Raw genomic sequence first — 52,473 nt, 5'->3', positions numbered from 1 at the left:
TGGCACGCCACCTGCTGGCAGCTAGGGACATTGCAGGGCCCTCTTGCTCACACGGTAGTGGCAGCACACCCGCCTGCTGCCAGCTGGGGACACTGCCGGGCCCTCTCGCTCCAAGTGTAGTGGCGGCTGGCTCCCCTGCTGGCAGCCAGTGACACTGCCAGGCCCTCTTGCTGGCATTGTCGTGGCTGCAAGCCACCTGCAGGCAGATGGGGACTAGGCAGGGCCCTCTTGCTCCCGGTGTGATGGCTGGCGTCCCCTACTGGCCGCCTCCTGCACCACTTAAAGTCAGAGCGCCAGTTATTAATCCCCATCAGTTCTGTAAATTAAAACTGAAAAGGAGCTATTACTGGGAAGAGCTGATGTCCCAGTTAACTTGGAAGAAAGATTTTCACCAAGAGGCAGTGCAAAGATGGAAGACAACTTCATTCAAAAGAAATACAGTGTAAAGAGCTTATTGTAGAAAAATAGGGAGGAGTGGGCTGATAGTGCATGAAAACACCCTAAGAGTCCTGTGCAGGGAATTTTATTTTGGACTTCACATTCCTGCCTCTGTCTCAAGTCTCCGCCTGTTTTCTTTGGTTTTCCTGCTACTGCCTTAGGTCCCCGACTTGCCCCACTTAGGCTTGTGGGACCTCCTCACTGTTGATTGAGGTACATGTGTGGTGATCAATCCGAATCCACTCTGGCACCAGCCTCCTTCCCGCCATCCCAGGCAGGCTGACAGCGGTCACGTTTGTATCTACTGCAGCTTCCTCTTTTGAATGTCTTTCTCTGCCCTAATCTGTACTTATGGTGCCAGGTTTCTCTTAAGAATGTCCCCTTTGTCCTTCTTATCAGCATGTAGCTAGCAATATTCTGACATTTTTATTGCAGAGTGAATGATGATTGGGGCATCTTAAGAGAAGTTCTAGGGTGTTTCTGCCTAGGTACCTCTTCTCCCTCCTAACCACAATTGACAAGTGCCCATCCACTCCAGCACTGGAGATGCTACTAATATGTGCATTTTTGGGGGTCCCTCCAGGTGAGCCTTCACAGACTTCCCCTTTTCCAGGAGCTGCCCCTCCTGTTCATGTCTAGCTAGCTATCTACTCTAACAGAGCCCACTATCCTGTGTCTTTCCCAAAAATAGTGAGGGAATGATTAATTGGAAACCATAAGAAATGATATGCATGTAGATGAAAACTTTACAACTTACACAAATAATCACTCAAAATCATCCTTACACTAAAAATGCAAAACTATACAATTTCTAGAAGAAACTATAGAGGAAAAGCTATGTGCCTTTGCGTTTGGTAATGAATTTTAACAAATGACACAGAAGGTTGATATACACAGAAGAAACGACAATGTGGATTTCTTAATATTTACAGTTTACACTATGGAAGAGACCTTGTTAAGAGAACAAAAAGACAAGCCACATATTGAAGAAAATATTTGCAAAATACAGATCTGAGAATTTGTATTCAAAATATATAAAAAATTGTTAAAACTAAACAATAAGTTAAACAGCCCAATTAAAAATGCACACAGATCTGAACAGACACCTCACCAAAGAAGATCTACAGATGGCAAGTACACTTACAAAAAGATGCTCAACATACTAGAGAACTGAAAACCACAAAAAGATAGCACAGCTGGTCTATATCTCTTAGAACTGCTAAGCTCTTTAACAAATGATAAATTGCTGGAGGAAAAACAAGAACTCTTTTCATTGCCGGTGGAACACAGTGTATAAGACCAAAATATGCCACCCCAAAATATAATGGTAGGAAACCAAAATATGCAACCCCAAAATATGTCCCTTTGGCTTAAGAATTATTCCAAGCTAATTATTTTGAAAAAAAAATGCCAACAAAGGAAGTTGTGAAAACAGAGTAGAAGTTACTTGTGTAAGGAAAATTTACATCTATAAAGGAAATCACCATTTAAAAGCTACCTCTCTCGACACCAAGAAGAGAAGGATAACTAAATCACTGAAGAGTCTTATCAATGGAGAATGCATGGACTTAAGTCTGTATAACGAACCTTACCCTTGTCTAAGGTGCTTTTGCTGGTTAACTCCCCACTACTGCACCTCAAATCTTCTTTCTCTAAGTTGAAGATACTATTTATGCTTGAACTGAAAGCCACCTGTTGGAGATTTACTCATTTTTCCTTGAGTATCTCCCATGTAAGCATAAGATATACATGTTTTTCAACTTTTCTGTTTTTCTCATTTTAATCTGTCAGTTTTTACAGAGCATCCCATCTAAGAATTCCGAAAACAGAAAATTATTTTTCCTCCCCTATTACAAGTTGGGCATTTTTTTCCAAAGCTAAACAAGTCTCTCCTTACAATCCAAAAATAACATTCCTAAGTATTTTGACAACTACTTTGATGTTATTTCCCATCAAAAGCTACCATGCAGTTATTTACAGAAGCCCTATTCATAATGAACAAAGGAAAAAAAAGGAATCAGAAAGTCTTACAATAGATGACTGTGTGGGAATCCACTCAGACATCAAAAGATGTTATAAAGATTATTTAAATGAAAACATTTGCGATACTGAAGATGAAGAAATCTTACCAGAACTTACTTTATCCAATTAAAGCAGAGCTCCCAGAAAAATACGGCTGCCATTAACCCCATCCAAGGAGTTTCTTGCAAATTCAGCTGCCATGAAGACAGCGTACTCTTTTGCATTAGCATTGATAAATGAAAATTAAATTCTAAGCTCCCAACTGACTGAACAGACCCACTCTTGGCTGAGGGGACCCCAGAGTAACTTTCAAAACTGAGTTCTCAGCTTTGCTAGGATGGGATGATGGGGTTAAGATACACAACGTTATACCCCCTCCTTTGCTAACCATGATGAGGCTTTCTTCCCTAAGGATTTAACAGAAACCAGCCCTTTCAAAGCCTCCACCACTGATAACAACCTCTCCTTTCTTGCCTGATAAGAGACCACCCACGACGCAGAGATTCTGGCCAGCGTACAGAGGATGCACAGAGCGAGTTTTCATGTCCTCTGCTTCACCTTTTAATGTCAGAGGGCTGAAAACTCCACCCTGGGATCATGCTAACACTGCCATTTTTTGTACATGGGACCCATGAAGAAGCAAGAAACTCAATTCTGCGTGCATGCATTTCTCCTTCCATAAATATTCATGACTCCTCCTAGAGCTTATTAAATAAATGTATTTGGCCATTCCACTTAGCATAAATTGCTATTTCCTTTACCTCCTCCTTGAAGCGTCTGTTTCTGGCTTCTGGCTGGAGGCTATGCTTCCCAGCCTGTCAGAAGGACAACCCTGCAGGCTACAACCCTTTATAGGAAATAAATCTCTCACTGGGTAGGTGGCTCATGCCTGTAATCCCAGCACTTTGGGAGGCCGAGGTGGGTGGATCACCTGAGGTCAGGAGTTTCAGACCAGCCCGGCCAACATGATGAAACCCTGTCTCTACTAAAACTGCAAAAAATTAGCCAGGTATGGTGGTGGGCATCTGTAATCCCAGCTAATCAGGAGGCTGAGGCAGGAGAATCGCTTGAACCCAGGAGGTGGAGGTTGCAGTGAGCGAAGATCATGCCATTGCACTCCAGCCTGGGCAACAATAGTGAAACTCTGTCTCAAAAAAAAGAAAAAACATAAAAATGAACAAATGTCTCCTTTCCAAATTTATGAACCTCATCATTCTTCCATTGACAGAATTAAAAGGTTCAAAAAGACCTTTCCATACTCTCCCACAGAAGCCCTAGAAATTGTCATTTTGTTCATCATTCTGGATGCCTGAGAACTTGTAATCCAATGAGTAGAAATGTTGGTACCCCATTTATGGCTGTCAATCTGCCAGTTCTCAGGAGTTTGTAAAAGCCTAAATCTGAAAGGATCTCATCCCATTAGGACCCTTGTCTCCTTTTCTGTTGCCTTTGCCCACTGGCTCTGGCAACAGGGGTCTTTCTTTCTCCTTGGCTATCTTTGGATATGGGGGCTCTGTCTTCTGTGCCACCTTAGGAAATGCCTTTTGCAGGCATGGCTAAGTCATTAAAAAGCCTTCAGTTTCAGTAACATTTTGAGTGAGTACTCTCTGAAGCTGGGTTGGAATCTCAGGCTTCTTTGTCTGGAAGGTAACTCTTGGGCTACAAGTTTCTTATCCTAGCTTTGGTTTTGAGGCCTCTCTGTTCTCCTCTTGGGTTGGAAGTTATTCCTGGCTTTTGTTTCAAGGTGTCTCTGTGATCTTGATCTTGCTGCTTTCATGGGAACTTCTCAGTTGACTAAATTCTCCCTTCTCAAACCTCTGCTGACTATGTGTTCCACCAATATGGAACTAATTCTACTTCTTTTCCTGTTTGCATAACTTTACTAAGAATTATTTACAACTTTAATGGCTCCTTTGAGAAAATTTTTCTCTTCCAAATTGCCTCCTTTTAGACCTTTCCTTTCCCAGTTGAGTCTCTCAACTCCCTATAATCACTGAAACTTTAGGCACCCCACTCCATGCCTTGGAGGCTCTCAATGTGCTCAAGAATCTGCAAAAGCAAACACCTGGGGCTGAAAACTAAAATAGAAAAAAAATTATTTCTCAGCCTCCAGAAGATTGTATGTCAAAAAAAAAAAGAAAATCTTTAAAATCTCCAAAAATATTGGTGAGAAAAAAGCCTTAGCCCTCATATGAAGAAGAAAAAACTTGTTCCATTTTCCAGATACATAGTTATAATACAAATATAAAATGGGGCAAAGACAAAAACCAAGTCTTCTATATAAACTAGTGAATTTTGTAGTTATTGTAATCACATTAGTCAGGGGTCTCCAGAAAGGCAGAATCAATAGGATATATGTAGATAGATGAGAGAAGATTCATTAGGGGAACTGGTTCACATAATTATGGAGGCTGAGAAGTTCCACAATAGCCTGTCTCCAAGTTGGAGAACCAGGAAAGCTGGTAGCATGGCTCATTCCAGACACAAAGGACTCAGAATCAGGGAAGCCAATGGTGTAACTCTGATTGTGAGGCCAAAGGTCTGAGACCCTGAAGTTCTGATGTCAAGGGCAGGAGAAGAAGGATGTTTCCATTTCAGAAGGAGATAATTCACCTTTCCTCTTCCTTGTTGTTCTATCTGGGCTCTCAACCAATTGGATGGTGCCTGTATTCATCCATTTTTATACAGCTATGAAGAAATACCCGAGTCTGAGCAATTTATAAAGAACAAAGGGGTTTAATGGGCTGACAGTTCCACATGGCTGCAGGGGCCTCACAATCATGGCAGAAGGGGAAGCAAAGCCATCCTTCTTCACATGGCAGCAACAAGAAGTGCTGAGCCAAAGGGGAAAAGCCCCTTATAAAACCATCAGATCATGAGAACTCACTCACTGTCATGAGAACAGCATGGCAGTAACCACCACCATGATTCAGTCACCTCCCACTGGGTCCCTCCCACGACATGTAGGTATTACAGGAACTGCAATTCAAGATGAGATCTGGGTGGGGACACAGCCAAACCATATCAGTGCCCATCCACATTGGGTCATGGTTATCTCAGTGTCTTCCAGAAACACCCTCACAGATATGCCCAGAAATCGTGTTTGACCAGCTGTGTGTGTCTCTCAATCCAGTCAAGTAGATGTCTACAATTAACCATCAGAATATTTATGCCTGATTCATGGCTGAAATCGTGTTTGACCAGCTATGTGTGTCCCTTAATCCAGTCAGGTAGATGTCTACAATTAACCATCAGAATATTTTTGCCTGATTCATGGCTGAAATCGTGTTTCACCAGCTATGTGTGTCTCTTAATCCAGTCAAGTAGATGTCTACAATTAACCATCAGAATATTTATGCCTGATTCATGGCTGAAATCGTGTTTAACCAGCTATGTGTGTCTCTCAATCCGATCAAGTAGATGTCTAAACTTAACCATCAGAATATTTATGCCTGATTCATGGCTGAAATTGTGTTTGACCAGCTATGTGTGTCTCTTAATCCAGTCAAGTAGATGTCTACAATTAACCGTCAGAATACTTATGCCTGATTCATGGCTGAAATTGTGTTTGACCAGCTGTGTGTGTCCCTTAATCCAGTCAAGTAGATGTCTAAAATTAACCGTCAGAACATTTATGCCTGATTCATGGCTGAAATTGTGTTTGACCAGCCATGTGTGTCTCTCAATCTAATCAAGTAGATGTCTAAACTTAACCATCAGAATATGTATGCCTGATTCATGGCTGAAATCATGTTTGACCAGCTATGTGTGTCTCTCAATACAACCAAGTAGATGCCTAAAGTTAACCATCAGAATATGTATGCCTGATTCATGGCTGAAATCGTGTTTGACCACCTATGTGTGTCTCTTAATCCAGTCAGGTAGATGTCTAAAATTAACCATCAGAATATTTATGCCTGATTCATGGCTGAAATTGTGTTTGACCAGCTATGTGTGTCTCTTAATCCACTCAAGTGGATGTCTACAATTAACCATCAGAATATTTATGCCTGACTCATGGCTGAAATCGTGTTTGACCAGCTATGTGTGCCTCTCAATCCGATCAAGTAGATGTCTACAATTAACCATCAGAATATTTATGCCGATTCATGGCTGAAACTGTGTTTTACCAGCTATGTGTGTATCTTAATCCAGTCAAGTAGATGTCTACAATTAACCATCAGAATATTTATGCCTGATTCATGGCTGAAATCGTGTTTCACCAGCTATGTGTGTCTCTCAATCAGATCAAGTAGATGTCTAAAATTAACCATCAGAATATTTATGCCTGATTCATGGCTGAAATTTCAGGATGAAAGCTATGAAATCTCTATTTGTGTTTGTATATCTATTAATGTATGTTATGTATATGTGATATTTTCTTAACTCCAGAGAGCATTGCAAAATTCATTTATAAAATCCTCTAAAAGTGCTCTATTCTAACTTGGCTTGGAAAAAAACGAGCATTTATAAATAAATATTCACCAAACTCCTAGAAAAATAGGAACTGATCAAATGTCTCTTAAGTTAACATGATTTGGATAAAACTTAGTTAAATAAGATTAATATAATATTTTTGGTGTAATAAAACAACTATATCTTCAAAATTATCATTATTGAATATAGAACAAGCATAAATTCCTATTCTGCTTGAGTTCTAGTCAAATAAGCTAATATTATACTTACTAGAAACGTAAAATCTTAAAGCTTATAGATTTGATTCTAATTAAGTTGTCATTCTTATGAAAAACATTATTTTTTTATGGTGAAAAGATACACATATATTTAGAGTTAGCCAGCTGGACTCAGTTTAGATGATCCCAATTTTGTTACAACATCCAAAGCATCATAATCAGGAGCGAGTCGAACATATGCCTTCTTCTCTTTATCAGGACAAATCAGGGTGGTGACCTTGGCCACATCACTGTCATAGTGCTTCTTCACAGCCTGTCTGATCTGCTGCTTGTTGGCTTTAACATCCACAATGAACACAAGCGTGTTGTTTTCTTCTATCTTCTTCACGACCGACTCAGTGGCCAGCGGAAACTTGATGATAGGATAGTGGCCAAGTTTGTTTCTCCTGGGGGTGCTCTTCCCAGGATATCTGGGCTGCCTCTGGAGTCGCGGTGTCTTGGGCCGCCTGAAGGTGAGTGACATGCGGATCTTCTTTTTTGCATGTGGCTGTGGACACCTTTCAACACTGCCTTCTTGGCCTTTAAAGCCTTCACTTTGGCTTCGGCTTTAGGAGGAGCAGGAGCTTCCTTCGCTTTCGGTGCCATCTTGTGAAAAGCAAAAAACATTATTTCAAAAATAATTTTTTTACAGTAAATCTGCCTAAGAATAGTTTCCAAAGTACTTTTGGTAATTTTTAACCTTAAAGTTAAGCTAAGTAAAAGATTTGCATTAAATATCTAGACCATTTATAAATAAGATACAATACTGAAACATTAATTACTGAACATAAATAATTCAAGTTTATATACTTTTGGCTTCCTATTTTTACAGAGAGACTAAAGATATTTTGGCCCGTTAATAAACATGTTTTTTTCTGCCACACTGAGGAATTGTATTATGAGGAAACACATCCCTCTAGATGTTGGGAGATGGTATATTCATACATTTTCTAACCTACTATAGAATGCTAATATATGACAGTTTATAACTGTCTACTTCCTAGTTTTCTCTGGAAAATAAAAGATTACTAAGTATTAAAATTATAATCAATACATGTAAATAAAACTACTAGAAATAATAGAATAACTAGAAACAACTCTATGCAAAGCATGCAAGAAAAGTAGGGCATGTTTCACAACTAAAGTAGGTTGTATTTTTTTATAAGGAAAACCATACAGAAGATACAAATAAAAAGAGATACCTAACCTTCCCTGTGTTATATTTGTATGGGTAAAATGTTATGTTTTCAGAAATTATATAAAATTCCTGGAAGTTTGTCAATGTCCTCCTTATCCATGCTATGTGCCACTATAGAGTAATGAGTCATAATTCCAATTATTATTTTAAATGTTGTGCCAGGCGCAGTGGCTCATGCCTGTAATCCCAGCACTTTAGGAGGCTGAGGCGGGTGGATCACAAGGTCAGGAGATCCAGACCATCCTGGCTAACCCGGTGAATCTCCGTCTCTATTAAAAATACAAAAAATTAGCCGGGTGTGATGGCAGGCACCTGTAGTCCCAGCTACTTGGGAGGCTGAGGCAGGAGAATGGCGTGAACCCGGGAGACAGAGCTTGCAGTGAGCCGAGATCGCGCCACTGCACTCCAGCCTGGGCGACAGAGCAAGACTCTGTCTCTAAATAAATAAATAAATAAATGTTGTCTACCACAGAAAAAATCGAATATCCTTGTCAGTTGTGGTATAATGAACTCTCATCAGATCTTTCATCACAGCCATTTCATACTTTTTGTCATTTAGATATTATTTCCCCCTGATACTTTCCTGAAAGCTCCTGCAATCAGCTACAGGTCAGAATGTTTGTCTCCAAGACAGGACTCCCTCTGAGACTCACAGAAAAGACTATGACAGGTACTCTGGTTATAGGCTTCTGATGATATTGCTTAAATAACTTTAAGACCATACATTTGACTCAGTGAACGTCTCCAGAAGTCTGGTTGGGAAATTGATGGGTTCATGACACTGCTAACTCAAGATCCACAAGACTGGAATTGATTACATGGCACTGAATGAACTGATGAAAATTGATTATAATTGTATAGCTTTTTGGAGCATTGCTGGCTCTTTAATATTCTAGTTTCTGGATTTAAGAAATCTCTTTCTCTTACTCTAACTGTAACTTACAACAATTTAGTAGATTATACTTTTGTAAACAGAAATGAAGCATTTATCTTTTTTTCCTTGCCTGATTTTTCCAGAATTTTGAAATCCTTACTGAATACTCTTATTTCCATGATGATATAGTTGTTAGCAAAAGTCCAATAAGAATCTATTCACCTTATAACAGGACATAATTGGAAATTTTGGTTATATTATCAAGGTTTTCACAGGAATATCATATTTCAGAAGTGTACCTAAGATCAGTTATGACCAGCAATTTTAAGGAAGTAAGGTTGACTTTCATGGAGACAATGCTTACAAAGCACTGTGGAAAACTTTGAGGAAAGTTCTTCTTCAAAGATTATAAAGTCACAACTATCCACTATTTTTATATGTGTGTGTGTGTGTGTGTGTGTGTGTGTGTGTGTGTGTTCCAAATCAGTTGTCCTAGCTTGCTCCAGCATGCCTGGACAGAACTAGACAAGCCCCAGCCCATAGTGCATGCCATTCCTTATTTGGAGATGCTTCCTTAACTATCCCTGGGCAACTTCCTTTTCTTTCTTTGTTCTATTCCCCTTACCTAATTAAGAAAGTGTTAAACTAATAGCCAATCGGGTAAAGTGTAAAATGTGAGGTCCTATTTCAGCCAATGTAAACTGGACACAGCACTAGGGTAGACATGTCAGGTTATAAGTAACTCTGTCTCCTTTGTTTGGTGTGCTCTTGTAGCTGGACAGCTATTGAGTAGCACCCTTTGTGCAGAAAAGTAAAGCTCGCCTTGCTAAGAGATCATTTGTTCCCATGTTAGTTCTTTTTTTTGGGGGGGAACATAAAAAACTTCATTCCCAACAGCACTCTGAGAAAAGCCAGCCTGATACCTAGATTACAGGGTTCACAGCCTTATAAGTTAGTAAGGAAGGTCATTTCCTGGTAGGCCCAGGAATTTAGGGATATTTTGGGGCCTCAAGAAGAGAGGAATTCACACAAAGCTATAAGGACTGCAGCTGAAATTTGATAGTATGTTCTTGGCTTGGCTTTTAGCCTGAATAAGGCCTTTAAAAGTCAAATCTGAGATTCTGTATGAAAACTTCCAGCAAAGAAACCTGAAAGCACCTACGTGGTCATCTCCTGTTCTTGCTGCACTTACGTAAATAATCAAGCAAAATCTAACAAAACTAGACTTATTTTTAAAACAAGAATAGTCTTACTTTGATTATGATCAAAAATGATGGTTACTACAGAGAGAAATTTTATCTTTCAATGGAAAAGTATAACATGGCCGGGCATGGTGGCACATGCCTATAATTACAGCACTTTGGAAGGCCAGGAGTTCAACATCAGCCTGGGCAACATGGTGAAACCCCATCTCTACCAAAAATACAAAAATTAGATGGGCATGACAGCATGTGCCTGTAGTCCCAGGTAATCAGGAGGCTGAGGAGGGAGGATCGTTTGCACCCAGGAGGTAGAGGTTGCAGTGAGCTGAGATTGCACCTTTGCACTCCAGCCTGGGCGACAGAGCCAGACCCTGTCTCAAAAAAAATTTTTTTAAAGGAAAACTATAGCCATTGTGGGTTATCAGATTCTAGTCTTGTTTCTTGTTTCTGGGCTATTTTTACCTCTTTGTAAACTGGATCCTGCCATCTGATGAATTTTGTCCCACAATGATACCTGGGGAACAAGAAGCCAAGTATTGTCTCTCCTACTAATGTATCTATTGTCAGTTAATTTGAAGATCTCCAACCCTGGAACAAAGTTAGAAGAGGAAGGTTCTGCTCCCCAAAATGCATAACCAAATTGTGGTACATTCATGTAATGAAATACTATTTAGCCATAGAAAGGAACAAGCTATCAACTCACACAAAGACATGAGTGAATCTTGCATGCACATTGCTAAGTGGAAGAAGACAGTCTGAGGAGGATACACACAGTGTGACCTCATTTAATGAGACACTGGAGAAGGCAAACTACACAGATGGGAAGCCATTGGCTACATGGGGTGGGGGTTTGAAGCATTCCACATGATACTTTAACAGTGGGATATCTGCCACAATGCATTTGTCGAAATATGCAGAATTTTACAGCCAAATGGTTAAAGCAAACTCTATTCAAATTAAATCAAATTACTCAGGATGTGGAGTATCCCAGGACAGAATACATCATGTGAAAAAGAATTTATGCTACAAATTACTATGGTTTGGATGTGGTTTGTCCCCACAAAAACTCATGTTGACATTTGACTCCCACTGTGTCAGTGTGGGGCGGTGGGGCCTAGTGGACGGTGTTTGGGTCGTGGGGACGGATCCCTCATGAATAGATTAATGTCCTCCATGGGGGTGAGTGAGTTCTGTTCTCACAGGAATAGACAATTCCTGCAGGAGTAGGTAATTAAAAAGAGTCTGGCTTCCTTGGCTTTCCTCTTGCTTTCACTTCTGCTATGTGATCTCTGGTGCACCCCTTGCTCCCCTTCGACTTTCCACCATGAGGTGAAAAAGACTGAGGTCCTGCCAGATGCAACTGCCCAATCTCAGACATTCCAGCCACCAGTATTGTGAACCAAATGAACCTTTTTTACTTATAAATTACGCAGCCTCAGGTATTCTGTTACAGAAGCACAAAATGGACTAAGACACAAATGTAGGTAAAAACTCACTGAAGGTGTAGGGAAAATGGTGTTGACCTAAGTCACTTTGAAAATGAATAGAATCTGTAGCCTGAAGGCACATGAACTATACTTCATTATTGGATTCCATTTTATAAAGTTCTTTCCAACAGAAGCAATTGTGAACAATTGTAAAACCACAGTGTCTGTATCTGGAATAAAACAATGACTTACATAAGTCGCAGATGGTGGGAACCAGGTTTCTCACTGTTGAAGTGGGAGGTTACAAATTAGCAAGGCGAGAAGGCTAGAATGATTCATGTGATAGTAAATCAGAGGTGGAGACATCAACGTAAAGTTATGTTTATTTTAACATAGATACACACAGTTCTACATAGAAAACTTTACAATTAGGTGTGTATATGTAGGTTAGACACACACATATACTTCCTAGCATTGCCAATGAGGGAGAAGATACAATGTGCTCATTCAGCAGCCAGATGTAAGTTTTCCTACCATTCTGAAAGGAATCAGGCTCTTTGAAGAAATGTCTGATACTAGAACTGGGACAGTAAATATAGGAGCCAGGATAATCTGGAAGTATCAGAAAGTAAGTACTAAAAAAATTAAAACATATCAAAGAAAAATAAGAGCCAATAAAAACAGCTACTGGTGGCCAACACAGGAATGAATTTTGCAACATAATACTGTAGTGTTGAATAATAACTAAAGCTTAAAGTCATTATCTAGGTGTCTGTATTTGTATACCTAGGTGAATAAGCAAATGGAGTTGCACAGAAATCTCCTTTGCAAAAGAATTCCAAATAATTGATGTAGACACTCAGCCATCAAGAAGGTGGAGCCAACTCCTCACTCCATAAGGAGTGAGGCTCTGCATAGTGACTTGCTCCAAAAGAACACATGCAGTACGGACAAGGAGGAGAAATAACCTCACAGTGGAGAAACCTGACAAACATTAGCTCTGCCAAATGATCCAAGTGAACATCAAAGGTGACAGTTCACCTTGAGAACATGAAGAGACAATGGAGGACATTCTACAAAATGCCTGACCAATCCTCCTCAGTACTATGAAGGTCATCATGAGATGGAAAGCCTGACACACTGTCACAGCCAGGAAGAGCCCACGTGATGACTACATGTCATGCGGGATCCTGGATGGGATCCTGGGTCAGAGTAAGACAGAACTAAGGGAGTCCAAATGAAATATGAACTTTAGTTAATAATAGTCTATCAGTATTGGTTCATTAACTGTCACAAATTATGTAAGATATTAATAAGCCATGTGAGACACACTGATAGAAGATGTTAATAAGAGAGGAAACTAGGTTGCGGCTACAAGGGAAATCTCTGCTTTTTTTGACAATTTCTGTGTAAGTAAAAAAGATGATGTAAAATAAAACTTTATTTAAAACACTGTTTTTTTAACACTTCCTTAATTATTTATACCATGAATTACTAGTAATTGACACTGTTAACTAGTCCTGCTTTTTTAAATAAGAGTATTCATGACACAAAAAATTAAACAGTGCAGACTGATATATAAATCAAATGTTCTTTACATGTTTTCTGTTACAGTAGTAACACATATGTGTAAACTTAATTATCACACGTTTTTCTTGTGCTGTGGTTGTGTCCTGAGTTCATTCTCTAAAATGCTGTTCACCTTAGACCAGGAAAAATATTAACCATACAGACTCTGTTTCAATTCATAGCTAAATATTTTCAAAAGAGTGACTTTGTAAAAATATGTTCCAATGGCAAATTGATTCATTGTGATGGGATCACTTATTCCAAAGACTTCCTGTCTTTATTTTGTTGCCATGCCTACCTTTTAGCCATAATACAACAGAATCAAACATTGGCCACTGGGAAAAAATATTCAAAGAAAGAAAGAATGTGAACAGAACTTACGACCATGATGATTCAATGTTTTACCACAATGCTTTCTAAAACAGAAGAGTGTAAAAGGATATTCAAAGTCAATTTCCTCAGCGAGGCTTTGCAGAAAATGAGGAAACTAGAGAAACAAAAATGGCAGGACATTCTACGGGTGATTTTAAATGTTGCTATGTTTTATGGGAAAAAAATACTTTACCTTTTAAAGAATCACAAAGAATTATTGGAAACCCAAACTCTGGAATGTTTGCAAATTTAGTTGAGCTTCTATGTAATTATGTCTATATAGGTAGCCACGAAGTTGATGATTTTTTAAAAATCTGTGCCTTATTTGTGTAATAAAAGACACAATGAATAATTAATGCTCATAGGAAAACCTTATGAAGGGAAAATAAATCTTGGGGACCCAAAATCACTAAGCTAAAGGGAAAAGTCAAGCTGGGAACTGCTTAGGGCAAACCCATCTCCCATTCTATCCAAAGTCACCCATCTGCTCACCGAGATAAATGCATATCTGATTGCCTCATTTGGAGAGGGTAATCAGCAATGCAAAAGAATGAAACCATTTGTCTCTTACCTACCTATGACCTGGAAGCCCCCTGTCTGGGCTTCTCACCTTTCTGGACTGAACCAATGTACATCTTACACATATTGATTGATGTCTCGTGTCTCCCTAAACTGTATAAAACCAAGGTGTGCCCCGACCACCTTGGGCCCATGTTGTCAGGACCTCCTGAGGAGGCATCACAGGCGCACATCCTCAAGATTGGCAAAATAAACTTTCTAAAAAATCTGAGAGCTGTCTCAGATTTTCAGGGTTCACACATGTAATGTAGGATGTCAATGTTTATAAAACAGACATTATTGTATCTACTATTAGAAATATGCTGCCAATTAACCTTAGACTTTCTCAACAAAATAAAAAATGTTGATGAGGTACAAATAATATATCTAAGCTTAAATAGTGTTACAAGTTTTAATATGCCTACTTTTCAATTTTTCAATACTATTTTTACTAATTTAACACTGTAAGTGAATAACTAAAACATGAATAAGTGTTTACAAGGGGTGCACATGTTTCCTCCAGCCTCTGCCTATCCCCAGCTTTCATCCCAACTGTCTTGATGGTGGCTCTAAGCATTTCTCCTTTCTCTATGCCAAGATCTCTCCCAGAAACAAACCCAAATCTTACTATATGTTATGGCACGCTATGATGATGAGCAGTGATGAGTAGCCGAAGCCTCAAGGAAGGGATGCTTTTGTAAAACAAGACTTGTAGAATATAACGTGTGAAAGTAAAGCCCATGGCAGAGCTCCCTCCTCAGCACACAGGGAGCAGACAGGAAGCTTTTGCCTCACCTTCCTCAATGGCCTGCAGCCACGTCTCCCAGGTCAGTCTTAAGGACAACGAAACTCTGGTCTTCACCGTGGACATGCCACACTACCAGGTGCTCCAAAGCCATGGTGACCCATCCTCGGGTGGGTCCTGAGAACAAAGCTCTGGTTCTAATCCTAACCCTAACCCTGTCCCAAGACTTTGAGCCTGAACCTAAATCCTGATCCCTACCCTGGTCCTTAATTCTGACCCTTACTTTGACCCTGACTTTGATCTTGACCCTGACCGTGACCCCACCTCTAACCGTACTTCCGGCCCTGAGTGTGACCCAGATCCTAATCCTATGCCTAACCCTATTATTATCTTTACAATCTATCTCTACTCTTACCCTCTAGTGCTAAATAGCTGTACCCAAAGGCACTTTTAAATTTAACTTCTTTTCTTGAATTCTCTATGGACATCCTAAAGGAGATGTCAATATGTATTTTGCATTCCCTCTGAGTGGTATGGCTTCAGATATGAAGTTCTAATACTTTGCAAGACATAAAAAGTTTGGAGGGTAACAGCACTGGGTTGTTAGGGATGTATGTTGGCATTCATGATAGTCATTGGTGCTGTTCTCCAAATATTTTCAGTTCATTTTTTATGAATGCATTCTGACTGTTCCATCCCACCTACTTAAATTTTCCCATGGCCACATGACTTTTTTTTTTTTTTTTTTTTTTTTTTTTGCCAATGGAGGTGAGAAGAAATAACATGTGGCTTTTTCAGGAGAAATCTCCAAGAAACAGCGTTCTATTCCGCATGCTTTTTTCTCTTTTCTATAGCAATGGGGATCTTATTGACGGTCCCTCCTTCCTTCTGGATTCCTGTGTTAGGATGACACAGCACAGAGCTACCTCTCACCTGACCAGTCATGAGATGTAAATAAATGAGGAAGAAGATTTTTGAGCCACTGAAATTTGGAGGTTGTTTGTCACCACAGTTTAAGCTAGCCCCCACTGACTGATGCACGGCTGAAGAATGAGTCCGAACTGGATCTGGACAAGACATGTGAAGAGCACTCCAGGCTGAGTAAAATTCAAGTGTTGTCTCAAAGATAACAGTGAGCATGATGTGTTATTGGGGTGGGTGTGGGATAAATAAGGTATATCAGGTGAGAATAATAAGAAACTCAACTTCAAAAGACGGTGCTGATTTGCACTGTGGAGAGATTCAAATGCCCTGCTCAGCATTTGAGATTGTGATGGATGAACAAACTAATTAAAAGCCCAAAATGAAAGCTGGGGATAAATATCTGAAGGTGTCTAATATCCCAATTTTTCATCCTAGAATGGGCAGAGTCCTTGACCCCATTCTAGGGAGACTTCCAAAAGAAAAAAGACCTGCATTTCTTCAACAACCCACACTGAGAGACTCCTGGACTTTTGTGACCTGTGGCTAACACTCCTCACCTTTCATTCTGTCATCAGTGTTTTGGGGAAGCACCTTTAACTCTCTGTGATTTACAGGTTATTAAGTGGCCCTTACAATTCCCTCCAGAGATGGAAAAGACATGACGATGGTGTCTGAGCTCACAGCAGCAAGCAGGCGTGTGTGCTCAGCAGCCAAATGGCTCATCTGCTAGGAGCTTGCTAAATACGATGTTCTACAACATTGCTTAACACAAGGGGAGATGCTCCTGACTCAGAGTATTTAATTGCTCACCTACTTCTTTTTCTGCCCTCTTGGGCTTCTGAAATGAAAAGAACCCTGGGGTGATACAGTGAGTCAAAGGGGTGCCAGCCGCATCACAGCATAATAGATTCCTAAAAAATCCCTGGCCTAAGATGACAGCCTTGGCTGGATAAGTTTGAATGTGCTGATAGTGGACATGGTAGAATGAAGGTGGTTGAAATGTTCATATTAAAGAACTTCCACCCAGATTGCAAGAAAAGAGAGAGGAATGGAGATGGCAGCACGAGCCCCTACAATAAAAGCAGATGTTTTGAGATCAGTTATATTTCTTCTGACAAAAATTAAAGACAGAAACCAAAGTTTAGCCTGAGGCTACAATTAATTGGGCAATAAGCCAGAGGCACATATGGCATAGACAGATTTAAACATTTCTCCCTTATATTAATACAAATACTAAAATTACAAATACATTGATTCCAAATAAAACAAATATTTTAAAAATTTAATGAATAAACACTGGGGTCTACAGTAGTATTTGAAGGAGATCTCACAAACAGGTTTGGTTTTTGAAGATTAGAACTGGTGGTCTAGAGAATTCATTTCATTCCAGAGAAAGAAAGAGAGGAATTTCTTGGGTTCCTTCAGGAATGCGTCTAGCTTTGCCTCATCTTTGTTTGAACTATGGATACGGCAGAAGAAAACATGAGGATTTCACAGATTTAAGGTGCAAAAAGTCACTGGGTTCTCTAAGAAGTCTGGGATTCTTCTGCTGGAAAAATAAGTTTGTTGAGAAAAAATGAGTTGGAGGAGGCTGTTATTGAAGTGAAGCAGAATTGTTTTTACTAATCTGCTTATTACCCACTCTGTAGTGTGGAAACAAATTATTCATGCACAAGGTCCTCTTACTGTTCCTAGAATGCAGTGGAAAGAGAACAGATTAGTTTTCCTCCCTCAGAACACAACCCCTAGAAACATCCTACCTCAGATGAGATATTGCCTAATTATTTTCAAAAGACAGTGAAACATCATGGATGTAAATGTTTGCTGCAAAATAAATACGTGCTAGAAACAGAAGCATCTGGGTCACAGCTATATTAGAGCTACCTGTGTTCCCCTGTCACTGACATTAAAACAAAAATGTCCAATACGATCCTTCACAGTGTGGGAGAGGGGAAGTTGAAGGATGGAAAGGCCAGGCATAAAAGGATTTCAGAATTTCCGTCCATAAGAAAGTGGCTTTGTGCACTGTCTGTTACTGCGTGCAAGGTGAAATTTGAAGAATGAAAACGTGCAGTAACAAGGGCTCCTTTGTCCAACTCACCTCTCCAGATACCAAGTTTCAGACATGTTGCATTTTAATTGAAAGGTTGATATAATTTTTTTTAAAGAACACTTGCGGTGTTTGAAGTGACAAAGGCTGCTGTGACGAAAAAGCAGGGAAAGGGAATTTTTTTTAAAAAAAGCAAACAACAACAACAAAAACCCCACAGAAAGGCAAACAACAAACAAACAAAAAACAGAGGAAGAAGTCAAACACCCTGGGCTGTGACTACTTCCAGGAAGGGGCTACAAGAGGCAGTTGGAAATTCTATTTGCTTTGCAACTGTGGGTTTTCTGGCCTGCTTCCTTTCTAAAGTATATTACTCTGCTTTTGGTTCATGAAGTTATCCGTTTCTGTTTTCTGGAACAGCTATGTATTTTCTTTATCTATCATCTATCTATCTGTTTACCATCTATCTTTTCTACCTTTCGCTATCAAGAGCTTGGGTCAAGCAGGATAGAATTCCAGTGTATGTTCACTCTACCATTTAAAACAAGAGCTCTTGTAGGCATTCTCCATCACATCATAAACCTGAGCTTTCTAAAACAGAGTGTGGCAAACTACCATGCATGGACCATGTCTGACACAGTCTGCGTTTGTAAGTAAAGTTGTAATGGGACACAGCCAATACATGTGTTACATAATGTCTCTGGCTACTTTCATGGTATAATGGAAGAGCTGAGTCATTGAGAGAGAGACCATATGGCTTGGAAAACTTGAAATATTTAACATTTAGCCCCTTGCAGAAAATATTTGCTGACTCTTGTTTTAAAAGATCTCTGTTTAGAATGCTACCTATTGCCTTCTGGATAGAATCACAACTCTTGACCACAATCGACACAGCTTCAGCCCTGCTTCTATATCCAGCCTCATCTATTTCTGCTCCTCCTCCTTATTTTCCTTCTGGACATGCTGATGGATTGTCAGCTTCCCAGATGTGCGAGAATCTCTCCTCCCTTCCCAACATTCTCACAATCTCCCTCTGCCTCTCAAGAACTTCCTGTCCCATCTCTCATGACAAAACCTTTCTTCATTCTTTAAGATGCAGCCCCTTTGCTCTTTCCTTAAGGATGTCTGTCTGGCTCTATTTTGCGTGACATGCTCCTTCTGCATCTCCCAGAGCCAGCCGGTGTGTGTCAGCTACAACATTTCTTTGCATCTCTGTGTCATATATCACCAAATCTGCCTAAGCTTGCATGAGTCACTGCATGACAACTTCAGACTCCACCAGCATTGTCCCCACTAACCACAAGGCTTAGACATTCGTCCAGTATGCTCAGGGTTGTGGGTTGGTAGCAGTAACCAGCTGGTGACCATCATTTCTTACATCAGAATCAAATCTGTAGATCTCTGCCAGTCATAAGTATTTGGAGTTTAAAATTAGCATAAAGATTTTCCATTAAAATAAGAACAAATGGCTTGAGTAGGCTTTTGGAACATAGGATGTTTCCACTGGTTCATGTCTGTGTTCAGTATTCCCACATGAATCTAAACACGACTCTGCTCTTAGTAGCTGTGTGACCCTGGGACAGTCACTCAGTCTCCCTCAGCTAAATTTTGTTGTGTGAGTAATGAGGAGAGAGTTGTGATTTGTATTTAGTGAATAATAACAAACAAAAGGCATTTAGCTTTCTGGAACCTGGTATGTAGTAGAACCTCATGAAAATACTAGCTCTGTTGATAAAACCAGACTGAAAGAAGCTTTCAAAGTCAACAACAGTATGAGGCAGTGAAGGACGTAGAGGAGAAGCTGCTGCTGCAGCCTGTAGCTCCTGGAAGCCCGTTTTGTCCATGATTTAGCAGGAACGCATTACCTTTCCATGAGGACACTGCCCACAGAAACCAAGGCCATGCTTCGAAGACAAACATGCCTTAATAGCCTTTACATTATGTAATAGTGTAATACAAATAATAATTTATTATTAGTAATAATGTGAAATTATTTACAGTACCATAACCCTAACCATAACCCCAATCCTAACCCTAACCCTAACCCCTAACCCCTAACCCCAACCCCTAAACCCTAACCCTAAACCCTAACCCTAACCCCTAACCCTAACCCCTGACCTTGACCCTAACCCTAACCCCTAACCATGACTCTGACCCTGACCCTAACCCTGACCCTACCCTAACCCTAACCCCTAACCCTCACCCCTCACCCTCACCATCACCCTAACCCAACCCTAACCCAACGACTGTAAGCCGTTTACAGGAAACTCAAGCCAAAACACTACTTGTTTCCAACGTTTTGTTTGCAGAGGATTTACAATTTACACTCCAAAACAAGACAGCCACAGAGCATACTACTTCTCTGAAGTCGCTCTGAGGGCCTCCGCATCAGTCCTAGAATTGGAAGATTGGTGGACAAGAACTGGGATGTTGATGGGGCACTGAATATTTGCTGGACACCAACCTCCTGTTACCTAACCTTACAGAGGGCCCAGATCTCACCTGCCCAAATCAGACATTTTAACACACACAGCTCTCAACAGCAGGACTTACAGACACAAAACTCTGAGGTAAAGGATTGTCTCAACTCCTTGGTGTCTCAACGAACTAAAACACTGCCTAGCGCAGGTGCACCGTCAACCTTATTCACTAAATACACCTCTGTATATATTCTTCATCTTTGATTGTGGAAATGATATAATCAACATAAAAATGTTTTATAGATTGGACTAAAGACCTTTGAGGTCTCTTCACAGGATCCTATCTGGCGGGCCCCCAAATCTGCCAACACAGAGGTCATCCGTAAACACGTGCAGGACAGAGGCCAGACAAAACCATCTCTCTCAGCTTCAAAGTGGCCTGGCAGTCACATGTGGGGTCTGGCCTGTATGAGGAAGTCAGGCTTTCGGCTCCAGGCACCCTACTGCACCGCAAAACCAAGTTCTGCCTAACAAACAAAAAACAGCCTGCTCACTCTCCCTAATATCCCAGGTGGTAACCTAAGAGCATTATCTGCTAGACACCCCTCCTCCTCCACCCTCCATGTCCAAGCTATCACCAAGGTCCTAGCAATCTTACCTCCTAAATGTCTCCCAAACCCACTTCTCTCCCTTCACTGTCCAGGCCACCAGCATGACTTCTGCATGTGTGTAGCAGCCTCCGCGCAGGACGTAAAGATGCAAATCTAGTCGTAGGCTCTCTGAAAGGAAAATTTTGGGGACCCAAAATTACTAAGCTAAAGGAAAAGTCAAGCTGGGAACTGCTCAGGGCAAACCTGCCTCCCTTTCTATTCCAAGTCACCTATCTCCTCACTAAGATACGTGCATATCTGATTCCCTGCTTTGGAGAGGCTAATCAGAAACTCAAAACAATGCAACCTTTGTCTCTCACCTACCTGTGACCTTGGAAGCCCCCTCCCTGCTTCCAGTTGTCCCCAACTTTCTGGATGGAAGCAACGTACTTCTTACATATATTGATTAATGTCTCATGTCTCCCTAAAACCAAGCTGTGCCCTGACCACCTTGGGCACATGTCGTCAAGACCTCCTGAGGCTGTGTCACGGGTGCACGTCTTTCTAAATTACCTGAAACCATCTCAGATACGGTTCACAGATCTCTTTCCCAAACCCTCCCAGGAGCCCCTCGTGGACGCCCAGGTCCTGCGTGCTGTTGTGGCCCAGGCTCACCTGGAGCAACTCGACTCTTCCTTACAGCCTCGTGAACCTTTCAGTTCCTAAAGCTGTCTAGCCTGTGAAAGGAAAATGAATCTGGGGGCCCCAAAATCACTAAGCTAAAGGGAAAAAAGCTGGGAACTGCTTAGGGCAAACCTGCCTCCCCTTCTATTCAAAGTCACCCCTCTGCTCACTGAGATAGGTTAATATGTGATAGCCTCCTTTGCGGAGGCTATTCAGAAACCCAAAAGAATACAACAGTTTGTCTCTCACCTACCTGTGACCTGGAAGCCCCCTCCCTGCTTCGAGTTGTCCCGCCTTTCCCGAGGGAACCAACATTCATCTTACATATATTGATGTCTCCTGTCTCCCTAACATGTATAAAAGCAAGCTGTGTCCCGACCACCTTTGGCACATGTCAAGACCTCCTGAGGCTGTGTCACGGGCGTGCGTCCTCAACCTTGGCAAAATAAACTTTCTAAATTGACTGAGACCGTCTCACATATTCGAGGTTCACAAGCCCATGCATGGGGACGTCCCCTGGGGTAGCGCCCCTCCTCCACTGAGCTCACTCGCTTCCTCCTTGTGTGTTTTCTTCAGAAGAAATTTCACAGCTACTTGGTCCACACCTGTCTGCCCCACAGGACCCTCTCTTGTCCACAGGCACATGGGCGGCGTACCTGCTGGGCTGTGTGGAGAGGACCGGGTTCCTCTCCTGATTCCTGCTCAGTTAATAACGAATGTCGACAAGTCGAGAAAATTGCTCAAATTTACCCCATCAAAGAATTAAAAACTGGTGAAAGCTTGACCTGCGCCCCCCACCCCTGACGTGCTCACCGCTCCACTCCCTCTAGGCGGGCGGCACCGGCTGAAGCCTCAGTACCACACCCACAGCCAGGAGCCCCAGTCCCGCACTCGGCCGCATGCGCACTCCCTGCGGCCCTCCCGCCAGGCGCCGCGCTGGGCAGCCAGCGCCCCGGCGGGGTCCTTCAGGCCTTCGGCCGGGCAGCCTCCCTCGGGGTCCTTGTGCGGTTGCGTAGCAGCTGCGAGGACGCGGGCCGAGCCGGAAGTGGAGTGCGCTGCGGCGCGAGCTGGGCCGGCGGGCGTGGTTCGGCAGCGCGCAGAGTCCAGACGGGCGGCAGGGCCCGAGGGGCCGACCCGCAGCGTCCCTGGTCTCTCCAGCCCTCACTCGGAACCGCACGTGAGGGCAAATCCGCCCCGGTGGCTGGCTTAGCACGCGGGGACAGCCCCTCCGAGGCCTCCCTAGCGGTGTGGGCGAGAGGGCGTCCGGGTCGGGGGAAGCACGGAAAGGTGGCTTCGTGAGGCTGTTGTGGGGGACGGGACGGGCAGCCTGGCGATGCCTGGACATGGTTGGTGGCCAAAAACATTTATCGAAAGATAGCTTACCCACTTAGATGGCGAGGACACCGACAAGCAAGTCTTCGCCCGTAAGCGGTGGCTCACGCCTATAGTCCAGGGATGCCGAGGAGGGAGGATCGCTTGAGTCCAGGAGTTGGAGGCTGCAGTGAGCCGTGATCGCGCCACTGCACTCCAGCCTGGGCGACAGAGTGAGACCCTATCTCTAAACAAAAGAAAGAACGTCTTCAAGCATGGAGCCATGAAGCTGGATTTGGCTTTCTGTCGCTCTCTCTACAGGGTACAGGTGAAAGGGGGCAGACCCCTCATCATGCTTTCCAGGCATCTGCCACTTCCCAGGAATTGTCTCCCTGGATAAACAAGGCGAAGTCCCTGGCTGTGCAGAAGCAGTAGCTGTGTGGTGGCACAGTCAGGAAAACTCGGGGGCCCAGTTGGTATTTTCTACCCCTGACCCGTGTGCATACTTCTGTCATAGCTCTCACCACAGTAGACTCTGCTATTATTGTGTCTTCCATCCTCTGAACCCTGTGCAAGGTCCGCTCATGGTGAATGCCCAGTAAGGCTCACCTATTGCTGCTATCTCATCATCATATCATTTCTATGTGCCCCCCCTAGCTAAGAATCTGGACTGTGGTTACATTCTCAGGAATGTTTGCAAAGTCATATTTAGGTGTGAGGAGAGTAAAACAGAGCTAGACATAATGTTGCACACAGCCTTTGGCACTGGATGCCTGGTGAATGTCTTGTGCAAATGGGTAACGTGAGGAGCAGCATTTGGGGTGCGCAGGACTTAACTATTTGTGTATAACATATTATTGATGCCTGTGTGTCATATTCTGCTACTCCAAGTCTAGTAGTCAATTGCATACCATATCTCAGTCTGGCACTGAGGGAAGCAGTCTGGATGGAGGTACAGCTGGAGACTTGGTTGAGGGGACTTATCTCTGACAACAGCCTCTTGTTGATCTTCCCAGACAGTGACAATACCCTCCCCTCCCTTGGGCTGGACCCCTCTCTACAGCTAGGAGCCAATGGCAGAAGACAAAACCAAACCGAGTGAGTTGGACCAAGGGAAGTATGATGCTGATGACAACGTGAAGATCATCTGCCTGGGAGACAGCGCAGTGGGCAAATCCAAGTATGTTGGGAGATTAGGGAATAAATACCAGCCCCAGAGAGGGTCCGGGTCATTTAAAAAGTCCTCCAGAGGCAGAGGAGCATGGCTTCTTGGGGCTGGTGAAGGAGCAGTCTTGGCTGGAGCGCAGATGTTCATGGGGGAACGAGAGGAATCACGTGAGCCATTGTGTGTGTCGGGTGGAGGGGGCAGGTCATAAGGACTGAGGAATTTGAATGTTTCCTCTGAGCCCTGAGAGAACGTGTGGAGCAACTGAGGACATTGTATGTGGTTTGTGGGCTGAGGGATGGCAAGGGTGGGGAGTGGGAATGGAAAGACAAAAGTGACTATGCCACCGTGACAGATTGGGTAAAGGTGGTAAAGATGCTTTCTTGGAGGGACTCTCTGAAATAGAGAAAACTGGGTAGAACTGACGATTGACTATAATCATTGTGAAGACTGGCTCCTTCTTGTAATGAATTTCGGTGCCTACATGCCACCCGGAGAGGTGAAGGGAGGCTCTGCCGTGCTGCCAGCTTGTCTCCATGAGACGTCCTAGTTCTCACGCCTAGGACTGCTGAGGGCACATGTCCATTTCTGCCTTCATAGCATGACAGTACACTTGCCCCTGCCCAGAGAAGTGGTTACGTTTATCTCCCAAGTACTCCAGGCCCACCTTGGTTTCTACCTTCATTTTTATAATCAAGTCCTTTGACTCAGGTAGCTGTGAATAATTCTCTGGGGGCTTTGCTGGTTTTTAGGCCATCTCCATGAATTTGAATTCTCTGTCTCTCTCTCTCTCTCTCTTCCCCACCACACAATCACACACTGCAGCTCTGGTTTAGTTTTTTTTTTTTTTTTTTTTTTTGAGACGGAGTCTCGCTCTGTCCCCCAGGCTGGAGTGCAGTGACGTGATCTCGGCTCACTGCAAGCTCCGCCTCCCGGGTTCACGCCATTCTCCTGCCACAGCCTTGCGAGTAGCTAGGACTACAGGCGCCTGCCACCACACCCAGCTAATTTTATTTTTGTATTTTTAGTAGAGACGGGGCTTCACCTTGTTAGCCAGGATGGTCTTGATCTCCAGACCTTGTGATCCGCCCACCTCAGCCTCCGAAAGTGCTGGGATTACAGGCATGAGCCACTGCACCCGGCCTCTGGTTTAGTATTTTATAGTTACTTTGACCATCCTCAACAGCACGCCTGTACAATAAAAGTGAGGGTAGGTGTTGTAGTTTGGGAAGGTTACCCAATAAATAACACCCCCTTTATCCCCACTCAAGTTTAAAAACAACAAAGAATAGAAATGGCAGGCAGGTGTAGAGCAAATTGCCACTTTAATAAGAAACAGAACTTTTGGAGAATGTATCTTGGTATACCCAGCTCCCAAGTTCAATGCTAGTCTCTTTATATGCCTCATTTCAAACAGTAACAAAAAATAAGAATCCAAGTAGTTAACTTGACGTCAAAGATTACCATAACATTGGCCTCCACAGACACAACAATTAGAAAACAAGCCAGTCTTCATCCACTAGCAGTATCTCAGGCAAAAGGTTGTCCCAGATACAAAGACCATGATGGAAACAGTGCATCTGAGGGAAGGTGAGTGCATGAGAACACTGTGGTTCAGTTTTGATTGGACTCAAGAATTACTGCCAATTTTCAGTGTCTCTAACCTATGAATCTAAACTCAGTTGGGCTAAAACACCCATTAAGAGGTTAACACATCCAGGCTGTGGTGAGCTATGATTGCGCCACTGCACTCTAGCCTAGTGACAGAGCAAGACCCTGTCTCAAAAAAAAAAAAAAGTTAACACTTGTGTTCATCATATCTGAAGGGTGTCCGTTGTACACGGCCTCATTTCTAGATAGCAATGTTGTGGCAGTGCGGCCTTCTTGCAGAGTTCAGAAATTTACAACAGTAGCAGCCCCAGTCACCAGGCTTTCTTTAAGGTGCCTTTTTTTTTTTTTTCTCATGCAGCATGTTCATGCTTCTTGATTCCACTCAGGGCTCTGTTGGTGGGCTCTGATGACAGCTCCCCTACCCCCTGTGAACAGGTGTCCTCACACCTGGGCACTGCCTCCTGTGGAAGGCTTTTCCTTTGTTCCTGCACATGCCACCTTCCTGAGCTGCCATTACAGGCGTGAGCCACTGCACCCGACCAGATTTCTTTTGACCCCAGGTGATCATACTGCTTAATAACAAGACATGGTTTTTTGTTTTTTGTTTTTTGTTTTTTTGAGACAGAGTCTTGCTCTGTCACCCAGGCTGGAGTACAGTGGGGCAATCTCGGCTCACTGCAACCTCTGCCTCCCAGGTTCAAGCAATTCTCATGCCTCAGCCTCCTGAGTAGCTGGGATTACAGGCATGCGCCACCATGCCTAGCTAATTTTTTTGTATTTTTAGCAGAGGTTTTGCCATGTTGGGCAGGTTGGTCTGGAATTCCTAACCTCAAGTGATCTGTCTGCCTTGGCCTCCCAAAGTGCTGGGATTACAGGTGTGAGCCACCGCACCCGGCCAACAAGACATGGCTTTCTGATTCCATCTTTAAGAGTAGTTAGGTCCAGATGTGTTGTCTTTTTTCTTTGATAGCTGTCTAACTTGGCCTTTAGGGTCTTCCATTCCCGTTAATGATTGCCTATCATCGCTGTGCAAAGAGGGCAAAGGCATACCCCCCCACACCCAAAACTAAGGCCACATGGTGTGAGTACAGACTAGGGTGATGGGGGAAACTTACAAGCAGAAAAGTCACACCATGTGACTCCCTGGGTCCCAAGTTCTCATTATCCTGAGGGAGTTGTGCTTAGGCCACCAGTGACCAGTGCCTACTCTAAATATTTTTGGGAAGAGAAGACAGGGAACATCTGTGTATGTGACAGTGACAGAGGCAGCTTCCTAGAGCCTCCGGAGGTAGGCCTGCTCTGTTTTTGAGCTCAGGCCTGCCGAGCTGGTTCTCTGCTAAGCTGCAGAATGTTGGGAAGGAATGAGTCTCTGGGGCTTCTTTTTCTCTCCTTCATCCTGTCTTCCGGAGGCAACTTTTCCTTAAGAAAATCCCTCTGTGCCTGTGTTTTTATTCTTTCACTGCTTCTGCTTTGATGAGGCAAGTTTATGGATCTCTCCTCTTCCTCCTGCACTTTCTGAGCATGTGCCCTCTCAAGACAGGGTTCTGAGCTTGAGTCTTTTTCATTTACCATCTTAACCTCTGGCTGCGGTAATTTCTTTGTGTAATTTTCTACGTGATCTAAGAAGATGATGTGTTTTCTTTATAGTAAGGGTGCTGTTTCTTTATAGTTATAAATAAAATCTATCCTCCTTTTACAATTCAAGCTGCAGTTTAAATATCAGAAGTATAAAATCATGGTTAGAGTGTATTACACTGACAGACAGGCAAGCAGTGACCCTTCAAAACGTGAGGGAAAAAAGGTTGCAATGTCAAGAGAGTGGTCAGGGAAGGCCTAGTTGTAAAGGTAACATTGGGTCAAAGACTTGAAAAAAGCAAGGAGTAAGCCTTGCAGATATCTGGCAGGAGCATTTCAACAACAAAAGAAGGAAATGGCCAGTGGCTAGAACAGAGGGAGAGAAAAGAAATGGGAGAGTTTGAACTGAAAGAAATGGGGAACTACTGGATGGTTTTGCAGAGAGGAGTGACCAAGTCTGCCTAATTTTTTCACAGGATAACTGACCACATTCAGAATAGATGGTCCTCTCAATAGCCAATAGATCAAGCAGATTCTCCTGTCTCAGCCTCCTGAGTAGCTGGGATTACAGGCGTGTGTCACCACACCTGGCTAATTTTTTGTATCTTTAGTGGAGACAAGGGCTTCACCATGTTGGCCAGGCTGCTCTCGGCCTCCCAAAGTGCTGGGATTACAGGCGTGAGCCACCGCGCCCGACCAGGAAATGGCTTTTGAACGGAAGGCGCAGCTTTGGCCCGGCCTCTGTTTCCCTTTGCATAACACAAGGGTAATTGTATGTGCAGAACTGTGCTCTGGTGGAAATAACAGATTTGAGAGCTTCACATGGGCTGGTGTGTGTACTCATAGTGACATGAGCTGTTTTGTTATGACGGGTTGGTAATGCTGATACCCAGCTTCCAGACTTGACCCGGAAGCTGTGTGGCTGTGGAGTGAAAGGGGGAAGGGAAGCCACAGGTGGCTTCCAGGTTGTCAGCCTTAGGGTGAAAAAGTTTGGGACAAGGGAGAGATGGAGACGCCATCTGACCACCTTGCCTGTTCTGCTTACAGACTCATGGAGAGATTTCTCATGGATGGCTTGTATCCTTCAAGGTTTGAAGTACCCCTTGTTCCTGTGGGTCTTCCCACGCTCATGTATCAGTGTCCCACTGCCCACCCCTTTGTACCAGCAGCCCAGGAAGGAGGATTGGGTAAGTGAATGCACAGGTTTTGTTCTGCACTTGTTTCTTGCTGATTGACCCACATGGCATTGCACAATCAGTGCTGTATATTTTGGACGTTACTCATATTTGGATTGTTTTATATTAAGAGGGCAGTAGAATGGCAAAAAGCAAATGGTTTGGATCTAATGCCTGGATTCAAACCCCACCTCCTCCTCCTCAGTAGCTTCTGATACTGGCCAAGTCATTTAACCTCTAACCTCAAAGCTTGGGCCCCCTACTGTTGAAAAAAATCTCTGATATGAATGAACTTTGTAAAATAGGAGCTGCCAGCCCCACCTTTCTCCCATGAATTGTTATATTGCATAGGTTTGGAGTGAGTTCCTCCCCGCAACTGGGAGATTTTTAAACAGCTTCCCAAGTGGATCCACTGAGAACCACAGGTGAGAGGAGCCCCTGGAGCCTGCTGCTGCCTGTCCTAGGCTCGGCACCCCAAGGCTCAGTTGCCTTAAGATCTGAGTATGTGTTACTCCACCTTGTACCACGTGCTCCTGCACACCCAGCCCACCTGCGTCATTTGGCTCTGCTTTTTACACTGTCCGGCTTCTTGCAGCCTCAGAAGGTGTTAATCCCCAGAGTTTAACCCTTTTTCTCAGGGTTTCACACATAGGCAGACTCCAAATTGACTGACAGCTTGTCAACTGTATGTCTTGTGGGAGCTTTTGTCCCTGGAATGGTCATGTTGCTACCTAGGGTTAGGGTTTCCTTTCTAGCCTGCGAAAGCTCCATCCATGATTGAGTTGGGGTATCCACATTTGCGTTTTCCAACTGCATGATGCCTTTTATGACACTTGTCTGTAAAATCCTGTTCTATGTTTTACCTCAGACTTCGATGGCCAGGACACACTCCCATCTTCTCCCACCCCTCACCCTTCCATGGAGCTTGTACCAGTGGTATGTGAAGCTGATCCTCTGTCTGCAACATTCATTTGATTTAAAATCTCAATAACTCCAAAGAGAAGAGGAGGGAGAGGATCCATTTCATCAAATCAAACACCCCTGCTCCCCACTCCTTCCTTACCTCCCCTTTTATTGATTTTGGTCCTTAACCTGAGTGCAGTCAGCCACAGCAGCTGTCCACGTACGCCCTGACCCTGTACAAGCACACAGCCACGGTAGATGGCAAGACCATCCTTGTGGGTAAGTGGCACAGGGCCAAGACATGCTGACCCTCAGGAAAGAGGAAATGGGAGACGAGGGGAGGTGAGGGAAGGTTCATAAGGAGAGAGTCCACAGGGAGAAAATGAGACCCCAGGCAGGGACAAGGGGTGCTAGAGAGAACCCAGAGAGCCAGGAGCCAGGAGGCCATGGAGGGTGGAAGGAGGCATGCAGGGGCCAAGTCCCAGCCCTCTGACCTGGCGTCCAGGCCAGCACCTGTGCAGGACAGGGTTCAGGAAAGGAGAAGTCAGGGGGCTGTACCCACCTCAGGGAAGAAGAACATAAGAGGCCTTCGATGAGGCAGTAGTTTTCCTAGCTTCAGGGGTTCTTACTCAGCCAGTTTGAAAAAATAAATGTGGTCAGAACATTATCTCCCACATCGGGCTGCGACCTTCCATCGGGTCATAATCTTCTCCTTGGCCGGGCACACAGCCTGCCTGACTCTGTCTACCGTCTGTGGTCAGCGCACGTGAGAAGTTGGAATAGTTTAGAACTTAGAGGACCCTGCGTGTCAAGTGGGAAACGGGGAACTGTCTTCTCCCTCCTTGGGCTTCCAGTGTGTTGTCCTTCCTCCTGGCCACTGACCCACTGTCTTCCCATACACACAGGTGAACACACACCTCTCACATCACACTCAGGTACACTGTGTCTTGAAGACACACGTGTGGGGCTGTATGGTCTCTGTTTCTCCCTGTGCTCCCCATGTACACTCACACATGTGCTGTGGTTTGTGCCACATGTGTGTTGTATCTTAGTGACTTGCACAGAAATGCACCAGGCATGTGGGTCTGTCTGTGTTCACACTGCAGACTTTTGGGACACGGCAGGCCAGGAGCGGTTCCAGAGTATGCATGCCTCCTACTACCACAAGGCCCACGCCTGCATCATGGTACGAGACGGTGGGGAGGTGGACAAAGGCACTGGGCAAGTCTGGCCTGAGGGGTGAGGGGCCTAGCAGCCCTGGGCCCTTGTAACCAAGTCTGGGTGTTGTGGGAGGGGGGCTTAGGGTCACCCGGGGATGTTTCAAACCACACCTGCTCCCCAGAGCTTCTTAGTGAGAAGGTGCCAGGTGAGCTCTCTGTAGGCGGGGATGGGTGGAGAAAAGGTGGAACAGCAAGCTCAGGGCTTCAACATCAGGTGTAGCATCCAAGAGGCAAACATATGCCTGAAACAGGGCCACAGTCCCTCTGATGGACCTAACCTGTCAGACAAGCTCCCAAGGCCTCCCTCCACTGTTGCCTGCTGCTTTTCCCTAGGGGGCACATGCTGGGACTGAGTAGACGCTGCAGGTCCCAGAGAACCTTCTCTCTCAGGCCAGCCCCTTGCCTCCCCCCGAGCCTCCCATTTTGTTGCCTAGGACGCAATCCTCACAGTTCCACCCTGGTGACCAGGGTGTGGTGAAGCAGTCACTCCAAGAGAAAAATGCAGCTGAGGAAAGGGCTAAGAAAAGAAAAAGGAGCTCTGTAAACCTGTGTCCTATAGAAGTTCCTACCCATGAATTCCCTGGCTTGGTTCTCAGGCCACCACTTTTAAATGCTGAAAAGGAGCATGTTTTTCTTTTGGGTCACTTAAAAAACATTTTCATGGCTGGGCACGGTGGCTCATGCCTGTAATCCCAGCACTTTGGGAGGCCAAGATGGGTGGATCACCTGAGGTCAGCAGTTTGAGACCAGCCTGGCCAACATGGTGAAATCCCGTCTCTACTAAAAATACAAAAAATTAGCTGGGCGTGGTGGCGGGTGCCTGTAATCCCAGCTACTTGGGAGGCTGAGGCAGGAGAATCACTTGAACCTGGGAGGCAGAGGTTGCAGTGAGCCGAGATCACACCACTGCACTCCAGCCTGGGCAACAAGAGCAAAACTCCATCTAAAAAAAACCCACATTTTCATGAATATCGGCCATCAACAATGCAGAAAGTAATAGACTAGTCTTCTGAATTATTAACCCTAGCAATTGTCACCAAGTGAAAACCTCGGTCACTAGAACTTCTTGGAATAGCATTCAAGGTCTTGCTTTAACACAAAACCCCAAAACTTGGCGGTACAAAACAACCATTTTCTGATGGATCAGGAATCCATGTCTGAAGTCTCAGCTAAGAAGACTCCAAGGCTGGGTTCCAGGCTGGAACTGCCTGGGGCATCTCCCCACACACACACTGGTACTTGGCTGGACCACCAGCAGGTTCTACTCCCCGTGTTTCTTCGCAGTTTGTCAGTTGGGCTGATTTGGGTTTGCTCACAGAGTATCAGCCAAGATCCCAAGATCAAGTATCCAAAGAGAACCTGGTGGGACTTACATTTCCTTTTATGGCCTAGCCCTGGAATATGTGGCATCTCTCTGTCCATAGTCACAGAGGGAAGAAACAGATGGCATCTCTCAGTGGGGAACCAGAATCACATGGTTAAAAGAATACATGGGATGGACAGGTTGCCACCATTGTTGGCATACATTAATAAAGTCTGCCATGGCACCCCATAGCATTTAGACACCCACCTTTCTAGCCCTACCTCCCACTTAGTGATTGTCTGTAAATATGCACGGCCTTACCTTGGCACTGAGAGAGATGCATGGCTGAGTAGGTGTCATCTCATCTGTAAGAAGCAATAGCAGAGGGGATGCAGAAGGAGCTGCTCTGTTCTGCTCATTGTCACCTGCTCCTCTGCACACCTTCCTTCATGCTCTTCCCTCAGCCTCTCCCCAGCTCACACCCCTTTATTTGAAACTCTGCTCATTTTTGAGGCCCTGCTTCAATGCCACCACCTCCATGCAGCCTCCTCTGATGTTTGTCATTAGCTTAGCTCTTTCGTGTGTGCTCCTGCACCACTGATCCCTTCCACAACATGGACTGTCTGTGATGCACGTGTGCAGGATGCTGGGAGTGCCCAGGTGGAAAGACACACGTGCTGCCCCCAGGAACTGACTGGCTGGTAGGCACAGTACAGATACCAGTGGTGAGGACAGTGAGGATTCTTCCCTTCTGACCCTTTGCAGATGGTAAAGGAAGGAACTCGTCACCTAATTCCCCCGACTGCCCGTTAAGAACAAAATCCCTTGAAAAATTCCAAAAGCTTTAACTCTGATAACTGTTAAGGTACTAAACAAGAGGATGATGGGCAAGGGCAAGGCAAATGGGGGCAGTGTAGTGCAGAAGTCTGACCCTCAAGAGCAGAGGAGCTTGGTCCTAGCCAGTTTGGTTTCAGGCCTACAGTGGCATTTGGTATTTTGAGCTCACCTCTCTTTTTCTCTTGGAGTGACTGCTTCCTGCATCTGCTGCATCTCCGTGGGCTCCCCTCAGACCCTCTTCTGAAGGCCTGGGGTGTCTCTCCTGCCACCATGCCTGTGTCTGCAGGTGCCTGACACCAGCCCCAGTCTGCTGCACGGGCCCTGGCGAGTAGAAAGCACTTGCCTTCTGACCACACGGGGAGCTGAGGGTCAGAGACGGAACCAGGGCTCGATCCTCCACCTTGAAGCCTTGAGATGGGGATGCTCCTCATTCTAGCCAGCTCCTCCTCAGCTCTCAAAACAAGGAACGGATGCTCAGGAAACCAGACCTGGACAAAAGGCATCTGAGCCTGGTGTGAGGCAGATTCCAGAAGTTTAGTTACAGACATCCTTTATAAGGAGTCTTCATCGGGAATTCAAGACAACCTGGTGATTCATTGAAATTTGCCTGTGAAAGAGAATCCACATAGACTTCCTGCCACCTCTTGAGATGTGACAGTTGCTGACCCTCCCGCCACCACACAGGGCGAGCCCCTAGCCCTGAGCTTGAACCATGTTGCTTGCACAAATAGCTGGGTGATTTAGAAGTGAGGTCAGCTGTGCCAGCAGTTACAGGGTGGTGGTTGTCTGTAACTTTAATCCACTGACTGTTGTACTAGGGCAGTTTGGGCTAGACACTTTGGAGGAGCTCCTGTGAAGGGCATGAAGGCTCACTGTAGCAGCAGCTCAGTTGTCTTTCAGAGTTCTGCCCTTAGAGCTGGTTTGCAGTGCTCATCCTTCTTGCTGATATTTTAAAATAGGTAGAAACAGGCTGGGCGCGGTGACTCATGCCTTTAATCCCAGTACTTTGGGAGGCCTAGGCGGGCAGATCACCTGAGGTCAGGAGTTCGAGACCAGCCTGACCAACATGTTGAAACCCCGTCTCTACTAGAAATACAAAAATTAGCCAGGCGTGGTGGCGCGCACCTGTAATCCAGCTACTCGGGAGGCTGAGACAGGAGAATCGTTTGAACCCAGGAGGTGGAGGTTGCAGTGGCAGTGAGCCAAGATACCGCCACTGCACTCTAGCCTGGGCAACAGAGCAAGACTCCATCTCAAAATAAATAAATAAATAAATAAAAATAAAATAGGTAAAAACAAATTATAAAGTAATACAATTATGAACTGCAAATAATAAAACATAAAAATTACTTTAAAAAAATTTAAAGAGGCCGGGCACAGTGGCTTATGCCTGTAATCCCAGAAATTTGGGAGGCCGAGGCAGGAGGATCACTTGAGCCCGGGAGTTCAAGACCAGCCTGGTTAATATAATGAGAGCTTATCTCTACAAAAAATAAACAAAATTAGCCAGGCATGGTGGCATGTGCCTGTAGTTCCAGCTACTCAGGAGACTGAGGTAGGAGGATCACCGGAGCCCAGGGGGTGGAGGAGCAGTAAGCCAAGATTCTGCCACTGCACTCCAGCCTGGCTGACAGAGTAAGACCCTATCTCAAAAAACAAAAAGCAGAAAGAACAAAGAAGTAAACAAAAGCTTAAAAGTAAATCAGCCAGGTGCAGTAGCTCATGCCTGTAATCCCAGTACTTTGGGAGGCCTAGGCAGGCAGATCACTGCAGGTCAAGAGTTTGAGACCAGCCTGGCCAACATGATGAAACCCTGTCTCTACTAAAACTACAAAAATTAGCCAGGCATGGTGGTGCGCACCTGTAATCCCAGCTACTCCGGAGGCTGAGACAAGAGAATCGCTTGAACCTAGGAAGTGGAGGTTGCAGTGGCAGTGAGCCAAGATAGCGCCACTGCACTCCAGCCTGGGCAACAGAGCAAGACTCCATATATGGAGATCCCTTGAGATCAAGAGTTCGAGACCAGCCTGGCCAACATGGCAAAACCCTGTCTCTACTAAAAATATAAAAATTAGCCAGGCATGGTGGCACACACCTGTAGTCCCAGCTACTGAGGAGGCCGAGACAAGAGAATCACTTGAACACAGAAGGCAAAGGTTGCAGTGAGCTGAGATTATGCCACCACACTCCAGCCTGGGTAACAGAGTGAGACTCCGTCTAAAAAAAAAAAAAATCAGGGGCAGTTGTGATGGCTAACACCTGTAACCCCAGCACCTTTAGAGGCCCAGGTGGGAGGATCCCTTGAGGCCGAGAGTTTGAGATGAGCCTGGGTAACATAGGGAGAGCCTGCCTCTACAAAAAAAATAATAATAAAAAAAATAAAAATTAATGCGTGCGTGCTACTTGGGAGGCTGAGGTAGGAGGATTCCTTGAGCCCAGGAGTTTTGAGGTTACAGTGAGCTGTGATTGAGCCACTGCATTCTAGCCTGGGTGACAGTGAAACCCTGTCTCTAAAAAGTAAATAAATACATAAAAGTAAATAGTAACTAAAGTAAAACTCTAGAAACATTTACGGTTACTACAGAGGAACTTTAAAACAGTTTAAGCAATAAATAAAAGAGGACTAAAAAACACAAAAGTTTTTACAATTTCTAACAGACTGTATCAATTGGCAAATTGATTCCATTTATGATTGTTAAAATAGGTGAATAAGATTAGATGACAAGACAACAAAAAAGGAATACGTTATTTATTTGTTTATTTCAGACAGAGTTTTGCTCTTGTTGCCCAGGCTGGAGTGCAATGGCATGATCTGGGCTCGCTGCAACCTCTGTCTCCCTAGTTCAAGCAATTCTCCTGCCTCAGCCTCCCAAGTAGCTGAGATTACAGGCATGCGCCACCACGCCCAGCTAATTTTTTGCATTTTTAGTAGAGACGGAATTTCACCATGTTGGCCAGGCTGGTCTCAAACTCCTGACCTCAGGTGATTGACCCGCTTCAACCTCCCAAAGTGCTGGGATTACAGGTGTGAGCCACTGCACTGGGCCAAGAATAAGATTTTTAAAAACATTTTCGCATCTGGAGGCTCCAGGGGGCTTCCCTGAGAAACGGCAGCCTCTGCGGTCAGAGAGGCTGCAATTCAGAGCGTTCCCACAAACAGCACCATGTGCTCATGCTTACCTGCTTGGGTGTGTGAGTCACCTGGAGATGGGGTGCAGAAACATTGACATACCTGAGCTATCTTTCTTCCTCTGCCCTTTGCAGGTGTTTGATGTACAGAGGAAAGTCACCTATAGGAACCTGAGCACCTGGTATACAGAGCTTCGGGAGTTCAGGCCAGAGATCCCATGCATCGTGGTGGCCAATAAAATTGATGGTGGGGCCATCCCTGCACCTGGGTGTTAGCAATTCACTGGGGACCTGCCCTCATACATTTCCTCCTCCATTCCCCGGGCAGGCAACCTTCAGTGATTGGTCCTCCCTCCCACGATAAGATACAACCCTTGGTTGCTTGCATTCTTCCCACCTTATAAAGAAGCCAGCTAAGCTGACCTGCCCTCTTTCCAAGACACAGATCCCTATTAACTGAGCTCTTTCTAGGACATGTTTCCCAATCATCCCTGCCTATCCCGCTTTCTGGAATGAAGGCCTCCAGTGGCCCCCCCTCCAAACCTTCTTCCCTTCCCTTGACAGACAGACCAATGTCCTACCTTCTCTCTACAGCAGACATAAACGTGACCCAAAAAAGTTTCAATTTTGCCAAGAAGTTCTCCCTGCCCCTGTATTTCGTCTCGGCTGCTGATGGTACCAATGTTGTGAAGGTGTGGTTGACTGCAGAGGTAGCTAGCAAGGTCAGGGCGCTAGGTGGTAAAGGGAAGCTGTGAAGAGAAGGGCTTACTGCAGGTGTGATGGAGAGAACCGGGACAGTGCATGGGCATGGGTGGCAGGGAGGGGAGGAGCTGATGGGCCTGGACTTGATGAGGCAGAAGTCCATTGACCATACATAGGTCAGGGGGACGGGGAGAGGCAAATGGAGGGGTAAGGTTGCTGATTTTAGGAATGGAGTATTGTATAGTCTCACAGTGGGGCCAGTGGGGTGGACTGGGCAGAGTCCAAGGCACTCTCATCCACCATCTCTACCTCACCCCCAGCTCTTCAATGATGCAATTCGATTAGCTGTGTCTTACAAACAGAACTCCCAGGACTTCATGGATGAGATTTTTCAGGAGCTCGAGGTAGGTCAGGTCCACATTTCGGGTGGGATGGAAGAAATGGCTCCTCTTCAGGGAGAGGGACTACAACCCAGTGGAGTGGCTCTTGCCTACGTTTGCCCCACTAAATGTATCAGAGCTGCGGTTGAGCAAATGCAGGGCCAGGCCTCACCTGCGACCTTGTTCACAGAACTTCAACTTGGAGCAGGAAGAGGAGGACGTGCCAGACCAGGAACAGAGCAGCAGCATCGAGACCCCATCAGAGGAGGCGGCCTCTCCCCACAGCTGAGGGGCTGGGGCTAGGGGTGGGTGGAGCCCTTTTAAAATACCCTTCCCTTCAACAACTCTCCAGCTCTGAATGGAGAAACTCTCTAGGCCATCCCCTCTTCTACCTCCTGCAACCCACCCATCCTATTAGCCTCCCACATTCAAGGCCCGTGATACAGGGATGAGGTCAGCACCAGCAAACTCTGGCCTGGTAGAAGAATTCCCCACCAGATCTCCTTGAAGCAGAATTAGGGATCAGCATCATTAACACCTTCCCCACCCCCTCCCCCCAGGCAGACAGTGAAGAGAATCAGAAAACATGATTATGTGTCACTTTAATACAGGAAATGTAGGTGTTTTTTGGTGTTTTTGTTTTTGTTTTTGTTTCCTTTCCAAAGCTCACCTCGGGGACAATTCCCTGTGCTTCTGCTGAGGTAATGATTACCCGCCCCCCCACCCACAGCTGAGTCTGTGAGGCCCCATCCTTTCCCTACGTTTTCTCCCATCTTTTTTCCTCTTCAGTCTCCCAGTCATCTGGTTTGTTTGTTTCTTTGTTCGTTCTGAGACGGAGTCTCGCTCTGTCACCAGGCTGGAGTGCAGTGGCGCAGTCTCGGCTCGCTGCAACCTCTGACTCCCTGGTTCAAACGATTCTCCTGCCTCAGCCTCCCGAGTGGCTGGCATCACCACGCCCAGCTAATTTTTGTATTTTTAGTAGAGACGGGGTTTCACCATGTTGCCCAGGATGGTCTCGATCTCCTCACCTCGTGATCCGCCCGCCTCGGCCTCCCAAAGTGCTGGGATTACAGGCATGAGCCACCGCGCCCGGCCCCAATCATCTGTTTTTAAACAATCGTTTTTGAGCAGATAGCTATTCATTCCAGATTTCTGTGTACCCACTCTGTTTCAGGAGCTCTTCTAGGTAAAGCTGAGATCACAGGAACAGCAGGTGACAGGCCTAGCTATAGTTAGGAATACACAAGCGGTAAAATCGAGTCCTTACAGCCATACCACAAGGTACATCCATTTGGACTACAAGAAGAGCTTCCTTTAAAGTTCCTATTTCAGCATAAGGAGGCTGTCCTTCTTTTTGAGGAATAGTTTGGACCTTGTGCCTCCTGTGGGAGGCTGAGGACTGCAAGAGGAGAGCTAGCAGATATGCCTGTTCACCCCTCTCTGGTACTTGTGGCTTGCTAGTATGTTTTTATGATAATCTCGGGCATTGTTTGCATTGTGTTTATTAATCGGGTTTTGTTTTTATTGTTTCCTTTTTTACAGTAAAGGCTGAATTACATAAACATTGAGTAAATGTATGTGCTTTGTGGCTCTGAAGTGTGTACTGAGCAAAAAGACAAAAGAATCTGCAAATCATCACCCTTATCAATGAGGGGTAGCTGCCTTGACCTGTTGCAGGGTAGCCCATGTTTACTCTCAATTCACTATATTGGAGGCCATTTCAGTGGAATTTAGTGTTTTCAAAAGAATTCAATTACCTATTAATTTGGGAGCTCAAGAACAAGCACATTTCCCCTTGAAATCAGCAATACTTAGATGTTCAACGTAAGATGTTTGACCTGACCAGGGGTTCCCAGGAACGTATACCCTGATGAGGTAGAACTTAAAAAAATGTAGTTACTGTAAATAACTACTAAGTACTTAAAAAAAATACAACAGCCTTACTGAGATAGAATTTGCAGACTATAAAGTTCACCATCGTGTTGGTTTTATGGGCCTATTCTGTATCAGGTTCCTTAGAAGCTGACCCTGAGAAGGCTGTGGTTCAAATGACTTAATTAGGGTCATTCTCAGAAGAGTGAGGGGGGCAGGAGAGAAGAAGCTCAGCAAGGTTGTGGTCTCAGCTGGAGGCCGGCTTCACCACCCCACCCCGTCCCAGGGAAGCTCTGGAGGGCAAATTGCCCTCCAGAGTTAGTCCTACCTCAAGACCAGGGGCCTTTTGTGCCCTTCAGCCAAGGGTGTGAGGTGGAAGGGGGCCTTCTGTTTCAGTAAGGTCAGTTCTCTGGGGAAAAGGGCAACTGTGCGCTTCCAACTCAAAGCAATTGGAGGATGAATGTTTAGGCAGGGTGCCAGCAACATCCACAAGCCACCCATGTGTACATTGCTCAGATCCACCTGCTTCTTAAAGTTCATTCCATCCAGGTAGAGCTGCTCCATGTTTCTAACTGGTCACCAGTCCTGGGGGAATGTACAAGAGAAGGGTCAATGGGAAAGGGCAAACCATAGCCCCTGCTATTGTAGTTGGACCCCATGCAGAGACTGATACTTGTCACCTCTCATCCTCTGGCTAGCACTTTTGCTGGTCTAGGTTGTTTGCCTGGTGGGTTGATCCTGCTCCTCTTGCCTAATGGGGTCTGAGCCCCTGCTTACTATGCCTTTATGAGGCAGTGGTTGTTAACACTTACATAGTTATATCTAAACATGCAAGTACCAAGAGACAGCATGAATCATCTGAGTACCAAATACATTGCTCCTTCCTATTATTATCTGGCAACATCCTTTCTTCCTAATGACGATTACAGGCAATCACCTCTTTCCAGAATGCTAACCCTGCTTGCCAGTTACAAGCCCATGGACTGTCTAGGAAGCAGCCATAGCTTTGTGTTTAGTGAAACTCTTACTGTATCACTTGGTGGAAATGCCTCCCCCACTCCCCACACTGCCACTCACAGAGTCCAAGACTTCAGCTCACAGAGCCTAAAGCTGTAGACACAAACACAGATTCCCCAAGTGTGTCACTGAGAGTGCTAGCGAGCGGGGCGCTCCTATGTCCACTCCTTGGTTACTAGACATGTTGGGGACATAAAACCATATAATGGATATTAAGTTGTATATCACATCATGAAGGACCCCATCCTTACAGGGTATCATATCCGAGATCGACATCTCTGCTATCCACAAAGATAGGAAAGACTCAGAAGTGGAGTGACATCAGGAAAATGGCAGAGTAGACAGCTCCAAACTCCTGTCCCTCTACAGAAACATGGAGAAAAAGCAGCAGAAACTTTACCAGAACTCTGGAAAACAGTAAAAGACTTATATCAATCAGGAAAGCACTGAAATGAGGAAAGGGCAACTTCAAAGTGACAGAAAAGTGCTGTGGCATTTTCACTTGCCCTTGCCCCACCCCTTCATCAGCTTGATGGTGATCTTGAAGATAGTAGTCCACTTTCCCAATTTAGGACCCAGGTCCCAGGTTCCAGAGGGAGCAAGGCAGACCTTATTCACAAATGACTTTGTTTGTCTATTCTAACTGGTCAGAAACGATCTGAAAGACTAAAATGAGGCATTTGTCTGTTTTGCCCAAGTCTGAATCCACTCAAGGTAGAAAAGTGGCAGGCATTGCTTGAAAACATTCTGAGATGACCAAAAAACCCACAGCTCCCTGGGACAAAAAGTTGTGGTTCAGACATACAATATATTACATAAAGCCTGGGAGGAAAATCTGGGAGAGTTTCTTTGGGAAATCAGGACATTCAAAAAATACTTGTGTTTATTGGGGATTTCAAATGTCATGCACATACCCAGGGCAGGTCACGCATTCAGGAAAGATCTGAGAAGACCCTAAGCTTTTTCCTTTGGAAGATCTCTAGGGTTATCAAGAAGTGAAGGCTGAGACAGAGTTGTTAATATCCTGGTTAGGTGTTGAAGGAATGCCCCAGCACAAAGCCAATCTGCAAAGATTGAAAGAGATGCTTAAAAAAAATTTTTTTTCAACCACGGATGAATACATAAAGAAAATGTGGCATATATGTACAATGGAACATCATTCAGCCTTTTTAAAAAAGGAAATCCTGGCCTGGCGCAGTGGCTCACGCCTGTAATCCCAGCACTTTGGGAGGCCGAGGCTGGCGGATCACAAGGTCAGGAGATGGAGACCATCCTGGCTACGGTGAAACCCCATCTCTACTAAAAATACAAAAAAAAAAAAAAAAAATTAGCCAGGCATGGTGGCGGGCACCTGTAGTCCCAGCTACTTGGGAGGGTGAGGCAGGAGAATGGCGTGAACCCAGAAGGCAGAGCTTGCAGTGAGCCGAGATCACGCCACTGCACTCCAGCCTGGGCAACAGAGAGAGACTCGGTCTCAAAAAAAATTAAAATAAAATAAAATAAAAAGGAAATCCTTCCATTTGCAGCAAATATACTAAGTTAAAGAAGCCAGACACAGTAGGACAAATACTACATGATCTCACTTACATAAGGAATCTAAAATATTCAAACTGAGAAGCAGAGAGTAGAATGGTGGTTGCCAAGGGCTAGGGGGAGGAGGAAACAAGCAGGCATTGCTCATTGGGTGCAAAGCTTCAGCTATGCCAGAGGGATAAGTCCTAGAGACCTCCCGTACAGCATAGTGACTATAGTTAACAACACTGTATTACATACTTAAAGATTTACTGGAAATAGATCTTATGTTAAGTGTCCTTATCACAAAACATAAGAATTAGAAATGAAGAGAGAGGGAGCAAACTTTTTGAAGCGATGAATGTGTTTATGGCATTCATTGTGGTGACGTTTTTATGGGTATATACTTATTTCAAACTCATCAAGTGGTATACCTTAAATATGTATATCGATAAAATGGTTTTTAAAAATACATGAAGCAAATGCACATTTCTCCAAAGAAAATATACAAATGGCCGATAAGTACATGAAAAGATGCTCAACATCATTAGTCATGAGAGAAATGCAAATCAAAACCAGAATGAGATGCCACTTACTGGTAATGAAAAAGATAATAGCAAGTGTTAATGAGGCTGTGGAGAAATCGGAACCCTTATACACCGCAGAGGAGGAAGTAAAATAGTGCAGGCACTTTGGAAAACAGTTTGGCAGTCCTGGAATGGTGAAACATCGAGTTAACCATATGATCCTGCAAATCTACTCCTAGGTATACACTCAAGAGAAATGAGAACATGTGCTCACAGAAAAGCTTGTATATGAGTGGTTATAGCAGCACTATCCATAATAACCAAAAAGCTGGAAATAATCCAAATATCCATAAAATGTGGTATATCCACACGATGAAATATTACTCAAAAATACAAAGAAATGAAGTGCTAATACGTGCTACAACATGGATGAAACTGAAAAAAAAGTATGTTGAATGAAAGACGCCACGTATAAAGCACCGCAGGTTGTGCGATTTCATTAATATGAAATGTCCAGAACAGGCAAATCTACAGAGACAGAAAGATTACTGAACAGAAAGATTACAGACAAAAATAACAGATTAGTGGTTGTTTAGGGTGGGGGGGTTGCCGGTGAAGTTGGGAAGGAATTTGGTGGGGGCCAGGAAGCTAAGGGTACAGATTTTCAAGTAACGAGAATACTTTAAAATTAATTGTGGGTGGGTGCAGTGGCTCACGCCTGTAATCTCAGCACTTCGGGAGGCCAAGGAGGGCAGATCACTTGAGGCCAGGAATTCAAGACCAGCATGGCTGACATGGCAAAACCCCGTCTTTACTAAAAACACTAAAATTAGCTGGGTGTGGCGGCACATGACTGTAGTCCCAGTTACTAGGGAGGCTGAGATGAAAGGATCGCTTAAGCCCAAGAGTTCAACGCTGCAGTGAGCTATGATTGCACCACTACACTCCAGCTGGGATGACAGAATGAGACCCTGCCTCTAAATAAAATAAATACATAAATAAATAAGAGAAGTCCAGCAGCATATTAAAAGGATAATACACATGACTAAAGTGGAGTTTATCCCAGGAGTGCAGTGTCAGTTAAACATTTAAAAATTATTTAATGGGGCCGGGCGCGGTGGCTCACGCCTGTAATCCCAGCACTTTGGGAGGCTGAGGCGGGCGGATCACGAGGTCAGGAGATCGAGACCATCCTGGCTAACACAGTGAAACCCTATCTCTACTAAAAAATACAAAAAAAATTAGCCGGGCGTGGTGGCGGCCACCTGTAATCCCAGCTACTCGGGAGGCTGAGACAGGAGAATGGCGTGAACCCGGGAGGCGGAGCTTGCAGTGAGCTGAGATTGCACCACTGCACTCCAGCCCGGGCGACAGAGTGAGACTCCGTCTCAAAAAAAAAAAAAAAAATTTAATGGGCCTGGGCACGGTGGCTCACGCCTGTAATCCCAGCACTTTGGGAAGTCAAGGTGGGCGGATCCCGAGGTCAGGAGTTCGAGACCAGCCTGGCCAACATGGTGAAACCCCGTCTCTACTAAAAATACAAAAAATTAGCCAGGCGTGGTCATGGGCGCCTATAGTCCCAGCTACTCGGGAGGCTGAAGCAGGAGAATCGCTTGAACCCACGAGGGGGAGGTTGCAGTGAGCTGAGATCACACGCCACTGCACTCTAGCCTGAGCCACAGTGCAAGATTCTGTCTCAAAAAAAAAAAAAGTATTGGAAGCAAGAAAAGGATAAACTAAATCTTGCGGTACTGGATAAGAGGTGAAAGTATTATTGTGAACTCTCATTTAGCTTTATATTATATAAAATGGATAGATACAAAAACAATAATAGATACATGTGTGTACATGGGTTAGTATACAACATATATTACCTAACTGTCTCATCCAGCTTTGAGGGCTTAGAAGTAATACATCTCAGTATTGACAAGCACACCCAGTGTCCAGATCTTAGTTTCTAAAAAACACTTTCCAGTGAAAAAACCAGATTACTTTAGAGAAATGGTGGATTCCAGGGTTGAAGCAGGGGAAATGCAAAATGAGCCTGTAGCATCTTATTATATCAGAAAGGAAGGATGTGCTCAACAAATGAAATGAAGCCGGGAATGAAGCCACAGGTGCAATGGCTCACACCTGTAATCCCAGCACTTTGGAAGGCCGAGGTAGGAGGATTGCTTGAGGCCGGGAGTTCAAGACCACACCAGCCTGGGCTGTAACATAGAAAGAACCTATCTCCATAAAATAAAAATAAATTAGTAATAATTTTTTAATTTAAAAAATGATGAAGGCATGTCAAAGGGACTCAAGAGCCAATATGAAAGGGCTCCCAATGGGCAAAGCTGGAAAAATGTGAGCAACAAATTATATAATGTCATATTGGTTTATAGTCCACTGTATAAAATAAATATACATTAGGGCTCTACACTAATATAATGAATAGATGAATAATAAGAGACAAATCTTTCATACAGAAAAATTAAAAATACTATGTGTAACTCCTGCCATCTGCAGGGGGTGGAGCCAACACCCCCAACCACCATCACTACAGAGAATGGGCTGGACTGAGTGGCTCACTTCTAAAGAAGCACTTATGGAAAGCGAACAGCGACGAAACCCAGAAAACACTGCCCTGACCAACGGATCAAGGTTAATGTCATCACTGTTGTCATATGTACGTTGTAGACTCCTGATAGGATGTGATGAGGATAATTTGTCTCTATGAGACTCTTTCCCAAAATTCATAATCCCAATATAAACATGATAAAAATATTACACAAATTCAAATGGAGGGATATTCTACAAAATACCTAACTATCCCTCAAATTTGTCAAGGTCATATAAGAGCAAAGAAAGACTGAGAAATAGTCTCAAACTAGAGGAGTAAATCTGTAACAATCTGTGACTACTATAAATGTAAAGTTGTTCTAAAATAGTTTATTTAATACACCAGATTAACAAAGTAAAAACAGAAAAATTACATGATCATCTCAATAAATGTAGGAAAAGCTGGCAAAATTCAACACTCATTACTGTGTAAAAAATAAAAATATAAACCTCTTAGCAAAAATATAAACCTCTATATTTTTCTTAGAGATTAAAATATCCTCAGCCTAATAAATGGTATTTGTGAAAAACCCACAGTTAACATCACACTTAATGGCAACAGACTGAAGCTTTTCATGCTTAAGCTCAGGAACAAGAATGTCCACTCTCACCACTTCCATTCAGCATTGTACTGTGAAATAAGGCAAGAAAAACAAGGGCTTTCAGATAGAAAAACATAAATAAGGTTGGGCGTGGAGGCTCACACCTGTAACCCCAGCACTTTGGGAGGCCGAGTTGGGTGGTTCACCCGAGGTCAGGAGTTCGAGACCAGCCTGCCCAACATGGTGAAACCCCCATCTCTACTAAAAATACAAAAATTAGCCAGGCGTGCTGGCACATGCCTGTAGTCCCAACTACTTGTGAGACTGAGTTAGGAGAATCACTTGAACCTGGGAGGCAGAAGTTGCAGTGAGCCAAGATTGTGCCACTGCACGCCAGCCTGGAAGACAGAGCGAGACTCCATCTCAAAAATAAAGAAAGAAATAACACTGTCTTTATTCACAGAAGACTTGATTGTCTATGTTGAAATCCAGTGGCAGCTACAAACAGAGCACCAGAATTAATAAATGAACTTGGCATGGTTTCAAGATACATGGTAACCACACAAAAATCAATTGTATTTCTGTATACTGGCAGTCAACAATTGAATAACAGAATATGAAATATTTAGAAATAATTCTGACAAAATATGTGAAAAACCTGCACACTCAAAATTACAAAACATTGCTGAGAGAAATTGAAGCAGCCCTAAATAAATGAATAGATACACTGAGCTCATGACTCAGAGGACGCAGTATTGTTAGGGTGTCATGTCTTCCCAAATTGATCTGCAAATTCAACACAATCCAATGAAAACATCAGCAGATTCTTTTAAGTTAATTCTTTCAATTGGCAAGCAAAAATTGTATATATTTCTGATATACAACATGATGTTTTGATATATGTATACATTGTGGAATGGCTAAATCAAGCTATTTAACATTATGTCACATAATTATCATTTCATTTTCTTTATAGTAAAAACACTTAAAATCCACTCTCTTGGCAATTTTTATGTGTACAATACATTGTTATTAACTATAGTCACCATGATATGTAATACATGTCTTGAACTTACTGCTCCTGAATAACTGAAATTTTGTGTCCTTTGACCAAAGTCTCCCAATCTTCCCACCCCCCAGCCTCTGGAAACCACCATTTTACTCTGTTTCTATGACTTAGACTTTACTACATTCCACATATAAGTGACATCATGCAGCATGTATCTTTCCGTATCTGGCTTATTTCACCTAATGTCCTCCAGTTCATCCACATTTTCACAAATAATAAAATCTCCTTTTTGATGGCTATGTAGTATTCCACTGTGTATATATATCACATTTTCTTGATCCATTCATCTTGTTGATGGATGCTTAGGTTGATACCATATCTTGGCTATTGTTAACAGTGCTGCAATGAACAAAGGAATGCAAATATTTCTTTAACGTACTGATTTCCTGTTGAAATCTATATTCCTTTAGATGTATACCCAGTAATGGGATTGCTGAATCTCAGCAGAATTTTTTTTTTTTTTTGAGACGGAATCTCGCTCTGTTGTCCAGGCTGGAGTGCAGTGGCACAATCTTGGCTCCCTGCAACCTCCGCCTCCCAGGTTCACGCCATTCTCCTGCCTCAGCCTCCTGAGTAGCTGTGATTACAGGCATGCACCACCATGTCCGGCTAATTTTTGTATTTTCAGTAGAGACGGGGTTTCACCTTGTTAGCCAGGATGGTCTCGATCTCCTGACCTCATGATCTGCCCACCTCGGCCTCCCAAAGTGCTGGGATTACAGGCATGAGCCACCGAGCCCGGCCAGAAATTTTATTGTAGAAATCAACAGACTGATGCTAAAATTCATATGGAAATACAAAGGACCTAAACTCGTCAAAACAGCTTTAAGAAAACACAAATGTTGGAAGATGTATACTACCTGATTTCCAGACTTATTATAAACCCATTTGCAGTAAGATGGTGTGGTATTGGTGTCAAGATAAACAAATACATGAAAGGAACAAAATAGCTCAAAAGCAGAGCCAGACATATATGAACGACTGATTTTCTTCAGAGGTACAAAGGCATTTCAATGGAAAAAAGAGAATCTTTTCAACATATAGTGCTGGAGCAACTGGACATCATATACCAAAGAATTTTCAGCCGGGCACGATGGCTCATGCCTATAATCCCCAGCACTCTGGGAGGCTGAGATGGGCAGATCACCTGAGGTCAGGATTTCAAGACCAGCCTGGCCAACATGGTGAAACCCCATCTCTACTAAAAATACAAAAAAATTAGCCAGGCGTGGTAGTGAGTGCCTGTAATCACAGCTACTCAGGAGGTTGAGGCAGGAGAATCACTTGAACCCGGGAGGCAGAGGTTGCAGTGAGCTGAGATCATGCCACTGCACTCCAGCCTGGGCAACAAGAGTGAAACTATGTCTCAGGAAAAAAAAAAAAAAAAAAATTTCAATCCAAGTTCATACCAAATACAAAAATTAACTCAAAATGGATCATGAACCTAAGTGAAAAACCTAAAATTCTAACATTTCTAGAATAAAACATAAAAGAACATTTTTGTGACCTTGGGTTAAGCAAAAATCTCTTAGATCATACACCAAAAGCATGATCCATGATTTCAAGATACATGATAACCACACAAAAATCAATTGTATTTCTGTATACTAGGAATCAACAATTGAGTATCAGAATATGAAATACTTATAAATAATTCTGATAAATAAATAAATAAATAAATAATTCTGACAAAATATGTGAAAAACCTGCACACTCAAAACTATAAAACATTGCTGAGAGAACTGAGGAAGTCCTAAATAAATGAATAGATATACCAAATAATATGTAACAATAAAGAATAAAGTGATTAGTTGTACTCCCTCAAAGTTTAAAACTGCTGAGCTCCAAAAGACACCGTTTAGAGAATTAAAAAGCAAGCTCTGACTTGGAGAAGACATTTACAATGCATACAGCTGACAAAGAACTTACATTCAGCACGTAAAAAGAACTCTCAAAACTCTATACAAAGATGACAACAGAAGTTTTTAAATAGGCAAAAGATTTGAACAGACACTTCCCCAAAGAAGATATATGGATGACAATGAGCACATGAAATATGCTTAACATCACCAGTCATTAAGCAAATGCAAATTAAAACCACAATGAAATATTATCACACACCTATCAGAATGACTAAAATTAAAAAGACTGACCAGGGTGGTGGAGCCAAGATGGCCCAATAGGAACAGCTCCGGTCTACAGCTCCCAGCGTGAGCGACGCAGAAGACGGGTGATTTCTGCATTTCCATCTGAGGTACCGGGTTCATCTCACTAGGGAGCGCCAGACCGTGGGCGCAGGTCAGTGGGCGCGCGCACCGTGCGCGAGCCGAAGCAGGGCGAGGCATTGCCTCACTCCGGAAGCGCAAGGGGTCAGGGAGTTCCCTTTCCGAGTCAAAGAAAGGGGTGACGGACGCACCTGGAAAATCGGGTCACTCCCACCCGAATACTGCGCTTTTCCGACGGACTTAAAAAACGGCGCACCACGAGACTATATCCCACACCTGGCTCGGAGGGTCCTACGCCCACGGAATCTCGCTGGTTGCTAGCACAGCAGTCTCAGATCAAACTGCAAGGCGGCAGCGAGGCTGGGGGAGGGGCGCCCGCCATTGCCCAGGCTTGCTTAGGTAAACAAAGCAGCCGGGAAGCGCGAACTGGGCGGAGCCCACCACAGCTCAAGGAGGCCTGCCTGCCTCTGTAGGCTCCACCTCTGGGGGCAGGGCACAGACAAACAAAAAGACAGCAGTAACCTCTGCAGGCTTAAATGTCCCTGTCTGACAGCTTTGAAGAGAGCAGTGGTTCTCCCAGCACGCAGCTGGAGATCTGAGAACGGGCAGACTGCCTCCTCAAGTGGGTCCCTGACCCCTGACGCCCGAGCAGCCTAACTGGGAGGCACCCCCCAGCAGGGGCACACTGACACCTCACACGGCCGGGTATTCCAACAGACCTGCAGCTGAGGGTCCTGTCTGTTAGAAGGAAAACTAACAAACAGAAAGGACATCCACACCGAAAACCCATCTGTACATCACCATCATCAAAGACCAAAAGTAGATAAAACCACAAAGATGGGGAAAAAACAGAACAGAAAAACTGGAAACTCTAAAACGCAGAGCGCCTCTCCTCCTCCAAAGGAACGCAGTTCCTCACCAGCAACGGAACAAAGCTGGAAGGAGAATGACTGACGAGCTGAGAGAAGAAGGCTTCAGATGATCAAATTACTCCAAGCTACAGGAGGAAATTCAAACCAATAGCAAAGAAGTTAAAAACTGTGAAAAAAAATTAGACAAATGGATAACTAGAATAACCAACGCAGAGAAGTCCTTAAAGGAGTTGATGGAGCTGAAAGCCAAGGCTCGGGAACTACGTGAAGAATGCAGAAGCCTCAGGAGCCGAAGCGATCAACTGGAAGAAAGGGTATCAGCGATGGAAGACGAAATGAATGAAATGAAGCGAGAAGGGAAGTTTAGAGAAAACAGAATAAAAAGAAACGAGCAAAGCCTCCAAGAAATATGGGACTATGTGAAAAGACCAAACCTACGTCTGATTGGTGTACCTGAAAGTGATGGGGAGAATGGAACCAAGTTGAAAAACACTCTTCAGGATATCATCCAGGAGAACTTCCCCAATCTAGCAAGGCAGGCCAACATTCAGATTCAGGAAATACAGAGAACGCCACAAAGCTACTCCTCGAGAAGAGCAACTCCAAGACACATAATTGTCAGATTCACCAAAGTTGAAATGAAGGAAAAAATGTTAAGGGCAGCCAGAGAGAAAGGTTGGGTCACCCTCAAAGGGAAGCCCATCAGACTAACAGCGGATCTCTCGGCAGAAACCCTACAAGCCAGAAGAGAGTGGGGGCCAATATTCAACATTCTTAAAAGAATTTTCAGCTTTCCACAGCGCGGGGGAACGGGAGGCTGCAGGATGGTCAAGCTGACGGCGGAGCTGATCGAGCAGGCGGCGCAGTACACCAACGCGGTGCGCGACCGGGAGCTGGACCTCCGGGGGTATACAATTCCCGTCATTGAAAATCTAGGTGCTACATTAGACCAGTTTGATGCTATTGATTTTTCTGACAATGAGATCAGGAAACTGGATGGTTTTCCTTTGTTGAGAAGACTGAAAACGTTGTTAGTGAACAAAACAGAATATGCCGTATAGGTGAGGGACTTGATCAGGCTCTGCCCTGTCTGACAGAACTCATTCTCACCAATAATAGGCTCATGGAACTGGGTGATCTGGACCCTCTGGCATCTCTCAAATCGCTGACTTACCTAAGTATCCTAAGAAATCCAGTAACCAATAAGAAGCATTACAGATTGTATGTGATTTATAAAGTTCCGCAAGTCAGAGTACTGGATTTCCAGAAAGTGAAACTAAAGAGCGTCAGGAAGCAGAGAAAATGTTCAAGGGCAAACGGGGTGCACAGCTTGCAAAGGATATTGCCAGGAGAAGCAAAACTTTTAATCCAGGTGCTGGTTTGCCAACTGACAAAAAGAAAGGTGGGCCATCTCCAGGGGATGTAGAAGCAATCAAGAATGCTATAGCAAATGCTTCAACTCTGGCTGAAGTGGAGAGGCTGAAGGGGTTGCTGCAGTCTGGTCAGATCCCTGGCAGAGAACGCAGATTGGGGCCCACTGATGATGGTGAAGAAGAGATGGAAGAAGACACAGTCACAAACGGGTCCTTAGCAATGAGGCAGATGTATAATAATAGGCCGTCTTGGAACAAGTCTTGCTTTTCAAACATGGTATAATAGCCTTGTTTGTGTTAGCAAAGTGGAATCTATCAGCATGGTTGAAATGCTTAAGACTGCTGCTGATAATTTTGTAATATAAGTTTTGAAATCTAAATGTCAATTTTCTACAAATTATAAAAATAAACTCCACTCACTGTGCTACCAAAAAAAGAAAAAGAAAAGAATTTTCAACCCAGAATTTCATATCCAGCCAAACTAAGCTTCATAAGTGAAGGAGAAATAAAATACTTTACAGACAAGCCAATGCTGAGAGATTTTGTCACCACCAGACCTGTGCTAAAAGAGATCCTGAAGGAAGCACTAAACATGGAAAGGAAAAACCAGTACCAGCCACTGCAAAAACATGCCAAAATGTAAAGACCGTCAAGGCTAGGAATACACTGCAGCAACTAACGAGCAAAATAACCAGCTAACATCATAATGACAGGACCAAATACACACATAACAATATTAACTTTAAGTGTAAATGGGCTAAATGTTCCAATTAAAAGACACAGACTGGCAAATTGGATAAAGAGTCAAGACCCATCAGTGTGCTGTATTCAGGAAACCCATCTCACGTGCAGAGACACACATAGGCTCAAAATAAAGGGATGGAGGAAGATCTACCAAGCAAATGGAAAACAAAAAAAGGCAGGGGTTGCAATCCTAGTCCCTGATAAAACAGACTTTAAACCAACAAAGATCAAAAGAGACAAAGAAGGCCCATTACATAATGGTAAAGGGATCAATTCAACAAGAAGAGCTAACTATCCTAAATATATATGCACCCAATACAGGAGCACCCAGATTCATAAAGCAAGTCCTGAGTGACCTACAAAGAGACTTAGACTCCCACACAATAATAATGGGAAACTTTAACACCCCACTGTCAACATTAGACAGATCAATGAGACAGAAAGTCAACAAGTATATCCAGGAACTGAACTCAGCTCTGCACCAAGCAGATCTAATAGACATCTACAGAACTCTCCACCCCAAATCAACAGAATATATATTTTTTTCAGCACCACACCACACCTATTCCAAAATTGACCACATAGTTGGAAGTAAAGCACTCCTTAGCAAATGTAAAAGAACAGAAATTATAACAAACTATCTCTCAGACCACAGTGCAATCAAACTAGAACTCAGGATTAAGAATCTCACTCAAAGCCGCTCAACTACATGGAAACTGAACAATCTGCTCCTGAATGACTACTGGGTACATAACGAAATGAAGGCAGAAATAAAGATGTTCTTTGAAACCAACAAGAACAAAGACACAACATACCAGAATCTCTGGGACACGTTCAAAGCAGTGTGTAGAGGGAAATTTATAGCACTAAATGCCCACAAGAGAAAGCAGGAAAGATCCAAAATTGACACCCTAACATCACAATTAAAAGAACTAGAAAAGCAAGAGCAAACACATTCAAAAGCTAGCAGAAGGCAAGAAATAACTAAAATCAGAGCAGAACTGAAGGAAATAGAGACACAAAAAACCCTTCAAAAAATTAATGAATCCAGGAGCTGAT

General features: G+C 44.0%; 1 protein-coding gene, 1 long non-coding RNA gene and 2 pseudogenes across 26 annotated transcripts; 2 read left to right on the top strand and 2 right to left on the bottom strand.

The window, feature by feature from the left end:
* Nucleotides 1-5,176: 5,176 nt before the first annotated feature.
* LOC129395185 (large ribosomal subunit protein uL23-like) lies at nt 5,177-50,577 on the bottom strand (annotated as a pseudogene).
* LOC100976139 (uncharacterized) lies at nt 17,257-22,390 on the bottom strand. 2 transcript variants are annotated; one of them, XR_008955200.1, is made up of 4 exons: nt 22,000-22,390; nt 21,131-21,251; nt 17,641-17,693; nt 17,257-17,551 (listed from the first exon to the last, which is right to left on the bottom strand). It is a non-coding gene; the product is annotated as an uncharacterized LOC100976139 (long non-coding RNA). The 2 variants fall into 2 exon arrangements; XR_008955199.2 differs by lacking the exon at nt 17,641-17,693 and having other exon boundaries at nt 22,000-22,389.
* Nucleotides 22,667-38,619, top strand: RABL2B (RAB, member of RAS oncogene family like 2B). 24 transcript variants are annotated; one of them, XM_034949206.3, is made up of 9 exons: nt 22,667-22,923; nt 24,074-24,237; nt 28,456-28,485; nt 29,686-29,765; nt 30,593-30,672; nt 36,111-36,222; nt 36,570-36,667; nt 36,998-37,081; nt 37,248-38,619. In XM_034949206.3, exons 2-9 carry the CDS (start codon nt 24,131-24,133, stop codon nt 37,344-37,346), a joined length of 690 nt encoding a protein of 229 aa, XP_034805097.1. In that variant the 5' UTR covers nt 22,667-22,923; nt 24,074-24,130; the 3' UTR covers nt 37,347-38,619. The 24 variants fall into 24 exon arrangements, with proteins under 24 accessions (XP_034805097.1, XP_034805100.1, XP_054962022.1 ...); XM_034949209.3 differs by having other exon boundaries at nt 22,682-22,923; nt 24,078-24,237; nt 36,573-36,667; XM_055106047.2 differs by having other exon boundaries at nt 22,682-22,923; nt 24,078-24,237; nt 36,573-36,685.
* On the top strand, nt 50,094-50,953 carry LOC100980885 (U2 small nuclear ribonucleoprotein A'-like; annotated as a pseudogene).
* Nucleotides 50,954-52,473: the final 1,520 nt, after the last annotated feature.

The sequence above is a fragment of the Pan paniscus genome, chromosome 23 (assembly GCF_029289425.2).
Source record: "Pan paniscus chromosome 23, NHGRI_mPanPan1-v2.0_pri, whole genome shotgun sequence".
NCBI classification, from domain to species: domain Eukaryota; kingdom Metazoa; phylum Chordata; class Mammalia; order Primates; family Hominidae; genus Pan; species Pan paniscus.
This window is presented reverse-complemented; position numbering and strand designations above follow the sequence as displayed.

Excerpts from the sequence above, each read along its gene's own strand:
- RABL2B (XM_034949195.3), top strand. The coding sequence starts at position 24,131 with ATGGCAGAAGACAAAACCAAACCGAGTGAGTTGGACCAAGGGAAGTAT. Across the intron at positions 30,673-36,110 it reads AGGCCCACGCCTGCATCATG|GTGTTTGATGTACAGAGGAA; the intron begins GTACGAGACGGT and ends TGCCCTTTGCAG. Across the intron at positions 36,223-36,569 it reads GGTGGCCAATAAAATTGATG|CAGACATAAACGTGACCCAA; the intron begins GTGGGGCCATCC and ends TTCTCTCTACAG.